The following is a 54829-nucleotide window of genomic DNA, read 5'->3' as shown; positions in this document are numbered from 1 at the left end:
GAAAGCCACGAGGAAATGGCTAGCTCTAATGAAGCAAGTTAGGGTATGCTGTGTTAACATTATTCCGATTTGATTGAGTTTGGTTTTGACTCTTTAACACTGAATAACTCTTTCGGATGTGTGGTAGAAATATACCATAAGCAATGCCAGTATATACCCATTTACAACCATTTAAGTTTTGATTTTACAGTTTAATCCCTCTGTATTCATATTGCCTATGTTCGGCTTTAAATAATCCTATAAAGTGTACTCTTACTGCAAACAATTTATTTCACAGTTTTTTAATCTATTAAAAACCTATCCATTTATGTAAATTAAATCTTATAAAACAAACCTTTAACAAAGCTTTATTTGATGTATTAAATAATCACAAAATAACACTCAAATAAGCAAAGCAACCCTCAAAAACTGGAATTTAAAGATTGACTTAGTGGTTTTTGGTTTTCTAAATAATGACAGCATCGCAACTAACTTATTATCTGCAGTCAATGTATTGTATATATAAATATAAAATCTAATTATCTTGTATATATATAAATAAAATATCTTCAAGAAAAAATGTATTCACAATTTTTGTTCCCAATATAATAAACAAGTTCCTTCCTGTCTTTGTTTCTCCATTATCGCCATTCAGCATGATGTATGAGAAAGGCTTATGGCACCGAATAAGTGAAATAGCCAGGGCGATAATGGAGGCTTGTGGGCCACTGTGATGGTTGCAGGCTCAAATTGTGGCTTAGGCTGAATAGCAATTGGAATGTCTTTCAGAGCATGGCCATTAACGGCTAGCTATGATTGATAGTGGTCAAAGGAACTTATTCGGGGGAAGCTTAGGACCATAATGGAGAATGACTATAGCTTATTTCCCTCAATGTATGCACTCGTCCAAAACCCGTATTTTATCTTCCATTGTTTTGCTGTCTTGTGTATGAGTATGCTGGCAGCAGATGCTCAAACATGAATCAAGCCAGCTTAAGACATTTAAAGTATTTAATTTTTATTACCGCAAATTTGCATGTGCTTTGTATTTTCGGTTGACTATTATGATGAGCTAACAACTGGGACAAGCAATCTTGCATTTCTGTTCGCACTTCTCGTAGTACACTTGAAAAATAAATTTTGCTAAAATCAACAATGTTAATAAAAAAAACTACATTACCTATAGTGCCTTAAAAAAATGTATCTCTTTTTTCTGAACATCAGTCTGTACTTTGTAGTAGAAGAATACCAATTACCTAATCTTTAATAAAACATTGATTAATAATTAAGATTACAAAATTTTTACATTTTTTAGTTGGTTGCTTGACTAATAAATAAAATATGTTGTTTTATATATTATTCATTTTGCTAAACTTAACTTTATTATCGTTATTTATTTATGAGGGATTTGTATTGTACTTTTATTTATTAACAGTATTGGTTAATCTAAAATCAACAGAAATCTATTCTTACTTTAAACAATAATTGTAAGGAGTTGATATAAAATAATTTTTTCTCACTTTATTAGGCAAGAGATTTAAAACTAAATTGACTTTATATTTTCGACCGTTCTATTTTGTATCACTGCTTGAAATCTTTTGGGTTCCTTTGTTGTCAACCCGTTTAATTTAGCAGTAAAACTAGTTCACTCTTCCTACGGCCTGCCTTAATGGAAATCATAAATTTATATTCGGGAATCGTCCAGGCAGCACCGGGTTTTATCAGAGCTCTGCACAAGATTTGGCATGATGGCAAAGTCACCCTGATGAGTCAAGAGACCTTGTTTTTGGAGTGGAGCGAAGCGTGTGCGACATAAAGCCGCTCACTAAGCCACCTTTGCTGGGGTTTGGTCAGTCAGCTATTAAACCGAAAGCAATTTTAGCTTTGACATTAGTTCTACTTGTGCTTCTCAAGCGTTCGCAATCCGCAATGAAAGTGAGTGGAAGAGGATTCCTGAAAGGATTAAATTCGAACTGACATCCCTTTTCCTTGTCCAGGTATTCGTATGTCTTCTAGCGCTGGCCGCCACTCTGGCAACCGCCAATGCAGGACTCTTGGGTCTACTCAAGGGCGGTGGTGGCGGTGGCTATGGCGGCGGATACGGTGGTGGCTACGGCGGGGGATACGGAAGTGGTGGCGGCGGTGGAGTCCAGGTCGTCAAAGTGATCAACACCTATGAGGGAGGACATGGAGGCGGCTATGGAGGCGGCTACGGAGGCGGATACGGTGGTGGCTATGGCGGCGGCAGCCACGGTGGCGGCTGGAACTCCGGCAGCTACGGAGGTGGTTACGGGGGTGGCTACGGAGGTGGCTACGGAGGTGGTTACGGTGGTGGCCATGGAAGCGGCAGCCACGTGGACGTCTACAAAGTGATCACGACCACCACGCATGGAGGAGGAAGCTACGGTGGTGGCTACGGAGGTGGCTACGGAGGTGGCTACGGAGGTGGTTACGGTGGTGGATATGGTGGTAGCTACGGAGGTGGCTACGGTGGCCAGTCCGGCTGGTGGAAAAAGAAGTAAACACCAAACCCCATATATGCCCTACTTCGCAGAACTACTCTCCATTTATCTGCAATCCGGATATAAACTCGTTTACGTACCTGAAAAATCTTCCATAGCTAATCAGCACGAATCTCTTTAATGCCAGTTATTCCCAAATTAGCGAAACTAGTTTGGGATGATCGGCAGACTGCTTGGCGAACACATAAATAAAAGCAAAAGTGAATTTTATTTAAATTAAATAAAGAGCTTTTTGTTTATACTTGTAACTTTTTGCATTTTTAATAGTACTAGATTTGTAAGTTAGCCTTTCCCTTTTTTAGCATAATATCTTTAAGCTCGAAAAACTGGCTGTTAAAATCTATCTGATTAAATAAATAAATTAAAGGCGGACTCTAAATTAAATTTATTGTTCTGCCTTTCTTGTAGAAATATTACTCAGTATAAATTAAAGCTCAAATGCTTTTACCATTATACTGCACACGTCGAGATTAAATTATAAACTTTGCTTTTTAAGGCCATAAATTAAATGCATATTTCCGGATTTTTATATGTCACACTTTTGTGCTTACTTCTTTTGCCTTAACAATAGACAAAAACACAAGACAACTTAATCATATTTAAAGTGGTGAGTCATTATGCGAGAGTTAAGGGATTTGTTGTCTAGTAAATATCAATATTGTAAAAAAAAGTCCCTTGTGGAACTAGAAATTAATATTAATTAAAAACATATATGTAAAGTATGTAAAGTATACCTTGACAAGTTTACATTTCCTAAAGGAGCTGCCTCTTGTCATCCTAATAAGTTTGGTTTTTGTAATTTATTATATTTGTACGAGGTTTTTAATTGATATGAAAGGCATTTCATATAATTAATTTCAGGTTTGGCCATTCTATTTTAATTGACAGACAAAATGTACATTCTAACTTAAATGCATATTTATAGCGGACAGGCAATTTGAATTCACTCTTCTTGTGGTGATTTAATAATGATTGGATTTTGTAGTTATATAAGAATATTAATTAATAATGTACAAAGAATTTAGGCAATTAAAGTGAAGGACATTTTAACAAGCTTGCGGATGTCTACAATTTCAGAAGCTCAATGACAAGCAGAATATTCAATTAAAGTAGATTTGGCCAACAGCTTTAACTTACTTAACGGACACCCACAGATTTTCATCTGCCTGCAGAGCACATTACTCGTCTCAGAACCCAACTAATTGGATGATGATTCATTTTACGTAATTCATTATTGTTCCCTCCTGAAATCTCTGATGTGTTATGTTATGATTAAAGTCCAGGGGGTGCATACTCGTACTTGCACAGCTAACTAACTTTTCTCCTTACGTTCATGGGCTGGAAAATGTTTACACAGCTGAATTGTGGACCAACTTGCTTCATGGCTTTAAGCCCCTGTGTGCTTGTGTGTTTGGGCCAAAGCAATAAACGTGGGCCATAAGGTTGCCAAATATGGGACAAACACCCTGGGTCACTACAAGTGGAATTTATGGGAGCCGGAGATGGGTCCAAGTTTTATTGGAATCTGGCCAGGGCAGGCGGAAGTAGTCCCCGGGAAGTGTATATATTTGGCCAAGTATCTTTCTTTAACTTGACCTTCCCAAAGCTTAAGCGGAAAAAGCGAAAAAGTCTGTACTTCGATTGGTATCAGTGATTTTATTCGTATACATTTTTTTTTTCTTTTCTGTTTTTTTGAAAACTTTGCTGCTTACATGCGATGTACACTTACGGCTAGTAAATAAATAAATAAGTTAAATAAATTATTACACTTAGTGGCTACGTACAGTTAGACAAGCTATAGTTAATGTGAGTGCGCTAGTGGAGTGAGATGGAAACGGAGAAGCGGAAGTACAAGAGGTAATTGAAAATAGCCAGTGCAGTTAGCAGTTAAGAAGTAAAGCACATCGAGATGCAGATTGAGATGCAGAGATGCAAAGATGCCAAGATGCCAAGATGCAGAGGCCGAGTTCAGTAATTTAGAAACAGTAAATGCGGATGAAAGAACTGAGCAGGGCAGAGCGTTGCATAGAAGCAAACATAATCGATTAAAGCAAATACTAATCATTATAAAAAAATCAAATGCAGCCCAGTGGGAACGCACGTTCTAGATACATTTCAGGCGCTGTATCCATAGGTGCCACTGGGCGTCGAGTGAACGAGTGAACCGTTGGAAGTGCATCAAGTCTCTTGTCTGCCCCGCAGTGCAAGTGCAAAAAGAGAGCTTATGTATATCTAATTACAATCCGACCGCCATCCGCCATCCGCCGTCCGTGATTTATCCACAAGATAAATGCAGCTATCTAACACTTGGTGTCACTCCGCTCCGTCCGCTCTGTCCGTTCCGTTCCGTTCCGCCCTACGACTTGGCCACCTGCGGCGCCGCGGCCTTCGGATGCAGGTGGTGTTGGTGTTGCAGCTGCGGATGACCCTGCGCATGTGCCGCCTGCTGCTCCTGCTGGTGGTGGGCCCGATAGGCCAGCTCTTGGGCCTCGGTCAGGGATCGCCTGTCCCAGCCGCCACCACCACCGCCCCCCGCCGCCCGAGGACCAGCCACCGCCTCCGCCGCCGCCACCGCCGCCGGACGACCAGCCGGAACTGCCGCCCGACGACTTGCCGGACATCAGCTTCTTCAGCCCGATTATGCCCGCCAGGAGCAGGGCGATCTTCGAGATGATCAGCGCCTTGCCCGCCAGTATGTAAAGCGCTCCCATGGCAATCGGAATCATGCCCATCAACTTCATGGCCATGCCCATCATCATCATGCCCATCATCTTCTTCATTTTACCACGACCTGCAAGAGAAATATTGGGTAAGTTTGGGGTATCATCAAAAGAATTACAGACTACTGTTAACTATATTTAAGTCTTAGCTACAAGTAAAGTTACTTTACTGGTTTTCAAAAACAATTCATAACAAAAAGGACAATAAAATCAGCTTAATCTATTGAGAAAAACTGTAAAATACAACTCTCTAAGTAGCATTTAAATTTGTATAGTGCATTTAAATAAATAATTAAATTTCAAACATTTTCCTTTCATTTTAACTATAAACATTATGTATGCTTTCACATTTTTGTCAATTTATTGTTTTACACAAATACGGAGAAATCACTTAAGCAGAGGAGGAATTTAAACAATCTAATTATAAATATTGTAATGCTTTTGTATTGTAAAGGAATCCAATTAACAAAATTGGCAAAATAATTGACTCTAAGTATGAAAGCAATGTTCATCAAATAAACAGACAACAGATAACTGCTTAAGCATTTAACCATAATCTAAAAAAGTAAAACCTATTAAAAAAGTTTGTAAATTCAAAAAGTCAAAAGAAAAAAGAACTTATCAACATTATATGCCATATTTTGTAAGTGCTACTTAAGGGAAGTATTAAAAGTTATGTTGTCAAACCTTCTGACAAGAAGTAAAGTTACTTATCTAGGTTTATGACCAAGAGGGTAATAATGCCAACAATGATCTTGGAAAGTATTGTAATAACCAAAGTAAGAACAATTAAATCTCTGAAGATCTGGCAAGATCTCTACAGATCTTCCGACGATCCCCTGGAAAATATTCAAAAGACGGTGAAAGTGCCAGCTCAATTAAGCAAAGGCTGCGCGAGAATGTTTTCCCAGGTGATTGAGGCTCTGGCATTCGGTTTTGGCAGGCACCGTGTGTGGCTTTCATTTTGCTGCCTTCATTAGGGACACTGCGGGCGATTTCACCTGTGCTTACCTGTGCATGGCTGGGGAAAATTGCATTTCGACTTGGGCAAGTCCATGGATATGGAAATGGAAATGGCGGTGGATATGGACACTAATGCTGCCCAAAAGAGCGATGATCGCACAGTCATAACCAGCTCTAAACAGGCATCTCAATCGATAGCCGCAATCTCTGGCAGCGAGCATTAGCCAAAAATGGCTGTGCCATTGGGAAAGTGTTGGCCAACTTGTACTGCAGCTCCTCGTATCGATTAAAAAATCTTGATCAATGATTTGAAAGTAAAAGAAATATTTCATGTGGCGTGAAAGTAAGTTCACTTTTCATTGCATTGCATTGCGATCTTGATGTGGATGTTGCAGTAAGTGCTTGTGTCAAATTTGTAATCGACGACAGCCCGCATTCAAAATGGAAATGCCAATGGCCCAGTCGAGGAGTTGTTTTTCGTGGCCTCGACGGAGAAACGTGGTCGCCACTTTCATTGCATTTGACATGGTCATGACATCTAGACATGGCTTAGTTTTTGCTTTTAACTCGTCATACTCTGCCCTCCAAGGGATTAGATACTTGATACTTGAAGTTGGCCAGACTGTTGTTTATCTGGGACTTCACTTAGAGTCACTGACAATTATATTTATTAAGTTAAACAATGCATTTTATGCATGTGTCTTGAGGTATAAATGAATTTTGAGTTAAAGTTGTATTTATAAATATTTTAGAAATTGTAAAGAAATACTTTCAATGCTTTTAGCTGCTTTTCAAAGTTGTTTAGAAATTATATATGCCAAATTTTTTGCATTTATGAAAATAACAACAAGACTTGCCCATTTTTTGCCCCTTGTAATTTTTAATTACCTAACAACTCCCAATTGTTCTTAAAAATTATTGCATTTAATTACTTTGTATAATTATAATGATTTGTAAGTGTTATTTGTCGTTGGATTTAAATATACATAGAGTTCTTGTTGTCTGTTAAAAAAAAAACTAGAGTGGTTAAGCTTCGTGGTGGCAGAATTACCCTGCATGTCATGTTTTTCGGCTGTTTTTGGACAACACGAATTTTGTGGCATGACATTTTTTTTTTCGACGATTTCGCTACCGTCTGTCTGATGTCGTTGGTAAGGTTTCTGGGTCATTCCTGAGTTGCTCAACGAGTTTTCTCGTGTGTGCGTTTTAAAAGAGGCGAACGAAAAATAAAAACAATTGCGCATTTTCCCAGAGTCTCTATTTCCCCCAATTTCCCGCCCCCCGGGCAGCCCACTCGCCCTGTTTACATACAATGCAGTATGATAAGCCAGGAAGTGGGCCAGCCAGCGGTGCTGGCGGTGCAGTTGCGAATGTCATTGCCAGCTAATATACACATTGGAGCTTTATGATGGCTCTCTTGGCTCTAATAACTGCCTGGCAATTACCGGGGACATAGCCACAGGCGTAGTCGCAGTCAAATTATGTCACTGTTACGCGCAATGGATACTGGGGTATTAGCGGTAACCGCAATTAGACCGTCCACAGAAAGTGATGATTGCACGTTCTGTGGTGGATCGATTTGTTTACCAAAGAAATCTCAATTTGATTGTAGGAAACATTGTGGCAGGGTCTTAAGATGACAGTAAAAATAAAAACTAATACAAATTAAAATTGGTTTTTTGAAAGTTCAATCCATTGTAAGTAACGCTTATTTTGTTTTAACTTTCAAATTTGGAATTTTTTTTTAAATTTCCAAATGATTTCTATCGAAATGTTATGACTGTTGGGGCCAAGTTAATAATAATAACATTTAAATAAGCATAGTAAATTAAAACATATTAAAAATAATTAGTAGGTAAAAATACATTTTGTTAAAACATTTTACTCTATAAGTGTTAAGACTCTGCTAGTTTTCTGTTGTGCATAATAGAAAATATTGTAGTTTAAAGTTGGGTGTCGAAAAAGGCAAGTTTAAAATGTTGTAAGGCAATCTTGGCTTTCAGGGTCAGGAAATGAAAATGTTATAAGGTTTTGTTTTTAATAACAAAAAAAATGTAAAAAATAGATAATAGGACTGATGTCCCTTTCCGATCTCTTACCTTCCTCTAAGCCGCGTCCAATCTCATCGGATGTGAGCTTGGGGAAGCTGACCTGCAGCGAGTGACCGTTGAAGAAGTAGCTGAGCCGCTCGATCAGCATGTTGGTGAGCTTGGCGTCGCGATCGTTCCCGGATCGGGGCAGCGATGACTCCAGGTCGTTCTCGCTGGTGGCCGGCGGACGGGGCGCCGTCTCCAGCCGCACCAGCTTGATGCCCTCGGCCACGTTGATGGCCTCGATGGGGGCCAGGCGGTCGATGAAGGAGATGGCCTTCTTCTTTAGACAGGGCACAAACCCGGCCTCGGCGCGGGTGCACTCGTCGTAGACCCGTAGAAGGGTCCGTGCTCCGGCGTTTTGCGAGGGACTGGACGAACTGGGACCGGGACTGAGACCGCCCAGCTGCTCGGTGGCCGCCCCACAACTGCCGGCGAGGAACAGCACTGCGAGCAGGCCAAGAAGGGCCTGCCAAGGCCACTGCTTAATTGTCATTCTGGGGATGGGCACTTTCACACTCGATCACGGCAAACAACGACGACTACACTCGCGGCACACCGCGCGACAGGTGCTTCACTGGTGGTTAGTCCTTGGCGGAAAAATCTAAGTCTGGAGTCACTGGGGGCAGCGTGCACTGCTGGCTGCTGGCTCGAATCAAACTGATGACCAGCCTTGGCGCGCCTTGTTCTTTTATAGACCTTGCTTTCTGCGCTCGCTCGTTCGGCTCCGCAGCGGCCTCTTGATCGCAATTTGATTTTCCTCGGCTTCGTCGGCGTCTTCGGGCTTTCAGCTCGTGCTGGCTCTTTTCCTCGCTCGGTTTTCCACGGCGGTGGGAACGAGTGTGCGCCAGTGCTGATGGTGGCCACTGTTTTCCATCGGCAGAAACCCGCTATCACTGCTCCATTGAAATAGCATTTTTAGTGTTCTTTTATGGGATGTCATTTTTCTTTAGTGACTTGCAGAGGTGTTTTGTAATGATTTTTGAAGTCATAAAATTGTAGTTATACCTTGTAAACAAATGCTTTAATAATAAATAAATTAAATTTAAATCTCTTCATGTGTTTTTCCCTTTACAGCTTTTTCGTGATTGCATTTTTGCAAATTTTTGTAAAAATTCGTTACTTTATGTGTGGGTACAGCTTGAAATCCTTCTTTCACTCGCTGGTAACATGCGCAATTCTACATTTAAGGTGATATTACGGATTTCTTTTTAGGGCCACCCTAGTGTACTTGAATCGAAACTTATTACACTTGCGGTCATGGTTGGTTATAAATTAATATACCACAAACATTTATTATATCTTTACTCTCACTTGCAATAACCAAATATTGAACACGACAATGCTTTAAGCAAGTTTAATTATTCTATTCCATTTGATTTGCTTGTAAAAAATAAAACAAAGGGTGTGTAGAACAAGATATGGTTTACGAAGTTGCCCAACTTTCATTTTCAGCTTAATCTTCGGATTAATTTATAAATGTTGAATTTCAATATTGTGTCTATTATTGGAAATTTTATGAGTTTTAGGTAAAGCTATTGGATCATGCATAACAATGATACCCTAATGGCAATTATATAAATTTGGCTAAAAAAGAAACACATTGCCAACCTTTTTTTTCATTTTATTTTGGCGTTGATCGCTATAAATATTTTTATGTGTTGTAGGTTAGTATAAGACCAAATCATGTGCACCTCGTTCTATTGAAAAATGACTTAAAAATATCAATTATGACTGATCAAATAAAGCTACGTTTGGCTAAAAACAAGCCAAACTGACATCGCCATTGCCATTATGATCATTGGCAGCAGTACTCCTCAATGAACCAAAGCGCCCAGCAGCGAGGCGAAGGCGAGGCCAAAACCATTTCCAACGGGTTTCCACTAGTTTTTCCAGCCATAGCTTTCGTTGTTTATGGCCAAACATATTAGTTGCATTAGTGGTTTTTGGTAGGAGTTCGCTTTTTGGCATCTAACCATTTCTGCAACTGGCTGCCGTTGCCGTTGACACTTTAATTTCAATTTGGCTTTTAGCAATTTTCGCCATTCGACTACGAGTTTTGGCCGTAAAGAAAGTCATTGCCAGTCACTAAACAGTGGCCAATGGCCATTTTGTGTTGTTATGCAAATGCCAGCGGGGGTGTGAATAACATCCAATCCAGGGCTCTTCAGGTGGGCAGCATCCCACGATGATAGGCAACTAATGGTTTCAGGCCATTGACTGGCCCTGCAAAATGGAAAATCGCTGACAGCGCTGCAATATGTATCTCGTATCTCGGCAGTCGCTACTTATGCATCTGCATCCGATAGAACGTGCTGCCACACATGCGATTGGCATAGGGAAAGGAAAGCTGTGCCGCATAATTGTGGCTTTTTTTTTCGTCTGTGCGCTGCTATAAAAACAAAACGTTTAAGCCAAAAACAACATGGGAAAAATGCATTTTCTGCATTCTTGTTTTTTTGGGGGGCTTTCGCTTTGCGAACGGTTTATGTGGCAGGGGCCCATAAAGAGGAGTATGAGCCGGACTCAGAGGGTCGAAAAGCGATTTTCGACTAATAAACTGACAAATTAATGCCTTGCGGCCCACAAAGATTTCCAACTAATGGCCGCGGCAGCTACTTACTGCCAACTTTGGCCACTGGGCCAGCATCACACTTCAAGTGTCGGCACCTTAACAAAGTATCTTTTACCCAGCTAACCAATTTTTTTTCTGGGCCACTCACTTAGATTTTGATTTCGTCGGCCGCCGCCTCTTTTTCACGCCACTTTCACTGCCCAACGTCCATGGAAATGGTAGTTGAGGGCTTTTCAGAGGCAGTTCATCGATCTGCATGCAGCACTCTTGAGTGCGCGTAAGTATTTATTTGCACACAGCTTTGTTTCCGTTCAGGTATCGCTTGCTGAACAATGAAGAACTAAAGCGCTTTGGGTTCACTGGCCGCCAGGGAGCCGTCATAAATGACCCAAACCAAGTGGAAATTTATGGGATTTCTCCGAAAGGCAGTGAACCTGAAAAGCGACGGCCCTTGAAGTCCTGTAAAATGATGATATTATATATTTTAAAAGGGGGTCATTACATTTTTGGCCATTAAAAATTTGAATGTTGTTTTTTTTTTTTGCAAGTTAAATTTGGAAAGCATGGTAATTATTTTAAGTTTTGCGAAACACAATTAAACACAATTGTTATTTTAGTACCATTCATATATTTTTACTTTCATGGGGTAACTAAATTTAAAGTCAAATGAAAGTATGTTTCTGGATATTTATGTTAATTTATATTTTTATTTTATTTACATTATGCTCAATTTTAATATTAATTTTGTTAATGCATTTTAGGGATCAAATTAAATCATTTGATTGCACTTAAATATTTTTCTTTGTATTTATTTTGTACAAGTACTATTTTGTAGTCAAAAAATATACTCACAGTTGAACGAAAACCTGAATAAATGTAACATTTTTCGATACGTATGCATGACGTGAATGTAAACCCCTCGGCTATTTTCATTGGACATTTTCCTATCAAATTCTTATCCTCGCCTTTCCAAATGCCACTCGCTGCGCAATGCGACTTATGTGCATCATTGTTTGTATTCCATGCTAAGTCTACCTGTCAAAATGTCCATCAAGCTCGGGGGCATTATTCGTAACCGAAGTTTCCCAACATATGATTTTCCATCTTATTGTGCGGGTGCGGGTGCTGCAGCTGCAACCGAAAACATCCGCATCCGCGGCCCACGACCAATTGTAACTGGTGCGAGTACAATGTGCCACACGGCGGACACATATCCATATCAAACGCCCATATCTCCAGAGCTGCGCATGCGCATGTGAAACAATTCCAATTGTCTTCCTTCCTCTGCGTGCCAATAGTTTTCCGCGGGCAAGGCCAACAAAAGTACACTCAACAAAAAACATGACTTGCTTTCAATTTAAAAAAGTACTTTTAAGAAACTCTTATTACTAATTATGTTCTTAAGGATAAGCTTTTAAGTTTTTCATTTTCATAAAAGTTTTGCAGTAATAATATGTATCAGTTTTTCTGATCTATAGTCTGATGTTATCTTCGTTTTATAGTTTTATTGAAAATAATAAAAATATTATTTTTTTATTTTGAAAAATTGTTATCTGCTCTCCAAAATAAATAAAATTTCTTTACGATAAGTAGAAAATAATTTTAGTTGTATAGGGGTAAGTCTAAAGTTTAAGAAATAGCTTTGAGAATAATAAAATATATTTCCAGAATTGGTTTATAACTTACTTATAAAACCTTTTTTTAAGAAACACTTTTTCTTAACAATTTTTCTTAACTATTACTTTTTATTGTTTTACAAATAAATTAAATTTGTTTCATAAATATAAGTGGTTCCTTTTTTATCCCCTTAAAAATATGATAAATACAAATTATTTATAGAACAAGTTTATTACTTATTTATAAAATATTATAATTTCCTTAAGAATATTTATTCGTTCTCAAATACCCATAACAATTTAATGACTATTTGATCTGAGTGCAGCAAAAGTAATTGCAGCAGCAACATCGGCGACGGCAACCACATTGTCTGCTTCCTTTGGCCCTTGGCGACTTTTTGAGATGGCATCGCCGCCACGCCTTGCACTTTTCTCCGTTGGCCAAAAGATTTTTCACAGTTTTTCTGTGCCACTTTGCGGTGGAGACCAAACCAAATAAAAGCACAAGACAGCCGCAACAACAAAAATTAAAAGAAGAATTGCATTTTAATAAACAACAACCACAACAATTGGCGCGGCAGCAGCTGCATTCGGTTCATGGAAGTCGTTGCGGCTTAAGTGTGTGTGAAAATTTTCAGAGAAAGTATATAAAAACCAACAACCTACCGCAATGATAAAAGCTGCAAAAGAGTGTTCTAAATTCTTGGAGTGCGAAAACCTCTGGCAGGTTAAAGTTTGGGGGCCACTTAACTTTCAGTTTTATTTGTTTTTTTTTTCTTGTTCACTTAGAACCCGATTTACACTTTGCCGAAGCGGACTTTCTATTTCATGCCGTGGGGGTTGCTTGCTTTTGTGCAATAAAAATTGCAATTTTTGCAACAAAAGAAAGCGAAAAGAAAATGTTTATTATGCTTTTGTGTGCGTGAGTTTTTTCGTATTTGCTTGTTAGCGGCTATGTTTTTGTTGGTTTTTATACTATGTTTTGACGCCGCATTGACGTTAATCAAAGTTAACCGCCAAACGTTCGCACAAATCTCACGCTAATTAACTTTTATATGGGATCAGCGTCGACGGGTGCGATAAGCCGGCGGCTCTCAGCACTTGGCTGTCAGTTGACCATTTAGACATCCGCTCCGGCACGACAGTCACGAGCCAATATTTTTTTCTGTTTTTGCTGATTTTCATTTAACTTGCGAACATTTTATTTAAGCGTTTTGCTCGCTCGGGGACTTTTCAAGTAAAAATCGACAGCATTTTTTACAGCCTTTAGACGAGAGTCGCGTGGCCAGCATGAAATGTGAAAAATACCCAATTATCACGGTTGCAGGAGTATGTTTTTTAATGTCGTGATACTTAAATTGAGTCTGGGGGGTCAACAAGAGATATAATATAAATAAGTAAATCAATAAACTAAATTAACAAAGGCTTCTGCCAATGACATTAGTGTACATTAGAAACGGATTTCACAACTTGAATGCTTAGTTTGTTTTTCTCACAATTATTTTTCAGGCGCACTATGCAAAACTCCAAACGTTTTTGCTTTAATGTGCTTTAATTTGAAAATGTTTTTTCTAATACAGGTCGTTTTCTAGTCTTTAGAGTAAACTTTATGTAGTTTTTCTTAGCTCAACCTAATTTTAGTTAAAGGGGTTGTTTTAGATATTTTAATCGTGCACATTTTAATTTGTATTATGGTCATGTTTCCACAAATAAAGATATTAATAAACTCACTTTGAAAATTGGGAAAAATAGTTTTCACTTCAGATAGTTTTCACTACAGACATCAAAATACTGTTGCAAAGTTAATTTCCAGTTGAAGTTACTACATTAACATACGTCATTTCACGTCATTACCATTTACCAGTTTTATTCGCCAGACAACTCTAACACGGATGCACTCGTAGAAACAGCTTTAGATAGAGATTTACTGGAGTGTGTGGAGCTCAGTGGATCGTGGATAAGCATTTTCTCATTACTTCTACCGTTAGTATTTATTATGCGTTGCTTTTCGCTTTCTTTGGCGCCTCTCACTCCAGCAGTCAATCGGTGGAGCGGCAGATGTCCGCGGGTTCACCGTACAGTCGGACCTCGGCAGCCGATGACCGCTGACCGATGACCAGTGTATCTCGCCACCGAACACTCTCATGTGCGATGGCAATTAAATTCTCAGGTGTCGCCAATTACAATGCGAAAGTGCGTAATGGTCGAGCTCTCGACTCTCGACCCCAATGAGCTGCCTTTAATTGAAGCCATCAAATCGCAGCGACAGATAATTAAAGAGTCAAGTTCGAATGGCGCCCTAAACCAGTGGACCGCGAAAGTTTCGTCTATCCGAAATAAAAAGGTGGAATAAAACGCAGACACAGCCTTCCCAGGCTGCAAAATTGCAGATACAAGCGGCAGCATATATATCTCGATCTCACTCGACATGTTTACATGCACCAACCGTAGTGTGCAGTGAACTCTGGAGCGGCGCGATGGTGGTAAAGGTTGCTGGAAAACGCCGCCTGAACCATCCATTCCTTGGCCAGCATTTTCACCGTCCCAGCTTCCGAGGCTTTCACTTTTTGGGCCGTTGTCACGTTCGCCTGCCGCTCAATTTGTCATCATCCATGGCCCGGCCAGGCCGTTGAACCGCAGTCGAAAATGTTTCTGTAGCAAAAAGGTACGAAAAGGCTAGGCAAGGGTTTAAGCCTGGTCATTTGTTAGACGACCTCAAAAGAGAGACAAGAAAACACGCATTCGGCCATGGCCATCCCTTTTCGACCCAGCCCAAAAGCCGTATTCAAATTGTGATTTATTTGCGCAAATTCCTCAAGTGAGATTTGCACCCAGGATTAAGTATACGCCCCGGGCGCCATTTGTCTGAGACCAGAAATTATAATAATGCGCACAATGGAATGAAATTTTGTTTTGGCCAAACGACTGTCATGTCAGTGCCTCTGGCCCGGTTTTTCAATGGCAATGAAAACGACACTGCTGGGGCATTAAATTCACCTAAAATGTGGTCGGCCAAACTAAAGGAAAATGCGCCAGAGCTTAATGTGATGCGGCTGCTTTTGGGGATGTCTGGGAAATCACTTGACTCGCACAGCACAGCACTTTCTTCGTCGGCCACGTCAGAGTGGTTATTGTGGCCTGATGCCTGTTGCCTGTTGCCTGCTGACTACTGCCTGCTGACTATTGCCTGTTACCAGTTGCGGCCTGCCAGGTTGATTGATGAGCAGATGCCGACTTCTCCGCTGCAGCGGCAAACGTCGATGGCTCGGTCGTCCATCTTGATTGGCATTTAACATTGTTGTGAACTTTGCTTTGCCATTCATATGCTACTCCTTGATCGGGCCACGAATTTCACCACAAATATGCACTGCCAAATTCCCAAAATGCTGCAGAGTGTTCTCGAGGTGCCGCCATAATTGAGTGTTATGGGGCAGATTTAATTACGCCCAAAACGTTTTTATAATCTGCCAGAAAGAAACAAGGACGTAATTGATAGGCGAAAGAAAGCTATTTATAAACTAACAATTTCCGGCCCACATTGGAAGAATTACGAACAAATTCGTTTAGTATTACAATACATTATGCAGAAGATTAAATTACGCGAGAGATGTATTTATAAAATGTCAGAATCGAAACCACACGAACAGAAACAAGGACAATTGAGACCAGGGCGTAATTGATGGAAAGCTATTTTTAAATTGACAATTTTTGACCACACTGGAAAATTAGAAATGGATTCAATAAATAGTATAAATAAATTTTAGGTATTATATATATATATATATATATGTATATAAAATTAATTACAATGTGGCCAATTCTGGGTCAGTCTGAAAAAATAAGAACAAATTCATTTCATTTTTAAATAGACGTGGCATGTTAAGTTTATTTGTTTAAAGCTCAGTGCGACACCTGTAATCCAATGTGGTAATACCAGGGTAAAAGGGTGCGTTTTGAACTATAACACTAAAAATTACAATTATTGGGAATGCGTATATTTAATTTAATAGACATATGAATATATTTGACATTTCCCAACATGATACATTTCTTTCGGTGCTCAAAATATGCTATGCCAACGACAGGCCCACGCCTCGAGATCTGGTCGGATAATTTAACAGCAAACAAATGCAAAGCAGCGCTTTCCTCGAGAAAAATAAATGCGGCATGTCAAGTGTGCCGAGTTCCTTGTCACTGGCCGCAGGGCAAATGAAATTGAAATTCGCCACAGAACATTTTGGGCGCCTGCTAAAGAGATTTGCCGGCAAAATATTAGACATAAAATTGAATTGACTGCAAGTCCTCTCTCGCTGAGGGCAAGTGAAAATGGTAAATGGGCTTGTGTAGGGCCAAAACAAACAAACAAACGTATAATTTGAGGAAAAACGCTAGAGACAAGCGTATAATAAATTCATCAAGACAGCAGGCAGTCAGTCGGTCCGATCGGATCCGATAGTCACGATCCGGCTTTCCACGCTGCGCTGCAGTTCATCAGTTGTCGAGGGGTCAGAGTGAAACGTAATTGCCCGGCGGCACTTAATTTGATTGAGGAGAGGTGGGTGGAAGTTGGAGTCGGACTCGAACTCGGAGTCGGAGTCGCAACTTTTCCGCTGCCCTCCAGCCATCTCAACCTGTGCCCACATCCAACATCCCACATCTCCGGTCGCAAGTCCCAGGCGCGATAAGTTTTCTCGGCGGGGGCGAACTACGATGTCAACACAGAGTGAAAGTGAAAAATTCACCAGCGGGGAAAAATCCAAAGCGAGCTCCATAGATTTTCTTTTATGCAATTGTTCGGTGGCGAAAAGGTTCCCAGCCAAATAGCCACAAAATTGTGTATTCTGCCTTATTGAGTTGAAGTCGAACGCGGAGACAAAGGCCAAATAAATCGCCTGGGCTTGGGGGAATCGTTTCGTGCCGATCTTGGCCAAGTTCGCTTCCATGGTTGTTCGTCTCTGCACTGGGAGAAGTCTACTTGTTTAGCTCTGAATAAAATGTTGTTTTTTAGTGACCAAGAATTAACCATTAACTAATTAACAACTAACAAAATATATAAAATTGTTTTTATTTATATTTTCCTTACGTGGTTGAATTGAAAATACCAACAATGTTGCGTAAATATTTAGAACTCTAGTTCCTGCCGTAGGAAATTTCATTATCTTCAAGTAAAGTTAAAAATTTTTGATTATAATTTTCGATTTTGTATATAATATTTTCAATTCTGTAACAATAATACAATACAATCAAACGCGTCCCCTTATAAGGAAAGAAAGACAGTATTTAATTACTATCTGTACCAGTTAGGGTAGGAATAGGGTAAGATAAATTCCATATTGTTCTGGTTCTTGGAACCATTTTCCTCGGTGTAAGCGCCGCAATTGGCTTCGATCACTAAGCGCTCGGTTGTTTGCTTGCTGTTTACACAAAATGCCAATTACTGCAAATTGTGGGCTGCTGCAACTGGCGCTGCCACCGACAGTTGGCCCAGTGTTTTCGGCCTATTAGCAGTGGATAGCGCATCGAAAGTCGGATTGCGTGTGAGCCGAACGTGAATTATCATAAATTATCGCCGGCGGATTATGCAGCGGCAAGTGCTTTTGCATTTTGCATTTTTGAATTCACATTCGCAGGCGGCTCTTGTTGTCCTCCGGCTGACTATGTAGAACAAGCCGAAACTTATGCAGAGATATGCACTTTCCCGCTAAAAAAGAAAAAACACTTTTCGTGTCTGGCTATGCACGGCATGTTTCGGAGCGATAAAATTGCAAATCCCATCGTTAGACGTTCGTCAGCGTGGATTTTTTAATTAATATTTCATAAATGAGAAGCTTCAAACATAAATTATGCATGAGTCGCCGTGGAGGTGTTGCTCCGTTTGTTGTTTCAGTTGCTACACTCTGAGAAATTTACGGACCAAACTTTCACCTTTCTCCGTACAGCCTGAAAGTATGCCTTGAAATGGCTTGCTTGTCTGGCTTAAAATATACTTTATTTTCATACAATAAACTTAAACTTCAAGATGGCAGTCTGCTTTTGTTGTTGAACACAGTCTTTTAAGTCCATTCAAACACATTATTAAGGAAAACGGTTGTCTACGTGACAAGCGAATTAAGATTAACTCATTACGCACAACTCGGCAAATGAGTAAAGCTCATTTTCTTTATATGATATTAATTATAAAATGCAATTAAGCCTTATTTGCATATGGGTGATGTGAACCTAGCAAACACTTGTAGAAAACAGCATGAAATCCGGTTTTAAGTACAATTCTGATTGGGGTTAATAAAAATTATTAAGTTAAATAAATTTAAAAAAAAAAAATACAACAAATTTTACATGGTGGGAATTATACCGTCTATAATCCTTCATGGCAAAATAATTTTATGCTTCCCTCTCATTGTTTAATAAGTCTGGTTAGGTGTGATTGTTCCATTTCGTGCCAGGATAATTCGTGGCTGCCACTTTCATTAAATTTCCTTCTGCTGGCGACACATTTCGCTGTGGTTCTATAATTTTCCACCCAATCAGCATTCATTTCGGTTTCGATGCGCTTGCTTAATAAATATGTATGCCCAAATCTTTGCGTGTGCAATCGAAAGCCCAAGAGAGGTGGAGATCTCGGCTCTCGCCGATGAAAGTGGGCGTCGAAGGTGGTGGTGGTTTAAAATATTATTAAGCCGAGCCACCGGTATAAAGACAGCAATAATTGCCGAGATCTGCTAATTACGGCAATGAGCAATGAAATTGGCCCCCTTCAGCCAGCCTGCCGGTTGCACTAAATCTGCAGCGAAGCTTTGCTTGAGTTTTAGTGCCTGCCTCGCAGGCAGTTGCCAGCTGTCGACTGCACTCATCATGCATACTACGCTCTGAATAGCCACCACCTGTATCTGTTGTTGCACTGAGAAAAAAATGGGTTTTACTTGAAATAGAAATCTATAGAAATAGCTGCAGGTAAAAAAGAAATATAGCTCTATTTGGATTAACCCGAAAAATATTTGTATTACACATATGTTGAGCAAAATGTTTACATTTTCACCCCTATAAATAAAGTCTAGGATATTACTTACATTAGCTACTCTTAAATTTGTATAAACATATTTTTTACTTGTATGCACAATTTTGTTTCTTGTAAAACCCTTTTTTTTGCCGATTTGTTGTTTTATTAATTTATTATTTTATTTGTCGTATATCTCTTCAAGACTACTATAATCAAATTTTTTGAAATATACGCAAAATTATGTTTTCTGCAATGTAACTCCAAATATGTACTTCCAAATAATATTATTAAACCTTTGTGTCCGTTCTCTGACTATATTAATCATTTGTTTTAAATAAATAAAATGAAAGTCTTAAAATTGTTAATTGCAGTTTTATAGCTTACTTCGCTGAAGTTCACTTCTTCATCAATAGATAATAAAGTCCAAATTGGTAAATACATGCATGTGTATTATAAATATTCTTAATTACTTGATTGGTTTTCTTCAGTGCATTGGTGCTGCCGGCAAAAGCAAAACTGGCTGCAACGGCTGCTTGGCTAATTGTGGCAAGGTGAAGTGTATAAATTTGGCGGACAAACTGGCGCACAAGATCAGTTGGTTAAGAGATTTGCCAGCAGCTGCAGCAAGACGGCGAATTGGGAGAAGCACGATCACAAGTGAGATCACAAGGATTGGTATTGGATACGCATAGAATGGATTCGCGACTGGGCCTACTGCTCATAGCCCTACTGCTGGCGGCCTTTCAGGCCTTTGCTCTGGAAGCGTCGACGAATTCCAGTTCCACGGAGAGCGGCCTGCTGCGAACGGTGCGCCATGTGTACGGACAGTGTGCGGACAGCGAGGACATCTTCTGGTGCTGCAAGATCCAGGGCGTCCGCCTGCTGGGCCGCGCCCTCAAGGTGCAGCAACTGGGGATCGTGGATGGCGTGAGCTTGGTGCGGCGCGAGTCCTTCGGCCAGGATACGCGCAGTGGCCGCTCCAGCTTGGCCGAAAGCCAGCTGAGCAACCGCGATCTGGAGCACATGTCAGGGAAGAGCTTGGATGCCCTGCTGTTGGAGCGCTTTCTCAACTTCGTGCACAGCCACCAGCTGCAGGTGAATCTGCCGCGTTTGCTGCGCTTTGGCGAGCGAAATGGCCACGACTGGCTGCAGCACCTGCTCAACTTCTTCCTGCCCGCCAGCGAGAGCGAGGGTCGCAAGAAGAAGGACGACAAGAAGTATCTGGGGCCGTTCATCGCCGCCGTTCTGCTGAAGACGGCCATCCTGAAGATGGCCTACCACTCGATCGCCATTGTGGCGGGCAAGGCGCTGATTGTGGGCAAGATCGCTCTGATCATCAGCGCCATCATTGGGCTGAAGAAGCTGGTGGGCCATGACGGCGGCGAGAAGACCACCTACGAGATCGTCAAGCACCCGCAGGTGCAGCAGAGCCACACCTACTCGTCCAGCCACCAGGGCGAGTACGACACGGGCGGCCACGATAGCGGATCCTACCACCGCAGCATCGACGACGAGATGATGATGCAGGACAAGGCCTACCAGGCCTGGATGCCCCAGGTGGGCGCCTCCGCCTCGCCCGCCGCCCATGGGTCACGATAAGTGCCGCGAAGGTCGTACCGGGGTCAGCCGCTCTACAACCAAAGATCCCTAGAACACCCGCTTAGTCCAATCTATATGAAATTGTATTTACACTCGACAGCCCTCCAGTTTAAGTTTAGTTATCGTAGTTATTATGTTATTACAACAGAGCATTAAAGAAAATTAAAAGAATAGAGTTTCAAGGTCGCAGTTTGTTTCCGTTTTTGATGTGGAAGGAAACCAATCATATGTTTTCCTGCTTTTTTCATTTGTCCAATAACATACTTGGAAGTAAATATTATTAAACGCTGCTCAAAATTTTATATTTTTCAATTTTAACGTTACTTTTAAATAAACATGCTCATATCATTTCTTTTACACAAGTTTAGATTGCAAGTCAGAGATGAGCATGTGGATGGAATGGCAACTGTGCCTAAATTGCCAAATTGCTTGATTTGCCTAATGCTTTAATTTGCCTAATTTGTCGCAATCAAATGAGCTTGGGCCTGCACAATAATTAAGTTTCCCTGTATAATCCGATAAATTGTCCTTAAGTAAAGTAATTCAAATTTAAATAAGGTCAAGAAGAACTTTGTATATATTTGGTTTTAGGTGGATAATAGAAAATTAATTTTAAACAGCACCTTAAAAACAGCACCTTAAAAATATTTTCAATAAGTTTAAACTATTGGGTATACAACATTTTTCAATAAGACGAGTGTTAACTTAATACCACGAAAGAATGAAAATCAAGTTAAGTATGAGAATATATTGCTATGTATATTTCAAAATACAACAAATCTTACGTTTTTACGTTTTTAATAAATATAAAGAACTAAAAATGTTATCTTGAAAAACCAAATGGGCAAATAACAACAGAAAATTTTAGTTTCATAGTCTCATCCTTGTGAAACTTACGATCTTTACTAAGATACAGAAATCAGCAAGCTTTTGATAAAATCTGTAAATAGTTATCACATGATCATTTACTTTATAACAAAATCTTAGTTTTATTGGCTTTTGTTTTTTACATGTATAGATAGAAGTGAGTGTGCTGAAATGGACACTCTAGAAGACTGATCCTATAGAAAACCTCGGGTTGGCTTGGTGGTCTCTGGACGTGGCTGTTGTGGGGTGGACTCCGCCTGATGCAGGCGGCGCTTCAGGGGCTCCATCTGGTAGGCCTGGTAGAACTCCGTTTGGCCGCCCAGTGGGGGCTCTTCGAGCTGCTCCAGCTGCAAGGAGGCGTAGTCGTGGGTGGGCATGCTGCGGTGCCAGTCGCTGCTCTCGTGGCTCGAGTGCACCACCACGTGCTCGGTGCCACCGCCGCCGCCACCACTACCACTGTGGCCAGTCGAACCCTTTTTTAGACTGCCCTGCGGAGAGAAGCGTAGCGCCAACAATTTGGAAAGAACTGTTCTAGAGACTCATTCTACTCACCAGCAGCGAAATGACCAGGGCGATCTTGGCCATAATGAAGGCGGAGCCGGCGATGAGGATGACCTTGCCCAGGAACATTTGGGCCAGAGTGGCCATCATGATCATGCCGCCCATCATGGCCATGTGCTTGTCTTTGTCCTTCTTTTTGCGACCTGTTTTTTTGGAGCAGTTTTTATTTTTCTTTTTTTTATACTTGTCTTTCTTCTTTTTTTTCTTTGATTTTTTCTTTTTATTAGGCTTTTTCTTCTTAGACTTGTTCTTTTTCTTAGATTTTTTCTTCTTCTTCTTAGACTTTTTCTTTTTTTTCTGTTTATCTTTATCATAAGTTGATGCATGCACTTCGAAACTACCAAATCCTCCTATCAACTTATCGACTTTATCATCTACGCCCGCATAAGTACCTTGATCGAGGCCCAGTTCGCTGCCAAAGTCGTCGATGGCATTCGAAATGGTCAGCTGCCGTGGAAGCTGAAAGCGCAGAGCTCTTCCCTGGACCAACTCCATTAGTTTTCCCGGTAATCCAGTGTTCATCCGCCTCCGCTCCTGATTGTTAAGCCCGTCCAGTGGTTCAATGCTCAAATAATCGCTGATCTGCCAGGTGCTGTTATCCTTAGTGGCACCATCCAGCAATCGCTCGCTTTCGGATCCCAGACACTCCCACACCTCCAAACCTCCCAGACAATGGGCTATAATCCTGCCCAGACTGCGAGGACTCCACTGCAAAGGGGACGTTTCGAAGGAAGTTTCATTTCCCATATGGCTTAATGCCAGGACCGAACTGCCTAGAATTACGCACTGCAGCAATAGCACACGCCCCATGTTCCAGACTTAACCAACTTCACTGTAATGAAACCGCTTTAAGCGCTTCTTGAACCACAAATAACCGAGGCACTTGCGCTGCCCTGTTATTTATAATGCCTTGATCTTTTTCGGGGGTAGCAATTAACGCGCTTGTCAAAGCACGACACTGCTCTCTTGATAGGAATCAAATAGAAATGTTTTCAGAAGTTTGCCCGCTGAACCCTGACCTAACGAAAACTGAAACCAAATTTTTCGGCTACGTTAACTTTCATTTTTGGAAAGCACTCACTAAGTTTGGCTACTTAAAGCTTAGATACACTATGAAAAATGTATTGAACAAATACACCTTTGTAATTTTTAGCTTAAAGTTATTTAATTTAATTTATTTACAACAACATTCTAGTGTTACAACGTAAGCATAACTTACCATTAGGTCAAAAATACAAAATTGACCATAAAAGTAAAAAATTCTCAGTATAATTCCCTTATATTCATTTCACTTTTATCAAAATCATAAGAGATTTGCAAATTCGTTAATATACTTAAAAAAAAACTCTAACATGTTGACAAGATTATTTATTTATAAATATGCAGTTCTTATATTAATTACTAAGTAACATTTTCTAGTGATAGAATACCTTAAGCTCTTGCTTCAAAATGTCTTGAGGACCACAACTTGCGATTTTTTGTTGAGTGTAAATGGTGCCCTACAGCGATCTCACGTCCACCGCCTGCCAGCCTTTCATTCCTTGGGGGTCCTGAAAGTTTCTCATCAGGAGCTCTCCCTCCTGCTCCACACTGGCTCCTAATAGTTTATTACTTGGCCTGCGTTGGTTTTCAAAGTCGTAGAAGCGGTCTTGGGTGGTTGACTTGGGCTTGGGGTTGGTCGGTGGTGCCGGCACCGGCGTTTCAGCAGCTCGTGGCTGCTCGAATCTCACCTTCCGCTCACTGCGACGGTACGGCGACGTCTCATGCACATCGTACTGGTGGTGAAGCTCGTCCTGGCCTTGTCCAAAGACCGTAGTTTTTCCCGGAAAAAGGCCCACTGGTCGGTGGCCATGAAATCCGCCACCGAAACCGAAGTTCGAGCCGCCAAAGCTGCCGAAATTACCACCTCCAAATCCACCGCCAACGCCACCGAAACCTCCCAATCCGCCCAGTGTGCCCATGATGCCGCCCAGGCCCAAAAAGCTGCTCACATATACGGCCAACTTAACCAAAAACAGTGACTTTTTGAGGAGCAGACAAATGCCAGCAAACAGCAGGGGAACCAGAGCGACCAGATTGAACTTAAGGCCCAACAGAAAGGGCAATAAATACTGTTTGGCTAGGAGACGACCTGAAAAGATATATAAGTATTTTGAAAATATTGATTTGAAAAGATTTTTTTAGAGCTTTTAATTGTAATGAACTAAATGTTAAATACTTACACCCAGAGATAAACGGCATTAAACAATTTTAATGTAACATTGGTTTTTAAAATAAACTAAAACCATAAAAAAAATTGTTTTATCCAACAGGGAAATTGTAGATTTCAATATTTTTTCAATTTAAATCTCAATTTTTTCATGAAAGTGTAGAAATCAAAACCGAAAATATTTGTTTAAAACTGAAAATATTTAGATTTGCCAAATGTTTTCCATGGGTGTATAGTTTTTATATTGTTCAAAAGTATATCTTTACATGTTTGCTTTTAAAGAAGTATTCTCGTTAGAAAATTTAATACACAATTTTTTGGGTCCATATTTTTAACAGTCAGACATGAAATTACTAATTTAATTTGAAATTTTAAATTTTGAAACCAAATAAGTTTATTCTTAAGCCAAATGTAGAACATTGGGTTAAGTATGAGCCCTGGCCAGGATTCCAGTTAATTCTTACCCGTGGGTGGTTCCTCGAATCCAAATTGACGATCTCCCTGCCCAGCTCCATCAAGGACGAACTCAGCCACACTGTTGGCATCCGCAGTGGGACCAATTTTGAACATAAGACCGGGATAAATGCCATCCATGTGCCACTCGAGACTGCGTTGACCCATTACGGCGCCAGCATTTTCAAGAATTCCTCGAAAGTCCACTGGATCTGTGTCGAGCACATTGGCCAGAGATCTAACTGCGGGTGTTTCACTTTTCACTGTCACTAAATCGTCCACGAATCGGATGTTATCGCTATCATCCAGTCTCTGGATGAAGTTCAGGGCCGATCGGCCCAAACATTCACTTAGCTGTGGTTTCTGCGAACCACGAACACACTGCTTGAACTCCGAACTCATGCCGGAAAAATCACTGCCAATCACTTGCTGGAAACTGAACAGGAGCCAAAATAAGTACAGTCGCGACATGTTGGTCAAGTGCTTCGATCTCAACTGAGCCCGCTGGCCAACTGACCCCTGGGTTTTATATCCGCCATCCCCATCTTGTTATACAATAATCAACTGGGCTTTTGGCCAAATCTGCTCCCATTCAGTTAACGCGCTGCTTTTTGCACATGGCCCAATAACGGAAATTGTTTTACATCAACGCCAAGTGGCAGCTCTTCGTCTTCGTCTTCGTCTACATCTGCTTCTTGGCTTATTTAAGCCGGCATGGTCATGGTCAGTGCACACGACCCAAAGCCGCGTCGACTGGTGGCCAATTTTTCGCACATCTCGGCCATTATGCAAGGGGTTATTGTTATTCCACAGAAATTATGAAATACTCACAGGCGCCACCGTTCGGACCGCTCGGAAAATCTACAATTACCAATGCTAATGCCAGTCCATTAAATAAACGGTGACGCTTAGGGAATTACCAAAAATGTTCCATCGCTTAGCCAGAAAAACTTGAAAATTATCTGCAAGTCAATTAACAAAACAAACAAGCGGAAAAGGGGGGAAAAGAGCTACTTTTATTTTGGGGAATACCTACGCTTGGTATTCAGAAGATTTTAAAAATGTTATAAATAAAAAACAAACGTGTTTAGTGAATAATATATAATATTAAAAAAATATAATATTATACGAATTAAACATTTTTATAGAAAAATTGTAGGTGTAAAAAAACATATTATGATACAATTTTTAAACTACAACCAGGCTTACTCACTGCCTAAACAAATTTAAATCTTTATTTTAAGTTTCTGTTTATTTTATAACCATTTCAAAAGAAGCATTTTAAATATTATTATGTATTAACCAAATGTTAATGTTAATGTTGTAATAGTTTAGTTTCTATAAGATCCAATTTAAATCTTGGTATATCAACATTTTTTTTTATAACATTTTTTACAGCATATAAAAGAGTATAAAAACTTTGTTCATAATCCGCATGAGGCAGAGTAAAACCTTGGCCAACTTTTAGGCTGTTTTCGTAAAAGCTTAAACTCTGGCTTGGTGATGCCAGCACGTCATGAGATTTGACTGAAATATCTTAAGCGAAAAGGTAAAGTCGCGCTCTTTGCAGGTGGGAAAATTTTAATACCCCCCTAAGAAAGTCTCTGACTTTTTAACACCCCAAGACCTTTGGCGAACTTAGTAATTTCCCGACTCCACTGAGTAACTTGAGCAGACAAGCGACCAAATAAAGTTTTTGGAAACTCAGACTCCTTCCCAAGCCATACCCTCCGCTTAGACAAATTTCAGGGAATTTCATCTTTTGATTTATAGATTAATCTCGGCGGTTGTCGCCGGCAACTTTTGAAATTTTGTAAAAGTTTTGTTTCGTTTCATTCGTTTTATTGCAAGGTGGCGATCAATGGCCGACAGCTAATAAATTTTCAATTGCAAAGCGCAGCGACAAAAAAGAAATTGTATTAATAAACACTTTCACCGCCAATACTTGAAATTCACGGCCAGTTGCCTGCAGTTGTTTACAAATAGTTAACAACGAAAAAAAAGCCATTCGAGGTGGCTGGCAGACCTTTTGGCCATTTTGAGCGTTTTGTCGGCTTTGGCCATTTATATGTCGAATGCCGAATGCCGATGCCGTCGGGCCATAAATTGCAGCTGCGGGGCGTGCTCCCAGTTCACGTCCGCATCCATACACCATACACCATACACCATACAACATACACCACACACACCCAATTTGTTTGGGGCGTACGTGTTGCACTGCGAATGCAAAAAAAAAAGCAGGTCGCAACTTTCATTAGATTTTCCCGAGATGTGAGCAAGTTTCTGGAGCGACATCGGATACTACATAAAGTAGTAGTAGTAGTAGTAGTAGTAGCTCTAGTAGTAGTATGTAGTATGTGCAGGCGATGAGTGACCGAGGCGGAGGCTTCTCCACGCCTGGCTGGCTCAAGTGAAATCCGGCGATCTTGCTCCGTGATTTTGTGTGTCGCCCATGCAATTGATATCGCTGGCCTCGTTCGCTTTGGCCGGTGAAAGAGTGAAAGCATTTCGCGGCGTATGAGTGATATTTCATTGAAACACTTAAGACGTCGGTTCGAGATAAATGCGGCATTGCTTTTATTGATTTGTGTGGAGGGGCTTGGCCAAGGGGGCTACTACCCGCGCCTAGCTGTAGTTTAGAGTTAGGCAGTTTAGTTTAATAGTTTAGTTTAGGTTGAGTTGATTTAGGTAGTAAGCGTAGAGTTTTAAGGCAGTGGCCAACAGTAAAGCTCTTAGTATTAATACAAAAGTTAGCATTCATTTTAAGATTAGGATTAAGCGACGACGCCAGGTCAGCCCCTCGGCTGCAGCCCCTAGCTGATTGTTTCTTAGACCTATTTGCTGTGGGCTCTGAGCTCTACATTCTGTTTTCTATTTCTCTTGATGGCGCCTTACTATGTGTGAGTGTGTGTGTGTGAGTGTGTGTAAGCCTGGCATGAACTATGCTATACAAATAAATTAAATAAATAGAATAAATTAGACGGCCCTCCGAGTATTGCACTGATGGTTGCCTCAGCATTCAGCATTCAATTATTTGGCAAATCAAGTAGCTTCCAGCTTATTGCTTATACGCCGCGTAGGCCAGCTGTTGGGCTTGCGAGTCATCGACGGGCAGCGAACGTCCGTAGCTGTGCTCGTGCTCGTAGTGGGGGTGCGCCACCACCTCGTAGTTCTCCTTCTTGGACTCCAGCAGCTTCTTCAGCCCAATGATGCCGGACAGCAGCAGGGCGATCTTGCCGATGACCAGGGCCTTGAAGGAGATCAGGGCCAGGAAACCGATGGCCAGGGGCAGCAGGGCGGCCATCTTCAGCTTGAAGAGCATCAGCAGGGGCATCAGGTACTTCTTCTTCTCCTTCTTCTTGCCACGAGCTGCGGAAAAGGGTGGAGCAGAGATTGGCATTACTTTCGCTAGAGCGGACCGAGCTGACCGCTCATTAGCAACTGGAGCACAGATAATTAGCCAGCGAACAGGATCGACCGCTTTCTATGTGGCTGCGTTTAGAAATCGGAAATTGCACTCGCTGCGCTGCGCACAAAAAGAAAGTAAGCCTCGCTAACTGGCTGACTAAAGTGCAATTAATAGGCAACTATCTGCCGGATAACCACATAACCAGATAACCAGATAACCAGCTGCCAATGCACCGCTATGTGGCTGGATGGCTGGATGGCGGGATGGTTGGATGGCTGGATGGCTGGATGGCTGGATGGCAGGATGACCTCGATATGGCGGCAACTTAACAGTGAAAACAGGATTTAAGCCAGAGCCATCTGCCCGAACTGGTCGCCTGCATTACTAACCCAAATTGGCCATGACTTGACCAGACCAGACCAGAACGGCAGTTCTGATCGCTTGACAAAGCTGTCTCGATAGATACTCACATTCCTCGAGGGCGCGCTGCATGTCCTGGATGGAGTCCTTGGGCACCTTGAACTGCAGCGTGTGGGTGCCGAAGAAGCGGGCAACGCGCTCCACCAGCAGCGAGTCCACCTCGGCCTCCCTGGCCTCCACCTCCTCGGGCAGCTGCATGTCGTTCAGGGAACGACCCACCGGGATCTCATCGGTTTTCACCAGGGCAATGCCCTCAGTCAGTCGCACATCTCCGTTTTCGGTGTCAAAATAGTGCAGGGCTCGCTCCTTTTTTTGGGAGTGGGGAGGGGATGGGGGGTTGACAATATTATTTTTTGTTTTCTTCTGACTTCAGCGTTCTTTTACCTTCATGCACAGGACCATGGAGCGCTCGCCGCAATCCTTGACCATTTTGAGGGCGCTGGTCAGCAGGCTATCCGCTTCCGAGGCAGCCGCCGCCGTGGAGGCGATCAGCGCAAACAGGCACACAAACTTAAACATGCTGCTGGATGGATGGGTATTTCCTCTTCGGGTTTCGCACTTAAACACTTTGACACTGGCTCGCAGATACAATATCCTGCCACTTCCTGCCGATTCGGGATATTCGGGATATTCGGGATATTGTGTTGTGTGTTCACTTGATTGAATGCACTGGGCTCGATTGGCGTGTTCGATCTGTCGGTCAGAAGGCAACCGGTAAACTGTGGCTAGAAGACGCACGCGGATCGAGTTTTATTCCCGGCCAGCAGAGCAGCGGCAGCGCTGGCCAGCAGCGACGACAACGGCAAACGACAACGACAACGACAACTTTAGCGGTCCGAACCCCTGGCCCACCTTCCCCCCCCTCGTGCGTTGTCCAGCCGACACACAGTAGCCGAGCTTAGAATTTAAATAAACAACCCGACGAACCTGGCTTGCTGTGCAGCCGAAGTCCACAAGCCGCAGTCGAAGTGGCCAAGTGGCCATCGAAGGCGCAGCAGAGACACCTGGACATGGACAGGTGCGTCGCAGTCGGCAGAGCTTGCCAGTTGTTGTTTGTCAACACACTTCGGCGGCAGTTAGCTGTTTGCCGTATGCTGTTTGCCTGCCACAGGCAGCAGGCCAATTGTGTTGGGACAATAAACTGATCGGCCAGCTCTTGAATATTGAATTTACTCGGATTAAGTCTGTTAAATTGAAACTGAGGGAAATTTGCAGTCCTCTGGCACAGTAATAAATCCGACATTCATAAATCTTTTATGTCAAACAAAGAAGCCAGAGTTTCAGTATCGAATTTAATTGCATTAAGTCCGTAGGGTTGAAATTAAAGGAAAGTTGTTAAGCCTAAAGCCAGGAAAGTGATAGAAAAAGCTTTGTTTGGACTATTCCCTCCTTATACAAAAGTGTGTAACGCTTGTGGCAGGCACATCGATGGGCAGTGCCATCTATGAGGCAAAAACCGAAAGTGTCGCCATCTAGTGGTCAGTTGGGTGCCGCGATTGGGGTAAGAATTTTCGGAGACGAAGAGGCAACAGCGTCAATTGTCATGATCCCGGAAAACGGAGAGTTATTCTAGGGGGGCTAACTTAGCTTCCCGCCCAGAGCCACGAGCTGCTGGCTTTCTTTCCCTTTTCGGCAGCCATCGAGTGCGGTTTAGTTCAATTGTAAGTCTCGTATTTAATAAGTTGGTGAAAGTTTGTTTGAAAATTATATCTCTATAGTGGCCTTGTGTAAAGTGACGGATAGAATTCCCAGATTATATATAGCGCTGAATCCTGTTTATGGGTAAGAAAAAATGAAATGGTTGCGAAGTTTGCAGACCCAAAAGTGATTTTTGATTTAGGTTTGGCGCTTAGTATCCGATATTGGATCCGGCCGTTGCTGTAGAGGGAACAATTCATCAAGTCCCCCCTAAAGAAGAGCGAAGTCATCCGACGGAGAAGGGAAATTATCGTCGCATAAAGGGGTCTCAAAGCCTAAGAGTTCCCTAAGATAATTATTTAATCAGCTTAAGTCGCTGGGAGCGGAGTTAGGACTAAGAGAGGGCAAAAGAGTCAAAAAGAACTCGAGATGTAACACCTGCCCAAATTACACATAATATTTATATTCCCTCTTCATCATCTTCGTTATCTCCCGTCTGCGAGCGCAACTTAGCGAAGTTCAGCTTGGCAGGCAGTTTTTCGGCGCGCTGATCTAGTTTAGACGTTTCGGTCCACGCTCGGACAAAAATTTAATTTAACTCGTCGAACAACAATGCGGAATAATTGTTAAGTCGCCGCACGGAATGTAAGGCAGTTCGGAAAGCCAAAGATCGGTCGGAATTCGCTGAAAGTGGATAGTTTATAAGCTATTTCATAAGTTTTTTTCCTTTTTTTTTTGCGGTCTAGGTTATGTGAAATAAGCAGTGAGAGTGGAAAAGTAAGAAAAAAAAAGAAGGGAAAGAAGAGAAAAGTGCAGTGATGGTTAGAAGGCCAGAAAGGCTTTAATAATGAATAACTAGAAGCACGAATTGCTTTAGGCATAATTTATTTTAATTTTTTTTGGGTGGACAAACAAGCCAATGTGTTAAAAAAAAAAAAAAAGAAGGAAAGAGCTGCAGCAAGAAAAAGAAGAGAAAAATTTTGCTGTTGTTTTGCACAGTGGGCTTGCAATGTGTATATAAAGAAATTTAAATTTTCAGCCTAAGGTGCACTTACGGAAGCGCTTTCGTCGGTGGATCTCCGGAATGTTGGTGAGTCAGATATCACGTTTTATTAATATGTCTTTGTAAAATATATATATCAAATGAATTACTTTGCGTCCCACCGTACAAAACCTAGCAGTTCGAATAGTCCATAAAGGAGAAGAGGAAAAAAAGGAGCGGATTTACCATCTCTCTTGTCTCTCGAATTTTTGAGTGAGATGAATTTCGAAATAAGTAAAACAAACCACTCAATTTGAATTCGCCGTGCGCTCTTCACTGCAATTTTCTGCCATTTCCGTATTCTCTCTCTCGAATAATATTTTTTTGATTTTAAATTCGTATTGCTATCTTACTGCAAAGATTAATTTAATAATTCAATTGTATTGCATGTATTTATGTTCTCATTTAATATCTTTTCAATATGTTCTCTAATTTTAAGAATTTTATTTAGATTTTAAATACACTTTATAATGATTAGCTAAATTGTATTTTTGTTTGCCTTCGACTAGGATGAGTCCCCGCTAGAACCCGAATCAGTAGAAGGGGCCGTTCGATAGTATGATGGGAAGTTTTTGGTAAAGAACGGCCAAGGCAGGGAGGGCAAATTTGGTTCCATTAGAACACCCGAGGAACTTTAGGAATTCCATGAGTAAAATAACTATCCCTCTTCGTGCTGGCGCGGATTCACATGATTTCTCCTACCCCATACCACTTGTCGCTGCACGCGAAAATTCGATAAAATTTTAGAATTTACTGGCTCGTGACGAAGGACAAGATCACCACCCCAAATAGCCGACAAGGAGCAGCTGGACCATCGCGCGTGCGTCCTTATCGTCAGGCAACAACACCCTAGCCACGTACTCGTTACAGTAATAATAATATAATTCTATTTATCTGGCGCCCAACGTGGGGCCGAAAATCAGGGTTTAAGATGTGAAAAAATGAAAAACAAAATTTTACTCTAAGAATCCCGCTCACACAAGAAAAAAAACTTTAATTTTCATCTAGTTGGTAATGCAGTATCACAGTGGGTTGAAAGATGTGTTTACATCCCAGCCACGGTTGCTGCGGTACTCATGCCAAATATCTCGTCTCTAGTCTTACCTTAATTTCGATATTAGGCGCATAGGACATATAGTTGAATATGTTGTACGCAAGCGTTCAACTAGCCACGGCTGATGTTGAAAGTAAGAGTGGGGCAAATCTATTCTATTTACTTTTTTTCGGGACCTAAAGCAAGGGTTAATTAGACGCTTGGACATGCAGGTGGTAAACTTATCAATAAGTTTTCACCTGACCACGGATAATGGGCCGGCGCTAAGGACCCATCTATCAAATTTCATGCAATCGCCATCGCGTCTGTCAGGTGCATTGGATAGACAGCCGAAATCTTTAGAAAGAGGTCGACTGGCCACGGTTGACAGCGGAAAACGTAGGCCAGATTGCAAAACAAGAGAGAATTGGAAGAGAACCGATCAGCTCTCTTATAGTTGTTGTTTTAGTGAATCTGAGTTTGGCAATAGTCGAAGGGCTAGCCACGTAGCTCTGCATAGGCAGCAATTATATTATTTTTTTCATCTTCTTTTACTCACGGATTCCGAGTTAAACTGCTGATGAGGGTTTGGCAGGGAGAACTCCTATGTTTGAAGGCAAACTGTTTATATATTTCTATCGTGTTTTTGATTTTTCTTACAATTTTTTTTAAGCTTACTTAATACTTGAACTCTCTCATTTATTTGTTCCTTTCCTCTCATTTCTGACTTAGACCCGAGTTTCTCTTGAGTGATTTTAAAAATTGAGTGTCTTTAAGAATTGAGCGTAGAAAATAAAACAAATCAGCTGGTCCGCTTGTTAAGGTCATTGACCGCAGGTGTAGAAAAAAATAAAAGCAAGGAAGGAATGATTAAATGTTAGGGATTTTAGCCGAATATAATTAGTAACTTTAACTTACTCGTTCATTTAGCTGTAAATTAAAAACATATTTTTAGGATTTTAGGTTTCTTATCTTTCTCATTGGTTGAAGATCAGAAAAAAAAGGCCAAACAATGAGCGATGCCGATAAGGTAGAGACTCCAACGGGGTCTAAATGCAAATTGTGCGAGAAAGACTTGGCGATCTCCACAACTTACAAAACGAAATGCGGTCATGACTTCCATAAGACTTGCATAACTAGTCATTCGAAGACTCATAGAGAATGTCCGATTTGCGGAATCATTTGTTTTCAACTCCCACCGAGTGGTAAAACGATTGTCAATTCGCCAGCCCCCTCTGGGAAAACCGGCGAAAATCGCGCTGAGGTAGACATAGGGAATTTAGTGACTCAAGCGGTCCAGGGGATGAAAAATGATTTACTCACTCAACTTTCTCAGCAAATGGCTCAGATTATACAAGCTAATATTGCTGCATTGGTTCCTGGAAATCCCTTAGCACCCCCAAACCCAAGCACAAACACCAACTGGACGGATCAAGAGAGACAGCCAGTCGAAAATTTTGATCAATTCCGGAGTGAGTCCAGATTTACTCCTGTCAGCGTAGAATCCGATGCCATTTATAGACCAGATAGGGTGGGCCAAATATTAAATAGTTGGAAAATTCGTTTCAATGGCAGTCTTGATGGCATAAGCGTGGACAATTTTATATATCGAGTTGAGGCGTTAACAGAGCAAACATTAAATTCAAAGTTTGAAATTTTAGCTAGCAACGCTAGCCTGTTGTTTGATGGTAAAGCTCGCGATTTCTATTGGCGATATCATAAATCTTGCAATGGAGAGGGGCTCGATTGGAAAGCTCTCTGCCAAGCTCTTCGAAAACAATTTAGGGATACCCGCTCCGATGTCGATATCCGTGAAGCAATTCGGGATAGAAAACAAAAAGAGAAGGAAAATTTTGATACTTTTCATGATGCCATTGTCTCATTAACGGATGGGTTAGAAGTGCCGCTCTCGGAAAAGTCCGTGGCAGAAATACTAGCTAGAAATTTGCGCCCTGAAATACGACATGAACTCCTTCATATCCAAATTAATTCGATGGGGCAATTGAGAGAAATTTGTAGGCGAAGGGAAACTTTTCTGGAGGATGTGAGGCGGAATTATGCATATACAAAGGCAACTCCTTACCGGAAGCAAGTTGCTGAACTGCTTGAAGATCAGTTGCCAGATGAAGCCGCCGAATTTTCCGACATCGAAAGCGAAGTGGAAGTGGGAGCTTTGGCGTTGATTTGTTGGAATTGCCACAAAGAAGGGCATCGTTACCAAGATTGTGAAGGGAAGCGTAGAATTTTCTGCTATAGTTGTGGAAAGCCGAACACTTACAAACCTTCGTGTAGTAAGTGTCAAAAAAACTCGAAGGGGTACACACAGCCTCGTCAGCAGCCGTGTGTTCAACGCCACCGCCCGACGAATTCCGAGGCAGAACAATAGACATTGAAAATACTTCTGTAGAAATAGAAAATCCCAAATCTTCAGTACCAAATTATGTTCAAAAATCTTTTTGGTCGAAGAAATTAAATTTACAAATAAATTCATCTAAAATACGAGGTATCTTAAGGCCATGGCACGCCAGAAGGTGGGAAATGCTTACTATGATCTGGAAGACTTGCAGGGACGATTAATGGGTAGATATCATGCTAAGGATATGAAACAGTAAGGTAGCTGCCTCAAGCTCAGTTTTGGTCAGCCTTGTGTGTGTCACCCCCAAGTCTGATCTTGTGAGGGGGGAATTTGTAACGCTTGTGGCAGGCACATCGATGGGCAGTGCCATCTATGAGGCAAAAACCGAAAGTGTCGCCATCTAGTGGTCAGTTGGGTGCCGCGATTGGGGTAAGAATTTTCGGAGACGAAGAGGCAACAGCGTCAATTGTCATGATCCCGGAAAACGGAGAGTTATTCTAGGGGGGCTAACTTAGCTTCCCGCCCAGAGCCACGAGCTGCTGGCTTTCTTTCCCTTTTCGGCAGCCATCGAGTGCGGTTTAGTTCAATTGTAAGTCTCGTATTTAATAAGTTGGTGAAAGTTTGTTTGAAAATTATATCTCTATAGTGGCCTTGTGTAAAGTGACGGATAGAATTCCCAGATTATATATAGCGCTGAATCCTGTTTATGGGTAAGAAAAAATGAAATGGTTGCGAAGTTTGCAGACCCAAAAGTGATTTTTGATTTAGGTTTGGCGCTTAGTATCCGATATTGGATCCGGCCGTTGCTGTAGAGGGAACAATTCATCAAGTCCCCCTAAAGAAGAGCGAAGTCATCCGACGGAGAAGGGAAATTATCGTCGCATAAAGGGGTCTCAAAGCCTAAGAGTTCCCTAAGATAATTATTTAATCAGCTTAAGTCGCTGGGAGCGGAGTTAGGACTAAGAGAGGGCAAAAGAGTCAAAAAGAACTCGAGATGTAACACCTGCCCAAATTACACATAATATTTATATTCCCTCTTCATCATCTTCGTTATCTCCCGTCTGCGAGCGCAACTTAGCGAAGTTCAGCTTGGCAGGCAGTTTTTCGGCGCGCTGATCTAGTTTAGACGTTTCGGTCCACGCTCGGACAAAAATTTAATTTAACTCGTCGAACAACAATGCGGAATAATTGTTAAGTCGCCGCACGGAATGTAAGGCAGTTCGGAAAGCCAAAGATCGGTCGGAATTCGCTGAAAGTGGATAGTTTATAAGCTATTTCATAAGTTTTTTTCCTTTTTTTTTTGCGGTCTAGGTTATGTGAAATAAGCAGTGAGAGTGGAAAAGTAAGAAAAAAAAGAAGGGAAAGAAGAGAAAAGTGCAGTGATGGTTAGGAGGCCAGAAAGGCTTTAATAATGAATAACTAGAAGCACGAATTGCTTTAGGCATAATTTATTTTAATTTTTTTGGGTGGACAAACAAGCCAATGTGTTAAAAAAAAAAAAAAAAGAAGGAAAGAGCTGCAGCAAGAAAAAGAAGAGAAAAATTTTGCTGTTGTTTTGCACAGTGGGCTTGCAATGTGTATATAAAGAAATTTAAATTTTCAGCCTAAGGTGCACTTACGGAAGCGCTTTCGTCGGTGGATCTCCGGAATGTTGGTGAGTCAGATATCACGTTTTATTAATATGTCTTTGTAAAATATATATATCAAATGAATTACTTTGCGTCCCACCGTACAAAACCTAGCAGTTCGAATAGTCCATAAAGGAGAAGAGGAAAAAAAGGAGCGGATTTACCATCTCTCTTGTCTCTCGAATTTTTGAGTGAGATGAATTTCGAAATAAGTAAAACAAACCACTCAATTTGAATTCGCCGTGCGCTCTTCACTGCAATTTTCTGCCATTTCCGTATTCTCTCTCTCGAATAATATTTTTTTTGATTTTAAATTCGTATTGCTATCTTACTGCAAAGATTAATTTAATAATTCAATTGTATTGCATGTATTTATGTTCTCATTTAATATCTTTTCAATATGTTCTCTAATTTTAAGAATTTTATTTAGATTTTAAATACACTTTATAATGATTAGCTAAATTGTATTTTTGTTTGCCTTCGACTAGGATGAGTCCCCGCTAGAACCCGAATCAGTAGAAGGGGCCGTTCGATAGTATGATGGGAAGTTTTTGGTAAAGAACGGCCAAGGCAGGGAGGGCAAATTTGGTTCCATTAGAACACCCGAGGAACTTTAGGAATTCCATGAGTAAAATAACTATCCCTCTTCGTGCTGGCGCGGATTCACATGATTTCTCCTACCCCATACCACTTGTCGCTGCACGCGAAAATTCGATAAAATTTTAGAATTTACTGGCTCGTGACGAAGGACAAGATCACCACCCCAAATAGCCGACAAGGAGCAGCTGGACCATCGCGCGTGCGTCCTTATCGTCAGGCAACAACACCCTAGCCACGTACTCGTTACAAGTGCCAATTACGGCATTAATAAATCATTCAGAATAAATAATAATTTAAGTTAAGTAATATTGAGTTTAATTGGATAAAAGCTTTCAAATTTAATTTGAGCGAAACCAGCAGTTTGGGCACTTGCCGAGTAATGGAAAAATATTTCCCTCCCTTGAAAAAGTGATAAATGCGACATTAATAAATCCTTCAAAAGCTTACAGCAGGACAGACAATAAATAAGGCAGCATTTAAATATCGAATTTAGTTGGATTAAGTTTTTAATTTAGGGCAGTTGGAAAAAAGTATTGAAAAAAGAAATATATAAAAACAAACAGACAAACAATTAATCAGGAATGAAATAAATCATTTAAAATATCCTTATCTGGCTTTCTGGCAAAGAATTTGAGTAAAAAAATAATAATACAAAATAATAAAAAACAAGTAAAACGACCAAATACAATTATTATTTTTACTATTTAAGTAAACTTAAATGACATGTAAGAGGCTAACCATACTATACTTTTTACTGTATTTTTATAATCTCTTAGTTAAACACTTAATTAACTAGAAAAAATTGAATTTTTCAATTTTGTTATTTGAATAGGTATTTATACTAATAAGTACCCATTAATTTTGGAAGGTGAATAATTTAAAGGGACATAAAATCATATCATATGCAATTTAATTGGCTGTAAAATGAGTTCTTACCATTCGTTATTCTTTTAATTCTCAATGGCTAACCACCTTTAGAACATCGTGGCCACAATAAAATATTTTATACCATTTTAAAATAATATCGACTAACTGTGTGCTTTGAAATAAAAAGTCTGGTTAACAATGCTTAGAACAATAAAGTAAAGTAAGTAAAATAAAATTCAAGGCACCTTTGAGGCGCCATCTGATGATGGCACACTTTCGGGGCAGAGTGAGTCTTGGATGCAGCAGAAAGTGCTGCAGTGGTTCCATTTCAAATTGCAGTTAGCCACATACACACACCCAGACTCACACACTCAAGCCTAGGTAATGTCGACGGGGGTGGGCGGTGGGTGGTTAATCAAGAGCGCCATTTAAGACGGCCGTCGATGGTCGAAAGCAACCGCCACTCGAATTGGAGTAAAATAGAAAATTAACTAGTTTGCTGGAGCTGCGGCGGCTGGTGGAAGAAATTTCACTTTAATTTTGCTTTTTATTTATGTGTTTGTTTGTGCCTCCAGCGGGCATCTCGCATAATGTATCTGCAGTTTTGTATGCCAATCCGATCGCCGACAGTTGCACAGAGAGTCTCACACTCGCACTAGCACTCGCACTCGAGAGTTTCATTGGCATTATGTCGCTTTAATTTGCAGCACTCGAAAATTGCCACACGTCGTAGCGGCTGCTTCTCGTCTCATCGTCTCATGGCCTCATCGCCTCATCGCTCCATCCATCGTCCAGCCAATGTTCAGCCATCGTTTGCCGGTAATTTACGCATTAGACAAGTGCCCCGAAAGAAAGCTGCGCCGCAGATTTGCATGCTGCCCGAAACAACCTCATAGAAAATAAAACACCACACTCGCATCTAGATGCAAAGCCACTCGACATTTTGTAGACGACTATCCAAAGCGGCAACATGAGCCCAAAATCCGTTGATGGAATATGTAAATGACCTGCACGTGGACATGATGGATGTGACCGCCACTGTCACGAAGCGATACCCTTTCAAAAAGAACCAATAACTTACTTTAACAACTTCAAATTAAATGTTTTAAGACCTGAACCTTTTCCTTTAAAATGATTTTCAATTTATAGTAAACATATTTTAAGTCCTATTTTATATTGAGAGCATTTAATTTTCCGGTTTAGTTGTGCTATTTTTTTTAATATTAAATGTTCCATTGAAAACATTTTCATAAATCTTTATTCTCCTGAAAATCTAAATTAATAATTTTAATCCATTGATTAAAATATGATTATTTGATTTTTTTAAATTGCTACCAACTTTTAATTTAATAACATAGTTGTTTGCGTTATTTAATTTTCCATCAAAAATATATCTGCTAGTTTAAATTTTATTTTAAATTGAACACAATAAGTCTCAGAAAGAGTATTCTAAAGTTGAAAAAATATTTGTAGCTAAAGTCCAAACTCAATTGTATGTTAAGTTTGTGCGTGTGCAATGAAAGTGAAAAAGTAATTTCATTGCTTACATTTTATACAATTTAAACTATGGCACTTCAAACATTGTGTGATGCAATGTTAAACTAATCTGGGATTTCGAATTATGGTCAAATAGTAACAGGCACAAGTTATTTTTAATTCACTTGAGAGAGATTAGTAATAGGATTTTAATTTGATGGCAAGGCTTGTTAGCCAGATTTTATGAACTGAGTATTTTCCATAAATCTGTTCACTTCACTTCCGTTGAGTGTGCTCAATTAATTTGCAAGCCATCTCCTGATGCCCCACCCTCGTGCTCATCTCCGGCCATTTCGCCGACTGACCCAAATCTTCATGCGAAATATTCGCTCTAGAGATAACGCCAAACTTGAAGCATCGCACATTCAAGGCAAACAATCCCCAATTTCGGCCCCACCCGCTCAACCCCAACCCTTCCCAGAGGCATCTTCGAATTTGACACCTTTTCAAAGTTTCACTTTCATTCCGCTTGGCTGGAATGGAATTCCGGGTGGTGGCTCAGCTCCGGCTTTAGTTTACAGCTCCGGCGTTGTTTACATGCCGCTGCCCTGGTGCGCTTGGGTAATTCTCAATTAATGAAAGTCCCAGGCCCATGACGTCAGTAGTGCGCCGGCAAAGGGCACCCACAACTAAATGGCCGAGGGGCCTGGGAATGTCGTTAGCCAGGTTCAATGTTCTACACTGAGCAGCTCATTATTATTTTGCGCACTGGCCCAAAAGTGAAATTGTCGCATACCAACGTAGGCAGCCGCAACAATGGTCTGTGGAGGAGATAGCAAATCGTCGAGGCAGTTTTATCTATGAATATTGCATTGGGAAAACACAGCATTGTGGAACCTGAAAGAAAATTTAATAAAGTGATGTCAAATTTATTAACAATTTTTTCAATTTAAAGGTATGAAGGATACTTCATATTTGTTACAAGCTCAGTAAGTAAATGCTTGAGGAGTAGGCATACGTTAAATTTATGTATAAGGTCGCTAGAACAATAAGCAATAGCCTAAAAAAAAAAACTTTGATTAGAATATAATAAAATTGTCGATTTGCTATAGGAATATCGTTTGCTCTTGTTCCAGATACTTGCAACTTGGAAAATAAATATACAAAATGTTAAAATAAATAACTATAAATTGTATAGTTTTATTTTTAAAAAATTTGTGTTCTTGCTTTAATAACTTACTTACATAACTTGTGTGAGTGCTCAAATATTTCTTAAATACTACAAAAACTACATTCAATTTACGGTAGTCTTCAATTTAAAATTCACGAAGATGCCACTATTATTTCGACCGCAGTTGTAGGTAGTTGAGTTTGGTAGAAAGCGAAGCAGCTTCGTCTGCCATTTTTGGCACGCACGTAAGCTCGTTTCAATGAAACTGTAATTGTTATTATAAATTCATTTTTAGGGAGCGTCCGTGACACATAAAAGAAATGCTCCTCATACGGTTTTCGGGTAGCAGAATTTACTATATTTAATTAACGCTTACTTAAACCTAACACACACATTTAGTTCGTTAAATTAATGATCGATTAGGCAAATTAAACTAGACATTAGTCAGACAGTTCGTGCGGCGCTCGATTCTTTGGTTCACTCTCCACAATCCCTCTCGAATCTCTCATCTTCTCCAGCATCTCCTTCCACTTCTCCGTTTCCCAAATGCAAATGCGAGCTCACAGGCTCTTGGCGCTGCCCGCCGACTCCTTGGCTGCCGGCTTCCAGCCACTGTAGGCGGTGTCCAGTTCCCGGCCCCAGCCGGAATGGCCGCCCGAGGAGACGACCACCTCGTGGGAGGACTCCTTGCCGCCGCCGCCCCCACTCAGCAGCTTCTTGATGCCGATGATCGAGGCCAGGACCAGGGCCAGCTTGGACACGATCAGCGCCTTGCCCGCCAGCATGGCCAGGGCTCCGTAGGCCAGGGGCACAATGGTGCCGCCCAGCAGCAGGGGAATCATGATCATGGCGCCGTTACCCTTCTTCTCCTTCTTCTTGCGACCCTCCACCGAATTTGCCTCGGAGTCAAATTTAACCTGAGAAAAAATGACAAGTTAGTATAAGTTTTAAAATAGAAAGAGTTTTGTGCTAAATGGGTGCCCACAAAATGTCTAATAACATCAATAATTGGATAGGGGTATCGAACAATGATATACAGACATATATAAAATAAATATTATTTAATTAATAAAAGACAAAAAAATGGTATTTATATGTTGAGTATTTGTAAAAACATTTTATAATAATGAAACGTGTTATTAAATTAAAGAAGTAGGAGAGCCTATGTGTAATGTTAGATGCTTATTTTCGTTTTTATTTTAGATGAATAATTCACCAAGGTCGTTATAATTTTTTCAAAAATTAAATTAAATAATTATTTATAATAAAATGTGTTATTTAATTAAAGAAGTAGTTGCATTTAAAATGTTTCACTAAAAATTGTTAATATTTTTTTTTAAAATTAAGACTTTTTCACAATTTATTATGGAACGAACCACCATATTTTAAATTTTTTGTATAGTACTTAGTTAAGTTTTACAGCTTTTCATCCTAGTTGATCTGAACACTTTGGTTTCCTCTGCTTTTGATATTTTGTTCATGTTTTTAGCTAAGTTTCTATCCATTCTCACCTGCAGAGTGTGGTCCTGTAGAAAGTTGCCCACCCGCTTCAGGATCATGTTGTTCAGCACCTGCTCCTTGGCGTCGACGCTTCTGGGCAAGACGGCTTCAATGTCCTGCTCGTTGATGGGAGCTCGTTTTGGATCCTCACTCGCTGCACCGGAACTTACGAACTGAATGCCCTCCGTCAGCGGCAAAGTCTTGGCCGAACGGAAGGCCTTTTCCAGGCCAGTTAGCAGCTTGACCTTGAGGCAAACGGACATATTGTCGCCCGTGCACTGCTGGTAGATGCGGTAAACCATCGACATGTCCTTCCAGAAGCCCGTGGATCCCAGGACGGGGCTACTGGCCTGAGGCTTGGGACCCGAACTGAGGCTGTTTGGGTTCTGGTTCTGGTGCTGGTAGCTGGCACTGCGGGCACTCGAGAGCCAACAGAAGACGATCATCAGGGCCGCCACATGCCACACGTACTTGATCATGACTGGGCTGGATGTTGCTGTTCGATGCTGGACGAGAAGAGGATCCTTGGCCGATCCTTGGGATGAGGCATAAACTGGAGTGAAGACGCCGGGCGCTGCTCTTTGGTTGCTCAACTGAGTGCTGGCCGGTGGATCTTATGCATTTTATACCTGAGCCGGCCAAATCGCATGTCGGCTGGCTGCCTGAAATTGAAAAACACAAAAACACACGCTTTGTCTTAGTCTAAATATCACGGCAATTAGCCAGATGCTGTTGGCCAGTGGAGCTGCGCTTTCGTGATTTCGCTGCGAAAGCTGCCGAAATGCAGTTTCGTTTACAATTATATCCCCACTTTTCAGTTCGTTCTAAGCTATTGAGCTCGTGCCGTTGGCATTTGCCATTCTCCTCTGTCTTTGCACCCGACTTACTAGACCATGAACATATGCATTTTCGGTTTTTTTTTCTAGTCTTTGGGGGCAAATTCACTGTCGTCACCCAATTTGGCCAAAACTTTTCTTTTTCTTATGCACATGGACAAATGTAATTTTCTGTTGCCTACTTTTCGCTGTCGACGGAAAAAAGTGGGACTCTTGATACGAAAGAGTTAAGACACGAACTCAACGAAAGTCGTGAAAAGCAAAAAATCTTACCTTATTTGGTTTTTCGAAATGGCCAATAGATGGCGCGATCCATAATTGAAAAAATCTGCAAGTAGCGATGAGAAGTCAAGAACGCTGGCAACGCTGGAGGTCTCGAGGGTCTGATTTTGGTCAGGAGGCACTTTGGCACTTAAGAAAATCTACACCAAAAATAACAGAAAAACAAAGATATTCAGGAAAAACTCCGAATGTTTTGTTTGACGGTCTGGCAGCACTCGGTTTTCCACATGGGTAAAAAACGTGTCATGAAAAAGACTATACACGGGCACCCACGACAACACTTTTCACTCGCGGAAAAGGCGTTGGGATTAAAAATATTGCGAAAAACTTACTTTAGTTTGACCATTTTGCGGTTTGCCTATTGACCACTTTTGAGAAGTGCTGGGCGTGCAAAATTTCACTAATACTATTGAGTTTATACTACAAATTTATAATTATATGCTTATAATGTAATATAGGTCCCAGTACATTGTTGTAGCTAGACTAGCATCACTGATGAATTAAAAATGCTGTTTTACAGCGAAAGTTATCTTGAATTTTATAATACCAAAGGTATACAATTATTAAATTGTAAATAATAATTATTAAATTTCAAAATAATAGACACGCACCCTTAAAATAATCGCGTTTTAGGTGGGGCCATCTACCCCCATTTTGAAATAAACTTGCCCTGCTCGGGCAAACAAGGATCTAGCTTTAATAACTTCCGAGATCTCGACATGTCTAGAACGACTCGGCTATTGATCTTGATCAAGAATCTATATACTATTTAGAGACATATTTTTAAACGAATACAATACACCCTTTTACTTCGCGAGTAAGGGGTATGAAAATGTTGTATGCTTTCAGTGGAATAACTCGATGAACTCTTTATTTAGTTCTTTTTTAAAACTTTGTTTTAGGGTATTATTATGGTTGGAAAATGGATTAAAAATGTTTATTATTTAAAAGAAAACGATTATTAAAATAAAACAACGCCATAATGTTCGAAAACTTAGCCATTTTAACATTTAAACGCGCCTTGCTAAATTACAAAAGAAAGTAAGATATGCATGACTTTAAACTTTAAGTATTTGATGGCTTGTTTTTATTGCGATTTCAAATGGAATTAGCTTAAAATCTTGTTTTTAACTTTGTAATTGTTTTTGGAGTAAAGACAACTATTTTCGAAACCTTGCAAGCGAAAGATTTTAGTATAATCCTTTCTCAATTTATATAAAGTAAAGTATCCTTATGGAGGGTATTATAATTTTAGTCTGCATTTTGCATCGAAAAGTAGCAGACATTTAAGAGCATTCTTTTATTTGTATCTTATTCGATCTAGACATGTTCGTCTCTCCGCTTCCACGCATTCTAGCAGCACCCAAGTAAACATAGTGTTAATGTTGCCATAGAAACAACAAGTCAGCTTAAGGAAATCTTTGTGGACACATACATATATTCAATTTGCATTTTCAGTTGAAAACATGTTGTCATTCGGCTTGTCGGACTTAGCATTATTTTCTAAAATTAACTGCAAACAGCTATTTATAAAAATAGTTATTTTCGAAAACGTCTTATACTTTGGCCGTTAGGAATTCGTTAAAAGTTTTCTGGCAATAAATTAAATCAAGAGTCCTAAATGTTGAACCTAAGTCAAAGCAATTGCAGAACACAAATGCACTCAACCGCTTAATCGCTTGGCAACATAGCGATAATCGCAATTAGGCGTTCTTCACCTGCAATGCAAATTGAGCCGCTAATCAAAGTCCACACGCAATGGCAACATAACCGCTGAGGCGGCAATGCAACTGCCGTTCGATAATTACGAGCGATTGTTGCTTACTGCGCAGAGTAATTTAAATTGACCACTAACACCGCACCGGCAGTAGAAGCGGCAGCAAATCAAGCGTGTCGGGAAAACGCTCGAGTGACCAAAACTGTTTCACGGCTTGGCGGGGCTCGTGGCCAATTAACTTTCAATTAATCAAAATCAAAAGCAATGAGAGCTGGTAAATGCGCTCAGTTGGTTTAATGGCCGGTGAGCAAAACTGCGCCAACAATTGGTGTAATCATAAATTCAGATGCGTGTTTTTGTCTGTCGAGTGACGAGTGTGGGAAAAACGTGCTGGAGCGGAAAATGATGATGGCAGTGGCGGTAATGCCGAGCGCCTAATAATATTATTAGTCAGGCAGGCATTTTGGCTCTTCATTTCGCTTATTTTACTTTTTGCTGAATTTTTTTTCAGGTTTCTGGCAGTCGTTTTGCCGTATTCTTGCTGGAAAGCGCAGTGCTGCAAGGCCAACAATCAACTTTGGCTTCGGGACCGCCCCTGGTTGTTGTCTACGTTCTGCTGACCTGCTTTCGGGGCCCAAACTCGTTTTCATTTCGCTGAACATTCTGCACACGCTGCGACGACGCCCTTGCAGGCATCCCCCCATCGCCCCATAGTCCCTCACCACAGTCCCTCCCCCAGTTGACAGTGAAATTGGTCACAAATTGGCCCACTCTGCACGATTCTCCTTCGCAGCTCTCCTTACCTCTTCTTATGAATTATTGCAAATTTTGTGGTTTCTTACCTGGTTTTTCAGAATGTGAAATTGGTGGCGAGGCAGCTGGTGGTGCAGCACAGTTCAGTGCTCAGGTGATGCTGTTGCTGATGCCGATGCCGCACCAGTTTGGCTGCCGCCAAGGCGCCATTTCTCTAGCGGCCACAACCGTTGCTCGCTCCAAATCACTGAGTGGGGCTTTCGTTTTGGTTACTCGATTTGCATATACTACCATGTTTAGCAGCAGCAGTTAACGAAATTTATCAGAATCGAATATAGGCTGGATAGTAGCCGAAGAACGTTAACAATTTCGTTAAACGGTTGTGGACTTTGTGGGACAAGCGGCTGAATAAAGTCAAATGGGTATGGCTTAAAAGGTATATTGTTTTGTTCCTGTTTGCTGAAAATTAATTTTAAATAACCCAATGCTTTTAAAACAAAATCCTTAAGAGGAAGAAAGTAACTGCTATGAATATTATTACAAATTGACTGTACCTAAAGACAAAATCAACTGTCTGGGGCTTTAAAATGTAACTTTAAGCGTGTTAAAATGAGTAATAATAAGTTTCCCCCCTCTGTTTATGTGGTTTTTCGACAATTTAATTGTCTTTTGTACTTACCCATTATAAATTTCTCCGGCAAGTGCCACTCTCCGTCCGAATATTAAAACGAAAACAACCCAAAGCTAAAAAGCCTGTATAATCCCATGTAAATCTCCTAAATGGGTATTTCTTAAATCCCGACTGACATTTGGTGGCACCAAGCGGTCTCTTTGAGATAATTTCCAACCGAGCGTAGCCGTAGCCTAAAATTTTCGTAATTTCCTTTTGATTAAGTGAGCGGCATTGGCCACGAAAACACTGACAGTGGTCAGTCAATGTTTGCTCAAGCTTGGCAGCTGCTCAAATGAGTTGTTAACATTAATGCGCATTAACCTGTCTTTTGTTTTCGCCCGGGCATTCGTTGGTCAGCAGCAGCGGCCGCATTTAGAGCGGCTTGGAAAACGCTTTTTTGGTCTTGGCCATGTGCCACAATTTCTAAGACTTTTCACTGCAATCGCGGTTGTTCGGGGCTCGTGGTTTGAGCTGCTGTTTGGGTTTCCTAACTGTTTACTTTCACTGTCGGTGGCTCATGTTGCTGTTGCCGTTGCCGTTGCCGTTGCCGTTGTCTTTGCCTTCGGAAGCCAGCGGGGTTGTATTGGGTTTTCGTTAACCTGTCTCGGCCAGACCCGACTCATAATTATTTACACCTATTAACGGGCAAATCTTTGAAATTCGCTGGGGCAACTGGGTCGCAAATCAATTTCACTTGAAACGAATCGAAACGAAATGAAATGAAAGCATTTCGACCCAAGATGGACTTGTCAACGGCCAGTTTTTGTTGTCGTTTTGGAATTATGCATAAAGCTTTCGGTTTTGTCGTTTCGCTTTCACCCCATGGTATGCCATAAATTATAGAGACTTGTCTTGATTTTTCATTGATTTTTTATTTATTAATCTTCCTTGCTTGTTGTTGTGTCTTGTGTTTTTTTCAACGTTTTTTTGTGTATTGTTTTTCATCATTTTTTTTTTTCGTTAATGACATGCATATGTGACAGAGAGATAGGGGGTATTGTAATCTATGGAATTTACATTCTTTTGTGAGTGAGTTTTGTGATCTTTGTGAGTTGCCCACATCTGCAGCTTCACGCTTCTTCTTCGTCAACATCATTATCATCATCATAATCATCAACATCATCATGATCATCATCAACATCATCTTACTACTGTGGCCGGAGTTATAGTTGTGAAAGCGCCGTACGACTTTGCTTAAAATATTTAAATTAAAGTAGACGACGTGCTGGCGACTCGAAACTTGCGCCCGCTGGCCAGAGAGCCCTCCAAATGTCACAAACAAGGTATTTTTAAGTTGATAATTAAAAATCTGTTTAGATCCACAGCGCAGGCGAGCCCGACACCAATCGGGCCGACAAGCGGTTCGAGTCGCACGGATGCACAAAGTACGCTTAAGGAGTTAAAATATTGAAAAAAAATATTCTCACTAATGTTAGGGAGCTGGGCGTGGCGTGTGCATGTGTGAGCAGAGTAGTGGGTCTGTTTTTTTTTGGGAAAGTAGAGCGCTAGAAAGTGACAGATGCAGAGACGGCGAAAGAGATGGCAGATAGGAGAAATGAGAAAGTTGAAGAGTCGAAGTGGAAGTCGAGTGTCGAATGTCGACTGTCGACTGTCGAGTGAGGAAATAGTGGCTCTAAGGTAGATCAGAGCCGGAAAATGAGTTCAGTTTGGTGTGGCGTACGTGTGTTCGGAGACCTATGGCAAGTAATGGCATGCGAATGACCAAAACTATGACTCAGTTGAAGGCGAGAAATGAAGCACAGTTCAGAAAGATTGAGGAAGTCAGGTGGAGATATGATAGATAGAGTAGAGTTAGAGGTAGAGGTAGAGCTAGTGGAGTTAAAGCTAATAGTAGGCATGCTTATTGCTGGTGTTGTTGTTGTATTGTAAGACTAGATTTGCATGTGAAGAACAGAGTATACAGTATAGAGTACAGATATAGGTTGTAGAGTTAAGATTTGTACGTTGCTCCGATTGCATGGCAATCGATAGAGTTTTGGTATAGGCAGTTATACAGTTATAGCGATAGATACAGAGAGATGGATAGAAATAGATGCAGATGCAGATGCAGATGCAGATTAGATATAGATATAGAGACTGAGAGATGAGGGTGCATTAGATATGGATGCAGTGTCTGATGGTTCGGGGCAGTGCTGTGCGAGCTTAGACTTAAGGCTGAGTATTTGCAACTTGTGGGGTAACTCTCGCTGGCCGCTCTTTTTACAAACTTAACTTTAGCTTCATCAGTTTTAACAACTAACATATATGGTTGTGATATTCTGGTTTCTGTCCGGTTTAACATTATGTATAATGCGTGTGCTTGTGGTTCATTCTTTTTCGTTTTCATTGCTTGGAGAAATAAATAAGATAAATTAAATTAATAAATTAATTAAAACGAACGATAAATAATGTGTGTTCCTCTTCCAGAGTCGTCAAGCCGTCGATTCGTCTGTTTTCGCGATTCTGATTCTTCTTCTTGAGTGAGTTTTGTGTGACGGTGTCGATGTCGTTGTCGATGCTGTGACTTAAGCCTGCACGGGCTTCTGGGCACCGTAGGCCAGGTCCTGGGCATCGATGGAGCGGCCCCAGCCGCCGTGTCCACTGCTGCCGTACGAGGCCGATGAGGCTCCGGCGTCGGCGCTGTAGCCGCTGCCATACGAGTCGTGGCTCGTCGAGTGGCTGCTGCTGTGGTGTGGGTGGGCCACCACCTCGTAGGTCACGTGCTTCTCCTGCGACAGCAGCTTCTTCAGGCCGATCACGGCGGAGAGGACGAGAGCGATCTTACCAATCAGCAGGGCCTTGCCGGCGATCAGGGCGATGGCGCCCAACAGCAGGGGCAGCAGGGCGGCGGCCTTCAGGGCGACCAGGGCCAGGATGGGGCCCAGAATTTTGGCGGCCTTCTTCTTCTTGCCGCGGCTCTCCTCGGGGGCGTTGGGATCGTTGGAGCCGAACAGCGACTCAGAGGCGTCCTCCAGAGCACGGCCCGTCGAGCTGACCGCCTGCACAATGTCGGCACCCTTCAGCTCCACCTTGATGGTGTGCGAGTTGAGGAAGCTGCTGATGCGGTTCAGGGCCAGGGACTCGAACGACTCGTCGCCGGAGATGGAGCGGGCCGCCTCCTGCTGGGGGCGTCCGGCGAGCGGACAACGGTCACGCCTTCGGTCAGGGCGAACTGGTCGCGGGCGCCCAGCACCTTGTCCACGAAGCTGAACAGCTTGTACTTCACGCACGACACACTGTCCTTGCGCAGACAGTCGCTGTAGATGCTATCCATAATGTCGTTCTCGCCGCCGATGGCGTTGCGGGCGTGGCCGCGCGTCTCCTCGGCAGGAAGGGCGGCGCTCAGGGCGACCAGACACAAGACACCGAAAGTAACTTTATGGCTTGCCATTTTTCGATTTTGGTGGTTTTTGTTTGCTGTTGTTCTTGCACGGTTTTCGATTCGGGGTTCTTTGCGATAGTCCTTTACGGATCCACACTACACTTTCACGTAGTTCGGCGGCGAACGCACTTTCTCTTGGATGGGAAAACTGTATTTTTTGTGTGTTTTTCGGTCTTGGCTCACTGCTGCTGCCGTGTAGCTGCTCAGACGTTTAAGGATTGAATGATACAATTTTCCACCGCACACGACAACTTATATACGGCGGCAGTGGCAGCGACTTCGGCATCGGCATGCTCATCTGCTGCGAAAGCATTTCTCCGCCCCACCCCACCCCTGGCCCCCCAACAGCAATTCCCCCAAACTAGTCGTGCAAGTTTCTCGCCTAAGTCTTTCGTTTGGCCGGCCAACGGTAATGCGCAGTCAGCGTCGGCTGCGACGTCGCTAGCGCTGCAGCAGCAACAACAGCAGCAATAGCAGCAGCTGGAAAAGTATTGTTACTGTAATTTGTAAGCTGTCGCTGCCGCTGCCGATGCCACTGCCGCTGCGCTGCTTTCGCCCGAAGTTCATGTAACATTGTCAACAGTCGCAGCCTCCTGCCGATGGGAAACCGAAGCCAGTGAAACAACCAAAAACAACAACCACTGGCAGCTACTTAACTTTTACCCACCGCGGTGGAGAGCGGTCCAAAAAGTGCCGAAAATCGCAGTCGTAATCTTAATTGTCTGGGCATTAATTGAAAATGAGTTTTTGTAAAAGTAAGTAAAAGCATTTCCCTTTCAAGCGCAGTCGAGCGCTTGGAGCGAATGGCTTAGGTGAATAGAACGGTGGTTTTGCATATACAAATGACTATTATTCGAAAAACGGAGAATTTAATTGTAGAGTAAATGTACTTAGAAAAAAACGTCTTATTAGTTTTCCATCTTGTATCTTGATTTCAACAAAACCTTAATTTAAAGTTGAATTTTTAATGTATTTGGTTTCCATTTTAAAGGCCAAAACAAATTGCTTGTTTATCTACAATAGAATACAACAGTTAAATACTATTTATTATTAGCCTCCCAAATAAATAGACTTTTAAATAGTATTTTTCTACAAACATTTTTTACCTATTGTCATCTAGTAAAATACTTTGCATTTAAAAATATGATTTTAAACAAATGTTTAAATTGAAACAAAATATATATTTCTTTAATTTATGACTGGAACCAAATCAATGCCATTTATACAAAACAAGAAGCCGGAAGATAATAATTTATGGATAACTTATAAAACATTCTTATTAATTTATTTAAATTAATTTTATATAACAGTTTCATTTTTGTATCCCATATTTCTGCACCTATGAAATTGATTATTTATTATAAAAACCAATGATGATTTTCAATATTATTCATCGAACCATTTCGTACAAGGAACAGGTTAGATTTCTGAACTTGCTAAAAAATGTCAAGTGTAAGCAAAGATGACAGTGACAAATTCATATCGCTCTTCATTTTTCTCTGTGTGTGGTCATTAGATATTCTGAATAAAAACCGATCACGTTCTGAGGGCAGAATATCTATGCCAAAACCAAGGCAGCGGCCAGACACGAATAGCAGTGACAGGCCAATAATAATAATCATAACCCCATTCAGAAAAGGGAAAGTCGCGGATACATCTGCAAGAAATGTGTGGTATGCGGGGTCTGCCCTTCTTCGCGATGGATGTGCAAATTTTATGCGTTGTCAAATAAGATGCGGCCAAAACAAACAGCAGCCATGGCCAACTGGCCAAAGACACCAGTGGCGTCCAGCAGGCTGAGTTATCGACGGCAAACACCAGTAGCTCGACCCACAGCTGTCCCAAACTAACCAAGTAACTGGCCAAAGTGACTAACTAACTGGCTGGGACAAGTAAAAGTACGCAAATAGACAGTGACCAGGAGCCCAGGCAAATGAAAGTCATCATCATCATAGCATCCCCGGGCTAGAGAGTTTGGCGAAATGCGAGTGGATCGCTCCCCTCGGAGCTCGAATCTCGGATCTCGGCAAATGACCGCGAGCAGGATGCGAGTGCCACAGACCCCACGAAAGTGTTGAAAATAGTTAATTAAAGTGTTATGAATGTGTGAAAATGCAACGAAAATGCGCTTATGAATTGGGCCCCAGCAGCGGCGGCCGAGCGGTGTGAAAACGCTTTTCCAGATCAGCCAAAGCTCAGCTCAAGCCGTCTTTTCCCAGTGAAAGCGAATTTCGTATGCATCTGTCGGCAGGGAACCGCCACGCAATGCGTGAATCTTTGACTGCAGTTCACGGAAAGAAAAATTCAACGCAGAAAACTTAAAAAAAAAAACAAATGGAAAACAATGTTTTTTTTCCTACATTTTTTTTGCGTAAAAATTGCCAGTGTAAAACAGTTTATTCAACTTAATGATAAAACTTGAAATGTATTAAAAATCTATGTAATTTGTTTTAGGATAAAAAGGTGTTAAATAGTGAAAAAATAAACTTTTTTATAGAAACAATGGAAATCAAACACATAATATTACTATACCCAAAAAAAATTTGGGTGTAGTTTAAAGAAGTGTGTCTTAACAAAAAACTACAGATAGTATTAAAGTGTGCGTATTAATTCAATAGTAAATAACATAGACCCTATAATTTTTAATTTCATTCATATACCGAAGAGTCTAAAACTGTAGTCTAAGGCATTGTTCTTAAGTCACAATAGTTTAAAATTCATGAACCACCAGTTAAGATTTTTGGTGTAATACTAAACATATTTATTGAAATCGCGTACTAAATGTTTAAGTGAGTTTTCTTAATAGAACTAAGAATTCTATAAAATGAGCAATTATTCGCCCATAATTTTGTTTTACCATTTGGTCTTTTGATACAAAAATTTATTCTTCTAAAATAAAAAAAAGTTTATTTTAAAATTTAAATTTTAACACTGGAAAAAATGTACAAATACCCCTTATTCCTTTTGATGTCAGTGGCATTAGCATCTGTTTCCATATTTTTTCTACCAGTGCATGTAGGGATGCAAATCTGCTCAGGCGCCGAATGTTGAATTATTTGACATTTAATTAATTTTGAATATTCCCCGCTTTGGGAGTTGGGAGTTTCTGCCAAGCAGAAGAGACATGAGAAACGACACTTTCACTGCTTTGGCCCCGCAGACCTCGAATCCGAATGCCCGCCCATATGAATGGCCATCACAAAGAGCCAGCCTCTCAGGCTGAAACCAAGAGTGCATCGGGATTGGATAAGGCCTGTGAACTGTTTTCTGTTCTATTGTTGTGGCGGGCCATATCAACAGGTTGCTTTTTGCTTTCGTCTGCTTAAAATAAAAAGTAAAACTCATAACCGCCCAACAGGTTTCATCCACAGACCTTAAACGCCGAAATCTGTGGCAGAGCGGAGCGGAGCATGCATATACATATATATATATATATATATATATATGTACTTATATTTTATTTATATCGCAGTTGCCATTGTGGCTGACACTGCAGCAGTACACAAAAAAAGAAAGTTCAGGTTAAATTTTCCTTTTCCATTATAGACAACAACATTCACTGCGGCGCGTGCAGTGCTGCAGCTGGAAAATGCCAGCTCAAAAACTGCATGAATGAACGACTGAACGGATGACGAAGTGAGTGCCGGACCTAGCACTCCCAATTGCCATTCCCATTGCCTTGGCCATTACCATTGCCATTACCGTTGCCATTACCGTCGGGTGGGTGTTGACATACACCGAAACAAAAAATGCCAACAGACTCCCACAATGTCAATGATAGTACTGATGGCACTGCATTCAATCATGGAGAGAAAACGCAAAACAAACTGCAACTGCCACTTAATATCTTTATTTTCAACATACAGAGCGGCAACAAAGAGCCAACTGGGCGTCATTTCTTTGGCCCAGTTCAAAAAAAAAAAAACCTGAAAAACCAAGAGATGAGACGAGTTGTGTATTCCTTAGATGACGAGGCTTAGTTGCTCTTGCAAAAAAATACTTTAAATTACTTAACTTATTATTAACTTTATTTGTACTACATTCTCAATTTAATTTTAGTTGTTTAACCTTATTTAGCCTTTAGAATTGTTTGATTCATTATGTTAAATTATAATCAGAATAATTATATATACAAATATGAGGGATTGATTTACTAATACATTTTTTTTGACTATACCTTTGCCAATTTTACACAAAATCTTATTGTTCCTTTCAGAAAGAAATTGATTTAATCTAACTACATTAATCCCCACAGTTCAATGACTCATCGGGCCATTAAGCATATTTAAACGAGTACTTAACAACGCAATTGACAACATTTAATTTTCACACAAACACACTTTAACAACTCCATAAACATCAGAGCTTTTCATCTGCGGGTGGCACTCAAATACAGTGGTAATTGACTTTCTTTTAGCTTTTTATTGCCTTGTAAATGTGAGAATTTTCCCGGGATGAGGTTTACGACACATAGTAGTCGTAATGCCCGATCCTCCAGCGGCTTCATTGCATAGAGAGATGCAAGCTCACTGTTACTCACTTATGACTGCTTTAAGTTATGGGGAGTTGGCCTGGCTGCCCTGTCATGGGAACAGCGGCTTTAACCCCCGGGGCGCAGGGAAAGGTCAGATCAGACGGACAGACACAAATTAGCGGTCGGTGCTGTAATCATTTAGCTGAAAAACCTGCCACGCCCATTAGCATAACCACCGAGCCGGCGCACCTGGCAACCGCTGCTGGAGGTACAAATTATAAATGCACGATTCGGACCCCGAATCGGCCGCATCACTTTCACTTTCCTTGGAGCGCTAATATGCATCTAGCAAGCCGAAAATCGAAAAACACCGGCCAAAAATAAAACATTTATGGATATGGCTCACACTCGAAATTATCTA

General features: G+C 41.1%; 9 protein-coding genes and 1 long non-coding RNA gene across 20 annotated transcripts; 4 read left to right on the top strand and 6 right to left on the bottom strand.

Annotated features, from left to right (window-relative positions):
- The first annotated feature begins 1829 nt into the window (after nt 1–1829).
- Nucleotides 1830–2722, top strand: LOC108148240 (glycine-rich protein DOT1). The gene is made up of 2 exons (XM_017275156.2): nt 1830–1914; nt 1977–2722. The coding sequence occupies exons 1-2, from the start codon at nt 1909–1911 to the stop codon at nt 2499–2501; spliced, it is 531 nt and encodes a 176-aa protein (XP_017130645.1). The 5' UTR covers nt 1830–1908; the 3' UTR covers nt 2502–2722.
- Nucleotides 2723–4137: 1415 nt separating this feature from the next.
- LOC108148209 lies at nt 4138–8923 on the bottom strand. Its single transcript, XM_017275116.2, is given in 3 exon segments — nt 4138–5034; nt 5036–5292; nt 8284–8923. Coding segments are annotated over 3 exon segments (921 nt in total). The 5' UTR covers nt 8771–8923; the 3' UTR covers nt 4138–4857.
- An 11232-nt stretch (nt 8924–20155) lies between these two features.
- LOC108148252 lies at nt 20156–21061 on the top strand. Its single transcript, XM_017275167.1, has one exon. The coding sequence runs from the start codon at nt 20156–20158 to the stop codon at nt 21059–21061; it is 906 nt and encodes a 301-aa protein (XP_017130656.1).
- A 1008-nt stretch (nt 21062–22069) lies between these two features.
- On the bottom strand, nt 22070–23337 carry LOC108148232. Of its 2 annotated transcripts, none has more exons than XM_017275148.2 (3): nt 22882–23337; nt 22481–22632; nt 22070–22416 (listed from the first exon to the last, which is right to left on the bottom strand). In XM_017275148.2, exons 1-3 carry the CDS (start codon nt 23297–23299, stop codon nt 22123–22125), a joined length of 864 nt encoding a protein of 287 aa, XP_017130637.2. In that variant the 5' UTR covers nt 23300–23337; the 3' UTR covers nt 22070–22122. The 2 variants fall into 2 exon arrangements, with proteins under 2 accessions (XP_017130637.2, XP_041565375.1); XM_041709441.1 differs by having other exon boundaries at nt 22304–22411.
- A 595-nt stretch (nt 23338–23932) lies between these two features.
- LOC121467603 lies at nt 23933–25626 on the bottom strand. The gene is made up of 2 exons (XM_041709440.1): nt 25163–25626; nt 23933–24620 (listed from the first exon to the last, which is right to left on the bottom strand). Exons 1-2 carry the CDS (start codon nt 25620–25622, stop codon nt 23989–23991), a joined length of 1092 nt encoding a protein of 363 aa, XP_041565374.1. The 5' UTR covers nt 25623–25626; the 3' UTR covers nt 23933–23988.
- A 2074-nt stretch (nt 25627–27700) lies between these two features.
- LOC108148217 lies at nt 27701–29712 on the bottom strand. The gene is made up of 3 exons (XM_017275128.1): nt 29365–29712; nt 29031–29286; nt 27701–28520 (listed from the first exon to the last, which is right to left on the bottom strand). The coding sequence occupies exons 1-3, from the start codon at nt 29497–29499 to the stop codon at nt 28210–28212; spliced, it is 702 nt and encodes a 233-aa protein (XP_017130617.1). The 5' UTR covers nt 29500–29712; the 3' UTR covers nt 27701–28209.
- Nucleotides 29713–30391: 679 nt separating this feature from the next.
- Nucleotides 30392–30849, top strand: LOC108148230. The gene is made up of 3 exons (XR_001774549.2): nt 30392–30641; nt 30699–30762; nt 30821–30849. It is a non-coding gene; the product is annotated as an uncharacterized LOC108148230 (long non-coding RNA).
- Nucleotides 30850–30897: 48 nt separating this feature from the next.
- LOC121467563 lies at nt 30898–39385 on the top strand. Of its 10 annotated transcripts, none has more exons than XR_005977615.1 (5): nt 30898–31708; nt 32170–35638; nt 35696–35759; nt 35818–36391; nt 36653–37108. XR_005977615.1 is itself a non-coding variant. In XM_041709185.1 (5 exons), coding segments are annotated over exons 1-5 (183 nt in total). In that variant the 5' UTR covers nt 30898–31261; the 3' UTR covers nt 37214–39385. The 10 variants fall into 10 exon arrangements, 1 of the variants encoding a protein (XP_041565119.1); XM_041709185.1 differs by lacking the exons at nt 32170–35638; nt 35696–35759; nt 35818–36391 and adding an exon at nt 37166–39385 and having other exon boundaries at nt 30898–31263; nt 31365–31395; nt 31658–31708; nt 36653–36703; XR_005977611.1 differs by adding an exon at nt 37166–39385 and having other exon boundaries at nt 32170–36391; nt 36653–36703.
- A 192-nt stretch (nt 39386–39577) lies between these two features.
- Nucleotides 39578–42878, bottom strand: LOC108148336. Its single transcript, XM_017275338.1, has 2 exons — nt 42303–42878; nt 39578–41708 (listed from the first exon to the last, which is right to left on the bottom strand). The coding sequence occupies exons 1-2, from the start codon at nt 42768–42770 to the stop codon at nt 41352–41354; spliced, it is 825 nt and encodes a 274-aa protein (XP_017130827.1). The 5' UTR covers nt 42771–42878; the 3' UTR covers nt 39578–41351.
- Nucleotides 42879–48416: 5538 nt separating this feature from the next.
- LOC108148335 lies at nt 48417–50162 on the bottom strand. The gene is given in 2 exon segments (XM_017275337.2): nt 48417–49682; nt 49685–50162. Coding segments are annotated over 2 exon segments (864 nt in total). The 5' UTR covers nt 49944–50162; the 3' UTR covers nt 48417–49077.
- Nucleotides 50163–54829: the final 4667 nt, after the last annotated feature.

This window comes from Drosophila elegans, unplaced genomic scaffold, assembly GCF_018152505.1.
Source record: "Drosophila elegans isolate 14027-0461.03 unplaced genomic scaffold, ASM1815250v1 contig_476, whole genome shotgun sequence".
Lineage (NCBI taxonomy): Eukaryota > Metazoa > Arthropoda > Insecta > Diptera > Drosophilidae > Drosophila > Drosophila elegans.
The sequence above is the reverse complement of the archived record's forward strand: the minus strand, read 5'-3'. Positions and strand labels throughout refer to the sequence as shown.

Coding starts and splice junctions, on each gene's coding strand:
- LOC108148232 (XM_017275148.2), bottom strand. CDS start 23,299: ATGGGGCGTGTGCTATTGCTGCAGTGCGTAATTCTAGGCAGTTCGGTC. Junction 22,633..22,881: donor CGAACTGGGCCTCGATCAAG/GTACTTATGCGG, acceptor CCAAAAAAACAG/GTCGCAAAAAGAAGGACAAA. Junction 22,417..22,480: donor CCCTGGTCATTTCGCTGCTG/GTGAGTAGAATG, acceptor TTCTCTCCGCAG/GGCAGTCTAAAAAAGGGTTC.
- LOC108148336 (XM_017275338.1), bottom strand. CDS start 42,770: ATGATCAAGTACGTGTGGCATGTGGCGGCCCTGATGATCGTCTTCTGT. Junction 41,709..42,302: donor TACAGGACCACACTCTGCAG/GTGAGAATGGAT, acceptor ATTTTTTCTCAG/GTTAAATTTGACTCCGAGGC.
- LOC121467563 (XM_041709185.1), top strand. Junction 31,709..36,652: donor GGTGGATCTCCGGAATGTTG/GTGAGTCAGATA, acceptor TTAAATTTTCAG/CCTAAGGTGCACTTACGGAA. Junction 36,704..37,165: donor GGTGGATCTCCGGAATGTTG/GTGAGTCAGATA, acceptor GCCTTCGACTAG/GATGAGTCCCCGCTAGAACC.
- LOC108148217 (XM_017275128.1), bottom strand. CDS start 29,499: ATGTTTAAGTTTGTGTGCCTGTTTGCGCTGATCGCCTCCACGGCGGCG. Junction 29,287..29,364: donor CCATGGTCCTGTGCATGAAG/GTAAAAGAACGC, acceptor TCCCAAAAAAAG/GAGCGAGCCCTGCACTATTT. Junction 28,521..29,030: donor GCAGCGCGCCCTCGAGGAAT/GTGAGTATCTAT, acceptor CCTTTTCCGCAG/CTCGTGGCAAGAAGAAGGAG.
- LOC108148252 (XM_017275167.1), top strand. CDS start 20,156: ATGGATTCGCGACTGGGCCTACTGCTCATAGCCCTACTGCTGGCGGCC.
- LOC121467603 (XM_041709440.1), bottom strand. CDS start 25,622: ATGTCGCGACTGTACTTATTTTGGCTCCTGTTCAGTTTCCAGCAAGTG. Junction 24,621..25,162: donor ATTCGAGGAACCACCCACGG/GTAAGAATTAAC, acceptor ATATCTTTTCAG/GTCGTCTCCTAGCCAAACAG.